We start from the raw sequence: 72089 nt of genomic DNA, 5'->3' as shown, positions 1-72089 counted from the left end.
TTCTCCTTTCACTAGGCTATCATAAATTAATTAATGTACAATCAATTAGTGAACATTTTATGGTAAAAATTTAAATGAAAAACATTTTTCCAGCTATAAAAAGTATTGATCAGTGTTGAGCATACTGTGCTATCACTTTCATTTTGTTCCAGTTTTTACTAAAATCAGAATTTGATCTTTTTCTTCTAGTGTAAACTGATTTGCTCTAGGAATTAGTCTGCTGAAATCACGTAAAGTATTTTACATTTACAAAATAGCATTGTGTGAAGAATATAACATCAAAAATGTCTAAATGTAGAAGTTTGGGTTAAGTTGGGACAGGGAGTAGGTGTGAAGTTGTAATAAAAATGCACAAGAGATTAACATTTAATAAACATTACATTAACATTTAATGTATATATTTTTCTAACCATGACCTTTAAGAATAAGAATATTTTTGATAAATGTTAAATAAATATAATAAATAAAATAACAGTTTCTTACAGTAATTATATTACTCCATCAAAGAAGCAAATTACTAGAAACAAACTTGTAACTATTATAACTATACTCAAGATAAACTTCTGCTAGTATGTAGCACAAATATATTTGTACACCATTTAGTAAATTATTCAAAGTGCTTAACATATTATTAATATAGATATATGTAGATATTAAGATATCCTGAAATTAGTCTATTTAGTGTTTTGAAAGAGATTGAATATAGTATATTATTTACTGACTTTCATGCACTTTTACTTACTGCATTTGAATCCATTTTCTTGACAATTACTTTCTTATTTATTAATTGAATTTATATGCCATCCACCTCACTCATGAGATATTCCACATATGCTTACCTCAGCTACAAAAGAAGACATAATTCAGTTTCAGAAACACGTGGAGCTCAATTAAAATCTATAGTAACAGCATTCTGAACCAATTCAGATTTGACCATATAAGTAGCTTCATATAGGCTACATTCTAGTTTAAACAATCTGATCTTCAATTAAATGTATCATGAACAACCAAACCTTTTGTTATTCTTCTGCAAAAGGTCACAGGTTCTATCTAGGTAGTGAGGAATATAGTAGGGGCCAAGAGCAATCTTGAACTGCAGGCCTCTTATGGAGGAGTGTAATGTCATTCATAATATTTATTCCTAAATTTCTGAAAACACAATGTCTATCTGTCACTATTTCTATTTCACCAGGACCCTAACATATCTTTTCCAGTTGCCCAATATTGTGCTAGCATTTGTATTTGACATACTTACACATGACATTTAGCCCAAATTTTGTTGATTACCATTGTTATTTGTACTAGTTACAGTAATATATTTTATGTAATTTTATTGCATTTTAAAAGATATATGTGTGTGTGTGTGTGTGTCTGTGTCTGTGTGTGTTTGTGTGTGTGTGTGTGTATATGTGTGTATATATGTGTGTGTGTGTGTGTGTGTGTGTGTTGCATTTGGGCTGATAAATAAATAAAGGGAGATCTATTTTAGATCTATTTCAAGCTATTTAGCTCTCATCAGCTAGCCATACCCTTACTGGGAATTGAATATATATATATTCTTTTGTCAAAGCACCTGGTATGCCCAAATATGGGAGGGAACATACTACTTCCCTTTTGCCTTTCAGCCTCACTCCAGGACCCTTCCAGGCAGTCACTTACATGACAAACCATTTTGTGTTACATTTTTACTGATAAATAAATGAAGGGAGACTAGTATAGATGTATATCAAGCTATTTAGCTCTCATCAGCTAGCCATACCCTTGCTGGGATTCGAACTTGGATTGTTTTTACATATTAGGCAATTATATTAACCTCTAAGCCACAAGCTCTCCTCCCTTATCAACTGAGCCAGGAGTGATTAAGTGTTTTTTCTTTTGTCAAAGCACCTGGTATGCACACACATGCGCGTGCACACACACACACACACACACACATTTTGTGTGTGTGTGTGTGTGTGTGTGTGTGTGTGTATAAACCAAACTGATATACAGTTATCAGTTTGGTTTTGAAGACTAAATTTCATTCTGATTAATTTTGATAGCATGTATTCTGGTGGCACCTTTGACTGCTTGTTAGAATTCTTTCAAATTAGCAAACTACACAAATAAACTGTCCATAATTTATCCATTGCAATATTTCAAGGCCACCACTGAAATTAACATAAACTAAATTACATAGAGTTTTACCAAGGAAGATTCATTTCAAATGTTTCCCTTTTCATCAACTTTTTCTGGATAGAGAGATCTATGGGGTCAGATGAATCTCAAACTGATCAAATGATACTGATAAAGCTACTACTTTAAAAAAAGATTTATTATAGCTGCCCCTCTCTTCACATTTTGGAGTTTATTGTAGTGAACAGGGCTTCTGAAGATACAGTAGTGTAAAGTGCCTTATAATGTCCATCAACCGGAGCTTTCATACCTCTCAATCGGAAACAGAACTACATTAATTAAGCCAACTCATCACAGTTAGAGAGAAGCACCATTAAGATTTAATCAGATGAAATCAGCAGTACTAAATAAGAAATGTCAATTTATAACCTTTCCAAAAAGAACCTGTCTATATGATATAAACACTACTGAACAACTTGACCATTATAAAAGGTTTGCCCTTTGTACTTCAGCATAAGAGATGTGATTTGGCTTAAAACAGTCAATGATCAAAAGAGTAACATAAGGACTCTGTTTTCTGCCATGGTGCTGCTTGTTAGAAAATTAATCCATAAGAATGCCGAAAATAAAAGCCAATCAGAATAATTTCTGTAATACCTTACATCAAGAGGACATGCCAAAGGGACTATTGATTGGTATGCACATTAATTAGAATATTGCTACTGATTATTTTGCTTTTGGTAAGGTAAGTGCAACTGAGGGGGAAAAAACTAGATCTTTTGCATTGAATCACTGGAGGAGAGTATTTAAGCATATTTTCATATGAGCAGATAATAATCTAAACTGGATATTATCAAACAGAAAATCATCAAAACATTTTGTAATGATCTACTTTAAAGCTGAGAAACTGAACAATTTCAATTCAGTTGTACCAAAACAAATGGAACAAACATCCAAATGCTAATATATTCTCTAGGCAATGCCAATAAATTGTTTGACCTTATTTCAATATTCAACTGAAGTCAGTGACAAAATTGCAGTCGATGGTTCTAGGCTAGAGTTATAGGAAAGAATATTTCACTGACATATGTGGGATAATTACATTTAAAAGGGGGCTTACAATGAAACAGATCAATTCAGATTCAACCACTTTAAAAACTTCTAGCACTATTTTTAAGGCACTTTCAAAATATGGCAGCTGTTAATATTGTAAAATATTGCAGTTCTGTTCAGAGGAATAGATTTAACATTAGATTAAGTGTCCAATCTTTATTCAAGAAAACATGCAGTCTTTATATATTATCTTTGATTTTTAGTATTAAATGAATTAAGATCCTAGTGATGTGTATTCACCCATATATACCTAATCAAAAGTTTCCATGTTCTGTAGGTTGGCTAGCATTCTTTTTATTATTTTTAAAAGAAAAGATTTAACAAGCTATTATGGAAAAACTGGCTATTCATAGCCACCCATTCTTACAGGTATGGCAGTATTGATTTACACAGATGAAACGGGGCAGAGAGACTTCTTTGTAGCTCTGCAAGCACTGTGTGAAACGAAGGAGAGTGATTCAGCCTTCTTTAGGCTATCGAAAAATGTTTTGTTTCAGTAAATGCAGAGGCTTGTAGAAGTTCATGGGAAAGGTCTACAGTGTCAAAATTGGGTGCTTTTAGAAATGGCTGGGAAATATTCACTCTAGGGGTACATCACCAGGCACACAGAGACCAAGGCTGGGATAACTGTGTGAAATTCTCAGCTATAGATACTATTCAGAATAGCTTTTCTGGAATCTTATTCTGTTTCAATGACTATTCACAGACAGGAGGTGAAATTCAGGTGAATAGTGACTCAAACTGGGTTTATGATCTTAAGTTATTTAGGTAAATCAGCACTTCATGGAGATTGGGAGAGTAACCAAATTATCTGTGGAGGATGTTACTTCACCAACTTTGGCTAGTGTGCTAGCTAAGTCCTTATCTGGGCTAATGGCTTGTTGTCCCAATCATATATCATCTAAAGTCTCATTCTGTATTATTCTATATAAGGATGCATTTGTACTTCAATTGTTCAAAATGTAGTTGTCAATGCAAATCAGATCATGTACTGTCTTAATCTCATGCCTGGACATATGCAATTTCCTGTCTATTGGTTTCTTTTTACTGTTTTTTCTTTTAAATATAAGCTGCCCAGAGATACCCTGGAATCATATGGCCTCTAATTTTCATAAATAAATAAAATAGACAAATCTAAAATTGATAGTCAAAGTTTGATTTGATCACTTGGATCAAGAATATATTGAAAAACATTATTTCCATTATTTGAAAACTATACTTCTGTTAATATGATTTGAAATTGCATCTGCCTTTTTGCAGGTAACTCACACTAATCGTTTATAATCAGTTTAAAATTGGGTATTATTCTAATGTCTTTTTCACAAAGCAAGTACCCCCCCCCACTTTGTATATACATTTGATTGTTTTTTAAGCAATTAATTCTGCTTGTTAAATTGTATCCAATTCTAAGACTATTTCACTGGCCTATTAAAATTATTTTTAATTTAATTTATTTTGTCTAAGGTAAAATATTACTAACTCATCCAAATTTGTTTCAGCTGCAAAACTGAAAACATTTCCTCCATCACATCATCCAAGTCATCAGTATCAATATTGATCTTGCTGTATTCCACTCAATACCTCTTTCAACTTTGATAAACCATCATTGAAGAACACTTTTGGAAATGATTTTTGCATCAACTATGTATCCATTTAATTGTAATGCTGTTCACCCCATAATCAGTACATTGTATTTTATCAATTACTTTGCTGACCAGATATGTTATGTCTTAAACATTCTCCCAATCTTTTAAGAACTTAATTCGGGTGCCGGGTGGGAATGGGACACCCTTATCTAGCAAGATTTGTTCTTGTCAAGTCAACTCATATTGATTTCTGACAACTACGGCATAGTTTTCAAGGTGCTAACAGATTGTTCTCTTTATGATTAACTCTAGAATCTTCCCAGGTATCGGTCTCATACTGCCTGGTCTGTAGTTCCATAAAACATCCTTTTATACATTTTGGAAAATAGAAATATTTGCTCTCTCCCAATAATCCAATTCTTCAAAGATTCTCCTTGATTTCTAAAGGTTCTTATTACAGGTTCTTCAGCCTGGCTTTGAAATAACTTCTTACTGTTTTTGGGTAAGTACTTTTCCTCACAATGAAGTGTCCTCGTGGCTCCAATTTACACTACATAAACATGACAACAATAAATAAATACAAAAATATGCATTTACCCACATATATTATATGACACAGATAAACAATACAGATTAAAAATTACAACTAATATGATTGCTCCCCCAATAGTGCTATAATTTTCTCCTTCTGTAACATTATAGATATAATTTAGCAACTCTCTGGAGCAGAAGTACATACAGGAGTGATCAAAGTCAAAATAGCAGTCACAATTGTGTCAGTGGAACTTATCCATCTTTATAGAATTACATGTTTTAAAAAAAGAAAAATTATGAGGCTTCACTCATGTGGCCATGAGCCAATTTTCAGGTGCCCTGCTCCGGAGGCCTCAATTAAGGCTTCAGACTTCAGATGTAGAGCCTTGATCTAGGACAGTCACCTGACCACTTCAACACTATAGCTTTAAAAGGCTATTCTCACTTTCTAATTCATGAACTCAACCCCGTGTTAGTATGTCTTCAGTAATTTGAAAACCAGATTGAATTCATCCGCTTTAGTTTCAAGCTGCAAGTTTCTAATGAATGGTTTTTATTCTCAGACAATTGTGAAAGGCATTTCAGAAAAACAAAATGTATTTTTGGTTTGGGAATGCACTAAATTACATAAATGGCAGTCATTTTCTGTAAAAGCTTTCTCTTCCCCTTGGTAGACATCTTGTGCAAGCAGAACAGACGAATTCACTAAATAACCCAGCTATTTAGTATTTTCTTTTTATTTGACTAGGCTGATAAACAGTTCTGCAGACAGAAAAGTTGTGATGGACTACTTTGTAAAAGCCTCTACAAAAGCCTTTCCATGCATAAGTGCTTTCCCCAACTTTCCACACACACATACCTATTTTTATCTGTTAGTGAAAGTCATTCTTAGCAAAACACATGAACATGTTGTTTGATCCAGGTTGCCAGAAGTTTCGAACACAAAACACACTGGGTCACTGTTTGAAGTTACAACAGCCCTGAAATAAGAAACGTATGACCAGCCGATGCACTTACAACCATTGCAGCATCCCCATGGTCATATGATCAACATTTAGGTGCCTGGGAACCAATATTTATTTATGGTGGTTGTAACATCCTGTGATCATCACTTGAGAACTTTGCAGCCAACTTCCAACAGTCAATGGAGAAAGCCAGTTCTGCTTAACAACTATGTGATTCACTTAACAACCACCTTGTTTAGCAACATAAATTCTTGTCCCAATTGTGGTTACAAATCAATGACTATCTATAATACATTATTGTTATTCTTAAACAGATATTCCAAAGACCATTGTTTTAGATTTCTTCATAGTTTTAAGAATTAGCTCAAGATTCTGTGGAAATTCCATATTTAACTTTTCTTTCTTTCTGAATAGAAACCAATGTTTTTTTCCCCTTGACTCACACTCAGAATGGTGACTTTATTCTCAGCTAGAAAAGAAAAATATTGGGGGAAGAAAGACATGCTTCCTTTGCCAAAATGTTCCCCTTCCAGAACATGGCTATTGATTTGCCATTTCTAGGAAATAATTTCTAGAGTCATTCAAATAATAAATAATACCTGCTGTCTTTTATTGCTCATTTTTACTACTTCTGTACGTCTGGTTTCATTTGATGTCTTTGTTAATTTCCAGAGTACCTTAATTAAGATGGGCCACCACATACATTGGCAGAATAGATAAGTGATCTCACAAAATTACAGTATAAATGGAAACAAAGTAAAGTTGGCATTTCTTCAATGGACATTGGGCCATTGCTAGAGTTGAGAATCCAGAATCCTCATTGCTGGGGAGCCTCCAGAATAAGGAAGACTGACATGTTTTATCCATCTAGTACCTAATTCTACCACATGTCATCCAGATAGCATCTCTGCCATGGCTTGCAGCTATCTTGCTGCTGCTCCTATCTTCTCTGAAGTGAGAAAATGCCAATAAAAAGGCAAAATATGTGTGTGTGTGGGGGGGGGGGCTCATAGTCATGCTGGCTACAACATTAACTTTGTTGAGAATTAAAGATCTGCCCCATCCACATCCTATTTTCCCTGTTACTGAAGCCAGATGAGATATAATGAATAGGATGAGGTGAACATACCACATTGATACAATATCAGTGATGTCTAGTGGTTATTATGCAAGACTAGGATTAGAACCTTCAGTTTTGAGTTTCTGCTCAGCTGCAAAAGCTTCCTGGATAAACTGAGAGTGATCACTACCCCTCAGTCCCAGTGATCTCCTAATGTTTCTGAAGGAGAGGGGAAGGAATTGGTAGAATGTGTATTACATATCTGGTCTTAAACTCCTGAAGAAAAGGCAGGAAATTAATCTAAAAAGAACACAACGGACACAGTAAAAAAAATCAGACAACATTATCACAAAATATAACTAAATATCCCCACTCCAAAATTTACCAGTAGAGGATGATGATGATAATTGTGGTGGTTATGATGTAATATTAGATTGCAATTGTTTCTGCCTTTTATTTGACAGCTATTTCAGATTTATGCTATATAAATTAAGTTGGAGAAAATTGAATAATGAGTGAATAATGAATACTGATTGCCTGAGATATTTTCAACCACTCTATTCACAGCCCTGCAGGCAGACTTAAGAATGTTTCTATAGGAGCAAAGCAAAAAGAAAAAAGAAAAACTGTATACATAAGCCACTGTTATATGTTCCAGCATGGAATATGAATGAAAAGATGGGAAAAACTTTTGTATCTTTACCCATGAGAATTCAAGGCAAGAAGTGAAATAGTATACAAATAGCTTCATAACAGCTAGAAGGAAAAGAAAGGACAAAAAATAAGCACACAACTGCTTAAACATTAGTATGCTTTAAAGTGAATGCTACCTCATTCTATATTTTTATTTTCACTATCCCTTAAACTTCTCTGACAACTATTTCTGAATTGTTGATCCCAGTTTGAAGTTCACATCCCTACTTTTCCTGCAGAGACCACAATTTTTCACAAAGTTTAAGAACCCTGTGATGTATAGATTAATTCATACACAAGCACTGCATATACTGTACATATATGCACATATACATTTTTCTTGTACAACCTTAACAGCAATAAAATGATTAATGTTATTTATGGGGCATGAACTCATATTTATCATTTTAGGAGGTCACAGAACTGTAAAATTTTAAATAATAGAGGTAAGATATATTGTGATTTGGTTTTATATGCTTGTTTAAGTCTAGCTAAATTGCAGTTGTCATTTCTGCTCCCTAACTCTATATAATCATGTCTTGTATAGATTAAACAGTGCATGATTTAAGATGCTAAATTGATGGTAAATATGGAGTAAAAGCAAAGTGCTTTGAATTCAAACTCAAACGACCACAGCAGTACTCCTTTGCTTGAAACTGGAAATTTTCTATGCTCATTTCCCCCAAATATTAAAGTATGAACCATTTTTTAAAACAACGTTCTACAGCTGCAGCCACCCAATGTAAACAGATGCTAAAACTGTCCAATCGTTTGATCAAACTTTCATGTGTATTTATTGTTAGGTAAGCTCCCCATTGGGAGAACGAGTGCGTTCAGAGAAGTGTTATGAGAGTGGTGTTGGATAACACACAAACCAGCATACAGAGACACTGCAGTTTAAATAGGTTTTTACTTTCATGGAAATAGAGGTATCAGAGTCCATCAAACAGTCCAAGTCATACACGGTTAAGACAGACAGTCATAAACGTCTTTCAGTTAAGGGATAATCCAAATAACATAGTCCATAATCATACAAACAGTCCGGTACACATAGTTTGCTAGCAGTTGCAAAACCTACAATAACTCACGCTGATCACTTTATGGCACTTCCAACAGCCAGCTTCCAAACACTCAGATCAGATCAGCATCTAACAGTGATTCTGGCTCCATCTTATGGCTGATTGAGGAAACAGCAACCAATCACATTTACAGCATGATTTAAAGAAACAGGTATAGCATTGTTACATGATTTATATATTGCCAACCCAACCATTAGATTATATTCCTAACATTTGTGTTACTTCACTGGTGATATTAAATGATTAAGTTTAGGTTGAAAACAAAGTATTGAGCAAGACTTGGAATCAGACAGTCAAGTCTATCTGCAATTAAATGAACTAGAGTAGTCCCAAATGTGGCTAACTAATTTACTCCATTTAGAATAAAAATGAAATCATGCACATTATGGAACATGCAGATAACATATCATGAGTCTAAAATTAAATAACTGCCCAGTTGATCCAACACAATGCTGGAGCCTAAAGATTGGGCCAGAGGGGTTGACTTGCATTGGTGGTGCAGTAAGACATTCAGTTTCAAAATATTGAATTAGAATTAGAATTAGAATTAGAATTAGAATAAGTTTATTTATAGGCCGCCCTTTTCCCTGAGGGGACTCAGGGCGGCTAACAACTTATATGGGTGGGGATACATACAATGACATATAACATAACATGTAATTAAAAAAATAAGCAACATTCATTCAGCATTCGGGTGGGGGCGGATTATAATCTTTACCCCCAGGCCTGACGGGATAGCCAGATCTTGAGGGCTGCGCGGAAGGTCTGGAGGGTGGTGAGGGTACGAATCTCCACGGGGAGATCGTTCCAAAGGGTCGGAGCTGCTACTGAAAAGGCTCTCCTCCGCGTAGTGGCCAGCCGGCACTGGCTGGCGGATGGCACTCGGAGGAGGCCTAATCTATGAGATCTAATGGGTCTCGAGGAGGTAATTGGCAGGAGGCGGTCTCTCAAGTACCCAGATCCACTACCATGAAGGGCTTTGTGGGTGGTAAGAAGCACCTTGAAGCGCACACGGAGATCAACAGGTAGCCAGCGCAGCTCGCGGAGGATAGGTGTTATGTGGGCGAACCGAGGTGCACCCACAATCACTCGCGCGGCCGCATTCTGGACTAGCTGAAGCCACCGGATGCTCTTCAAGGGCAGCCCCATGTAGAGCACGTTGCAGTATTCCAGCCTAGAGGTCACAAGGGCACGAGTGACTGTTGTGAGAGCCTCCCAGTTCAGGTAGGGTCGCAACTGGCGCACCAGGCGAACCTGGGCAAATGCCCCCCTGGTCACAGCCGACAGGTGGTAATCAAAGGTCAGCTGGGATGTCCTCTCATTCCTTATTAAAACAGATACAAAATATAATCCTTTGTAAATTGTACTGCTATTTTTAAGTTTCTCAAATACACATCTTGAACTAAACCTTATGTGCCAGTGACTACTCTGAAAGCACACCATTAGCATTACAGATAACAGATACCCTACTTCAGAAATTAAATGGCTCTTTATACAAAGACAGGACAAAATGCCCATCGTAGACACTCTTGTTGTTCATCACAAAGGGGAAATGGCACATACCCAATATATGCATGTATATTTATACCATGGCATCATTAGAATTCCACATGACAAGTAGTCCAGTGGATCTGGACAGCACTAGTTTTGATGAAAATGCAGATCAGAATAACAGAAAAACATTTGGGTAATATTTTTTAGAACATACTAATGCTTCCAAAATGAAATGATGGATGAGCATCAAGATATTATTTCTGTAACTCATTTTTATATATGCTGATCAATATTCACATATGCACAGTTATCCAAATAAATGTATTATACTTGGATATTATACAAATATCCACATTTATGGGATGATTGGATTTTGAGGTAAAGAACATCACTGAGACTTGACAAATAGGCGAAAATGAGAAAGATCTCCCAAAAGAGAATAATATAATATTATAGGTTTAGAATTAAAACAAAATAATTCTATGTAACTTAAAGGTTGGAATATTTGATATTTATTAAAATGACAGAAGCAGTTTTAAGCTACATAAATAAAAATACTTTTTCCATAAGTCTACATTCTACATTTTGGTAAGGCTCAAATTCTGATTTTTTTTTTTTAAATACAAATAAATTTATATAAGATCAATTCACAAAATAGAAACAGGTAATATAAAAGGAAAAATCCACTATTTAACTATTACCATAGGTAGCTCCCATTCCATTAAAATATGCACTCTACATAATATTGAAAGGATTAAGAAGCAACATCTTGGAGAAAATGCGTTCTTTTGGGATCTATGTTTTACCTATTTTGAAGGCCAACATCTAAATATTAATAAATTAGATATATCTTTCTCTTAGTCACTGTTTTATGTGAACTTATACTCAAAAATAATTCTCAGCCAACTTTTCCCTGAAAGAGGCCACGTTAAGGTGATATTTAATTGTAAACAAACAGCATAGGAGAAATTGCAAGGTGCAGAAAATTAGGGAAAGCACAATAAATTTTAGCCTGAAGGTACCTGACAAAGCAGTCAGTTGTAGTTTCAGAATTCTTATAATGAAGGTTTTTAATTGAATTTTAAAGTCTGAAACTATGTCTACAAGATTGCTGCTACTGATGTTGGATCAGTTGTAGATTTTTGGAAATATTTGATATATACATGTATTTCACAATCATGCCATCTCTTAATTTTTTCTGCTTTTCCTTTTCAGTAGATCTTAAAAACTATAGTTTTCAATCTGAGAACAAATTACATTGTTATTGGTAGTAGTCAAATGTGTTATTTAAATATGTGAACAAAAATAATGACCGAAGGGTACAAATGTGATGCTGTATGTATCTGATTTGGTCACAAGTATATCTAGCCTTTCCAATTTTAGTTAGTCACTAACTACAATACCATAATTCAAAAATATGTGAGGTCAGAACAGTATGTCTAGGACCATGTAATGGTAATGTAGTGGTAATGAAATTGGCTAGTGAAAGCCTTTACACCACTTATATTACCCCTAGAAGTAAAGTGGCAACCAATGCAGTTCATAAAATAGTGGTGTCACATTGGACTACTGAAGTCTATTGAATTTTTTTCCATGGTTCAGGTATTATACATTTATGCATTCTCTATTAAGTTAGAAGTTTATCAAAAGAGATACAGGTAATCTGATATAATTAATGACAAGTCTAGGCCAGATTTTTTAAATTGTAGCATGTCTAAACACCTGCTCACAAATATGCTATTAAATAATCTGTTAAAGGTCCTTACAGAATATAGTAATCAAGATGATTGGGTTGTAATTTCCTGGGCCCCTCCTTTTTTGCCTTTTGAAAATGGGCATGATATTGGTTCCTCTGGTATTTTAGGACCTCGTCAGATCTCTAGGACTTTTCAAAGACTTTAAAGAAGCTGTTCTACAATTACCTCACTAAGTTCCTTTCTGTAATCTAGGATGTAATACCTGTAACCCTGTAGACTTGAATTCATTTAAATTAACTAAGTTATCTATACCTATGCTGCAATTCCCACTTCACTTCACTGACATGTTAACCAATAGGAATCCCATTTATCTTTTAAGAGAAGATGGACAAAATAGAAAATTTCTGCCTCTCACTACCATCTATGTATCCCTTTCTCTACACCGGGGTGGTGGTGGTGGTCAAAATGGCATACCACAGGCCAGATCCATCACGTGGAGCCCACACCCACCTCAGTTCAGCGAATGGGAAAAACATCATGAAACTTCAGGTGATGGCAACGTAACACCGCAAGTTTGACACCGTGCACTACACAACTGATCCTCTTAGCTATCATCATTTTCAAGGGCTAGATCATTTTCAAGTGCCATTTGTTTACCCAGTTGTAATTTTGAATGATTTCTGGATAAGGGGTTCTTAACTAAGATTTACCTATACATGCCTTTTTTTCTGTTCAGCATGTTAGAGAATTTTTATGTATATTCACACTGGCCTCCTTAGTTTCTGTAGTTTTTTACCTACTTGTAAGAAGGAAGGAGCCTTCCTACATGAGATACAGTAGGAGACTCCAGTAGCACCTTTCATACACTTCCTCATCCATCTTGAAAATTTTTATTCTTAGTTTTTCAAACCATTTAATCTGATTTATCTTTCATCAGAGTTAATCAAAACCCACTTTTCTAAGTCTAACATACAGGTTTGACTTTTCCCAATTCTTCCCCTCTGGACACCATAAACTCAAGGACATCCAGGGTAACAGTCATCCTTACTTCTTCAAGCAATTCCTCATTCTTTGTGGGGATTAGGTTTCAACAGCAGAGCTCCTGGTTTTGCTTTTATCAGCAAAAAGGACAAGAATTTCTTATATCTCTGTCTCTTGTCTGAGCTAGATTCCCAGAAGATGTTAAGATAATTGAAATTATGCATTACATGGTTCTTTGAAAGATAAGTCATCTGATGCTTGAAAGAGCTCATCTCCATCTTTCACACACCCAGATAGTCTGTAATAAAGTCCAACATCAGTAACATTTTATTTCTCTTTTTAATTCTTACCCAAATCTTTCCAGCAATACTATATTCCAATTCCTCAAGTTTTGTGAAAGTATATTTTTCCTTTAAGTAAAGTACAACACCCTACCATACACACATTTTTTGTTGGATCAGTTTCTTTGAATATTCCTTTTGAATAAGTTGTAGCCTTTTACAGTGCTATAGAATTTGCCAATTGCCAATATGAACATATCTATCTAAAATATGTATTTATTATTTATTTATTGAATTTATTTGCTACCCATCTCATGACTCTGGGCAGCTAAATTATAATTACATATACAAATTATACACACACTCACACACACAAAATGTAAATATTTAGTATCTATTTATCTAAATAGCTATGCATTTGTCTTTCTGGGTCAAGATTTCTCATTATCCTCCATTATTTCCCTTATTCTATGCATAGATGTAAAAACATTAATTTCAATGGCATTAACTTTTGGCTTTGTTGTACTTTCCTGTGAAATTGGGTATCCAATGGCCTCTGCTTCTCCCTTTGTGCTCCAGTTTTTGGGGTCTGCCTCTGGCTACATATTCAACCATTTAAGAAGTTTGTCCATCACTGGCTGAAGTGTGCAGCAGATGGTGTGATTATGTGAAAAATTAAATATAGATAGCAAAAGATCTCATTTCAAGGATTGTTTCCTGTTCAATATATATAAATGCCCTTTATTATATAGGCAGAAACATTACTCTTTATTAAAACTTTGTGTATATAAACACATGGGATTTTAGGAGAGCCAATTTTAGAAAGTTTAAAGAAGCATGAAATAGTATTTGGTGAATGAAATATTCAGGATTATTGGAATCAAAAGCAAAATAAAAGTTCCTAAGGAATAATCAGGAGTCTTAAAAACAATATCAAACTCTTAGAAATTAATTTATCTATATAATTAAAACATGGTGACTAAGATGAATAAACATTATAATTAACAGAAAAATAAGCTTAAAGTAATACTTTTTATTCATCTTTATTTCACATTTTCAGCCAATATATTTTACTACATGTTGAGTGAAAGATGTACTTTTAGCTTTGTAGTCTTTTGCTATAGTAAATCTTGAAGGCAGTAATTTCTTATACTGTAGCATTTTTAAAAATATGGAAAAAATGCAAGAATTCCTTTTAATTGATAAAGATTGTTATTTCCTCAAAATCTTTAAGTCAAATTGAATGTATTTAGTTAACTGCCAATCAAAATAATCATTGTCACCAGAGATGACTTCAAGTTTTGAGCTCAAGTTATCAAATATGATAATATCTACCAACTATTGGAAGACTAGATTGGGTCAAGGCAAAAATCTATCTGTGGTCACTAAAAATCCAGATCAACTTGATGGCACATATTATTTGAGCAAAAGATCTACAACTGAATTCAAAATCATTACAAACTAGAAGAATCTTCATTAGTATATTGCAATTTTCTAAGAGGATGATACCATCTACTGTATATATTGTTTTTATAATTAGTTAAGATTTATTGACAACAGTAGAGCTGTATTGATTTTTAATATGTAAGCTGCAAATACCTTGAAGCTGTGTCTCAAACTCTATTGATTTTTCCAATACCTGTTTAAAGTAATTTAAATCACTTGCAATAGAAACATGTAGATTATTGATTCAATGATGTTCCTTGTGGAGAAATTGTTTTATCTACTTTGATGCTTAATTTCATTGAATATCTCCTTATGGTAGTAAGAGAAATAAAAGCACTGCTTACCAAAGCTATGCATTTCATCAGTGTCTGTAATGATCTTTCAAATAACAGATGGAGAACAAAAAATAGACCAAACAGTTTAGTCTTTATCTATACAGAAATGGATCCATCCTGAAAATAATGCTGGTTGATCTAAATTTCAGATTTCTTCAAAATATTTTCCACAGATTTATAGAATCAAATCCCTCATGTTTTAAGCCAGCATTAATGGACACTATTAATTTGTGTAATTGAAAGGTAAGACCATTTATTGAAAGACTTTAACACCTCATTTTTGTGTCTTTTTATTAGGATGGGTTTTTCTTTCCTGTGCTACAAAATTTTGCATAGACCAATCATGGTTATCATAAAGGAGGGTCATAAGACAAGTTCATAGAGAAGATATTTCCAAAGACTAGCTGTTGTCAGTAACAACAGATCACTAAGATCAGTAAGTAAATGTTCTGCTTTTCCTTCAATGCTTTCTATTATTGCAAGAGAAAAAGATCAGATTAAGTAGGTCAACCTAGCACAAATAATCAAGGTGAGGTAGTTGCAGAGTAAGTGGACAACTTGAAGGTATATGCAAATTCAAATCTCTAGGAACATCTTCATCAAGCATTAATGCATGTTTAAATATTCTTTAATTTCTTCAACATTTTTTGCAATGAAATTCCAATAAATATTATATTTATGGCATCAAAGATACATTAAACCTGTTGCTTAAATTTGGAAATATTGCAACTGAAGGTTCCCTTTCCTTATTATTAAATCTATTCAAAACTTTTCTTTTGTTGGGAGGCAACATTTCCATAGTTCTGCCTTGGCATACAAGTTGCAGTATACTTACCTGTTTAATAACCCCTTTGGGATCTCATGTATTTGGCAGTAAGAGAAACACCACAGGGTCCTATAAATAGTTGGTACAAAATATACAATGGTCTCAACTGCAGTTAGCTTTAGGCATCAGTAGTAGATGGAATGACTAAGTTAAGCAGCATTGCCTGGATTTTCCTTAACAGCTCCAGGGCACAGTCTCATTATGCAGGAATATTATCTCTCTCAATTAACTGCTGTGCTGGTCCATGTTCCTCCCTGTGTGTTCAGTGAACAAGCAAAGGCAGTGCCCCTACTCTGTGAATCATGATAGCTGGTCGATGTAGAGGTAATGCTTAGCTCTGGAAACCTGCCTGATGTCATGCTGCTGATTTTTATCTTCAGCAAATTAAATCCCCTCCCAACCCTGGTTAATCAGTGATGTTTTATTATTCCATTTTTTAAAATTCTGTTAAATTTATTTTTATTGCTGCTGTTATTATTATTCTTTTAATTTTATTTTACAACCTACTTTAGATTTCTTTTGCACACCAAAACTCATTTGATACATTCAAATAAAAAAGCAAGATATTATTTGAAGTGGGACAATACTATTCCTACTAGCCCCAGAATTTCTAAAAATAACTGGAAGGCACTAGCTTAAGAAAGGTTGCCCCAGAAAATGATCTAGAAATCTTGCTGCAATCGTGTTCCTAGAACACATTACTCTAATCTCTCCTACCAGAGAGTCTATTGCTATCCATTGCAAAGGGTAAGATACCTCTTACTTCATCTCTGTTCTATATGCAAGATCCTTCTGAAGTCATCAGGATCACAACAGCCTACCTTTGAACACGTATAACAGAAAATGTACATATATACATCTTGAACTTTTTTCTCAATATCAAACTGATATTGAAGTAGTAGGGAGAAGTAGTAGAGGGATTGGCATTTGATCTGAAGAACTAACAAATCTACCTTCCATTCAGGGTGAATGCTAAAGAAGATTCCATTCTTAATATTTTCTGGGACACTACATGCAATTGTTACCAGCAATTAGGAATAGTTAACTTAAGATGTACGCAGCAAATGAAGAATTCCCTATCCTCAAGCTCACAGGTAATTACAGGGAAATAACAAAAATTAATCCTAACCTCTTCTGAAAATGCTATTGCAAATCAGTAGTTGCAAGTTCCAAGCATTTTGAATTAGGAGCAGCCAGAGAAAACAGTTGTTTTTAACCGGCCCACCCATCCCTTTACTTAATGAGCTTTGCTGTGGGTAAAGTAAAAGTAAAAATGAGAGAAGATGGAGGAAGTTTCAAAAGGGCTAGTAACCACCCAGTCATCTACGTCCCAAGCTGCCACCCAACTATCTGGAAGCATTTTTTAAAAACTACATGTTATAGTTCCTAGCTAGATCTGGGTCATTTTCAAACTCCATCTTTCTTTTTCCACCATTTCCCCCAAATCAAATTCAGTGATGTTGATGGACAGGTATGATTCTGACCCACTTTAATGGAGCTGGACAATATCAGAATCAAAAATGGAACAAGGAGCTTTGGATCCAGAGCAGGTGCCTTCTCTGCAACACCTTTTTCTCAGTTTGCAAAGTAGCTGCATAGGCTAAGGAAAATTACACATTTGCCTCAGAAGATGTTAATAAGACAACAGAATGGCAATGACATATTGGGACTGTTTTCTCCTTTGCTAAACGGGGCATGGGCGTGGCCAGTATGTGATGCATCCGGCCCGCGGGCTGGGAGTTTGACAGCTCTGCTATACAGAATGGTGCTGATTGCTTGAGACACAGAGAAGGTGGACTCTAGTGATCAGAGGAAATAGATGGCAAACACCCCTTTACAACATGGCAGCCTTCATTGTGCATTGCATGCCAAGTTGAGCACTAGATAGATAAGAAAAAAGTTAACGGTTTGCAAATGTTTTTGAAAGTTCTGTTTAAAATTGATGTAAAATGTTTACATGACCTTTATCACTCCTCCTCTATTCTTCATTCTGTCAGTGAAGCACCTTCATTGTTTTGAATGTTCCCATTATGATTTTTTAAAATTGAATCTTTAAATGATTCAAATTCAGCTAAGTTGCCATTGGACCTTTAATTACAATGTTAAGTTGAATTATGTCTGACATAATTCCCAAATTTCCAATCTGAATAAAATATGCTATTCACATAGGCCTAATGTCCTCAAAGTTACCACATACAAATGGCCAAACACCTCAGGATGTTAACAGCCTGCCAAACATTGAAAATTTTAACATAAAATGAAATAGTAGACAAATAGTACCAAGGTTAATGGCAATGCTCTTATCGTTATTCTATTTCTCTTTTCCTAATAAAACAGTGTCTTTCCTGATACCTTTGCAGAAGAAACAAAGAGCTTATTTTTGCAGTCAGGAACTGCTCATTTTTAGCCAATCCATTCCAATGTAACAATTTCCATGACATACTAAAAATTTAAAAATGTGGTTTCTCATAGCTGATTATTAGCTTTTTATACAACTTTTATGCAATTGTAAAAGCAGCTTTAGCCTGCTTGCACAGTAAAATAACTGCTCTTCCACAGTTGAATATAAGTATATTAAAACTACAGAGACCTTTCAATGGAAAGAAGTTACTCATGTAGAACTTTCAGGTTACAAGTTTTAATACATTATTCATAAAAACATGTTTAACAAAGACTAAAACAAAATTCAGGAGGTCATATATGTCCACCTTGTTTATTACTTCCTGGATCCTTTGATAGGAATCTTCTTTTTCTAAAAGAAAGCTTAATTTAGTTATGATAGTGACCTCACAAAGTTAATAGATGCAAAGTTACATTTCCTCTCTGTAACTTTTTTTTTAGGATACTATACTTCCCAATTTGTATTTATGTCATTATATTTAGAATTCCTATCGTCTTCTGCTATTACCAACTCACACTTTGCTCTTAATTTAACTCCAGAACTAATTACCAATCAAAACCAATAAAATAAATTGTACAGATTATCTGGCAAAGAATTATTTGGAGTAAACTTGTCATAAAAAGCAACTGCATAATTTAAGGAAATAATTTGATTTTTATTGACAGGCCAGGTAGCTTTGATCATTTTTAGAAATACTTTAAGAAATTAACAGTATTTTCTTCACAATATGTAATCTACAAATTCACACACCAAGTAGAATTATCTAAATAACTAGTCTCTAGCCAGAAATGCACAATAGATAAATACCTGCAATCTGAAAGTATAAATTTACACAGACACATTTTGGTGTTTGTTTAAATTGCTTTCATGTTTTCTATTATATAAACTTCAGTTACAGAACCAACTTACAGAACACACAAGGTAACAGTATTAAGTATCTTGTATTGCTTAGCAAAAATTAACAAAATTGATATGGCTTTGCAACAACAGGAGTCTTTTTTGCACAGGTAACTTATATACAATTGCTTCTGTACACAGCAGGTATAAAAAGTTATATACATCCATTACGGCTGATGCTTTACCAATAAACAATATTAGTAAAGATTGAAGAATCTAGTTTCTTCTAGAATATATCATTGAATTCTCATGGAACAGTGTTTACTACACTGGTATTATAAAATGATGGTTATGTAATTTCTATAACATTTGCAGAGTAGAAAGGCTTATAAGTGCTACCACAACTACCTTTTACCCTTCCTACTATTATTAGTAAAGTGCTGCCTGTCATGCAAAAATATATTGCAGATTAATATATAGTTTTTCTTCCTGGCATAACCCCAGCAATAGTTACTTCATAGATGCCATAAAAATATAAAAGGAAGAAATATTTTATCTCCCATTTTATTATTGATTTCAACTTATTGCCTACTTTATCTCTGAATATTTGTCACTTATTATGTAAAATAAGTATTACACACACATTGTGACAAGTAATGAGAGCCAAATTTACCCAACATTCATTACCCAAAAAAGCAACATTGTCTGAATGCTTTCTCAATTGAATGAGCAAGGACTATATCAAAGTTTATAAACTGGCCCATATATAGACAATGAGGTGCTTGGCTCACTTTTACTGGAACTACCTCGGTTTAGATTTTTGAGATCCTAGATTGAAAATAAGAAAGTTGACATAGATAACTGCTAGATATTTTAAAACTGCCCTTGGCTAATTTTGGTTCTGGCCTGTACTTGGATGAGAGAACTTCAGGAAATGACAGGATTGTATGTAGACTGCGAAATAAGAATAGATGTCCCCCAGAAAGTGTCAATGGCAAATCATTTCTATGCTACTTTTTAAAAATTATATAGATGTGTCCATGAAACCACCAGGAGCTGAGCTGTACTTCACAGAAACATTAGAATAGAAATGCCTGATTTCAGCAGCTGCATCTATTTCTAGGATTTGATTCCACCAGCAGAAACAGTCTGAATATAGTTGTGTCTGTGATACTTTTAATGCCCGTAATGGAAGAATGATTTCAACTTCTCTAATATTTATTATTCTCATCATCCACTTCCCCCACCGTTATATAGTCCATTAATTTTCCAAAACAATTCAGTTACAAAGTGAGACAGTGAAATGCATAGGAAAGATAAAAATCAACAAAATATCCACTATACTCAACCACCAGAAATAATCCACTGAATACAAAGACTTCTGCAGATAGCTTTTATACACACTAAAATTTAAAACTGCAATTGAAATCATAATTTAGTTTAAAGCAATTTCTGTTTTTTAAGCCATGGTGGCACAGTGGTTAGAATGCAGTACTTCAGGCTACTTCTGCTGACAGCCGGCTACCTGCAATTGGCAAATCAAATCTCACCAGGCTCAAGGCTGACTCAGCCTTCCATCCTTCCAAGGTGGGTAAAATGAGGGCCCAGATTGTAGGGGGTAATATGCTGACTTTGTAAACCGCTGAGAGAGGTCTGTAAAAGCACTGTGAAGTGGTATAGAAGTCTAAATGCTATTGCTATTGTTTGCTTGGCCTGAACTAATATGTGACACATTTGTATTTAGATACAAATGATATACAGTGGTAGTCAACTTGGTCCCTACCGCCCACTAGTTCCAGCTTTCATGGTGGGCGGTAAGGGTTTGCTGTAACTCTGCTTTATAAATTTTATAAAGTAAAGTTACTTCCCTACTTTATAAATCACCGTTACTGTGGAACCGGTGGGTGGTTAGAAAATTTTACTACTAACAGAGATACAAAAGTGGGCGGTAGGTATAAAAAGGTTGACTAACCCTTATATAAGATATTGTACACACAAGATGCTAATATGAATAAAAAATAACAGCATACTATAGTAATGTCAAATGTCCTTTTCAATCTACCTTACAGATCAAGGTTTCCTGATGTCTCTCATCTAAGTACAAAAGAAATTCAACTTTGCTTAGCTTTTTAGTATTAGTCAAGGCCAGTTAGGTAGTATCATCTAGACTAGTTGATTAATAAATAGTGAAGACAGCCCACTTAATTCTTTTTTATAATTTATTTTTATCACATCAAACCCATTAACAAGAGAAAATTGCATACATGACAGAATAAAATAACAGTTTTTTTAAAGAATACAGGAAAAAGAAAAAAATGGAAAATGATCACATAGACAAGCATCTCCAAGGCATTTGACTAGATTGCTTTAAAAAAAAGAGAGCAAGAAAGCCCTCTGTGATGCTCACTTGTTAGGAACAAACATGTACCCTGCAATTCAAAGGTAAAGACCACATACATCAGTAGTCTATAGTAAAATAGTAGTAGTTTTCCCTTATTGTAAAGGAAATATTTCTGCATCCGTGTGGAAAACGTCCGCAATACTTGATGCGTTATAAATATTAAAGGTGTAATAAAACAAAACATATGCATTCTTATCTATAACAATTGGCTTCAAATCTTGTTAACAGTTATTTGTATTTCAGCCCACAATATACAGACAAGTCCGAACCATGCAAATTAGTGCTCAAACATTGCAAGTGCATCTCCAAAAAAAAGTTGATTGCAATCAATTCTTATTAAACATTCTGTGTCAAATAAACATGAAATAATGTTTTCTATTATAAGAACCTCATTTTAAGATAAACATACATTTCACATTCTTTAAAGCAACTTATTGGTTTACACAAACAGGACATACTTCTGAAATCAAAGAATGTAAAAACAGTTTCTAGGCCTTTTGGCTGAGATCAAGTCTAATAGGAACAGCTAATATTAATTTAATAAACTTCCTTTAATTTTTTTTAAAAAATCAGCGGTGATTGTGGGTTTAGCATTGTTAATTAATGCTTCAAAATCTGTATCAGCTTTGAATACCTTCAGAAACAGCAATGGAATAATGGTCAAAGAACTCAAATAACAAGAGCTAAAGCTGAATTCAACAGTGAAGCAGTAGTCTTGCAAACTTGGCTTAAAATTCTACCACTGGTTTTGTAGAACATCGTTCATGGTACTCCAAGTGAGCAAAGAACAATAAAAAATTACAGGAATGCTATTTTATTATACCTTACAGCAACAAAAATCAATGTAGGGTGATTCTGAGATTCTTTCTCATACCTTTTATTTTCCCAGAACCGAATTGACTTTCATTTTATCTTAACTATTGCTAAATACCTTCTTCAAGATTAACCCTCTATACTGGGTTGTCCCACATGAGCTTTTTATGCAGAAAAAAGGGTCAAATGTATATCTGTGATACAATATTTTCCTTATGCATTTTATGGCGTAAAGTGCAGGTATTGAAATATTACTAAACAAACATGTTTAAAAATGTTTGCCAGATGGAGTGAAATAAATGGAGTGAAATAAAAGCTTTCAGACTAATCTCCAAAAAAGATATCAGTTCTGATGTATCTTATTCAAACCAGTGACCAAAGATAAATGTTCAAGATATACATATGTGGAAAATCATATCCACCTTTCTCACCAAGTAATTTTACTTTATGGTGAAAATCTTGAGATGATCCTGCCATAGAACTTAATATCCTATAAATTTACTTGAAACAATATGGAATAAAAATGATAAATTAATCTCAGAGTTAAATTCATCTTAATCACTTTTATCACAAATACACAAAGGAATCTACACTATCTCAGATAATAGAAATAGAAAATATATTACATTGTGCAATGTGTTTTATCTAAAAGTTACTATTCTACTAGATTTATCTTCCCAATATCATTTTGAATAAAATAAAAATATTTTGGCAATATATTCCTGTTAAGTTCCTTTTCAGCAGATATCTACACCAATACCTACTGATTATGTACCATCAAGTTGATGTCAACTCTTAGAGTCACAAATTTTCTCCATCATGATGTCCCTAATCTGGTCTGTCAGATCTTTCAGTGGTCCACTCAATGCCACTGTAACTTTGTTTACCCACCTTGCTACTTTTCTTTACTTTCCCAGCACTAGAGCTTTCTCTAGAAAACTACTATATGTCTTCACAGCATGTGTCCAAAGGTTAATTTGAGCTAGCTCAGTTATACCTGGAGTAAGAAGAGTTGCTTTGTTTGATGATCCATTTGTTTATTTTCTTACTATTCATGGTTTTCTCAAGTCTTCTCCAACACCAATTGAAAAGCTTAAATATTTTTATATTGCTTCTTCAAAAATCCAACTTTAGCTATAACCTTTTAATAGATAATTTTTGTCATATCTAAGTAATGTCACTTTATTGACTGTATTTAGTGCATACATCCAAGAAAATCTATTTACATTACTAAGAGCTGACATTGACTTGATGGCCCATAATCAACTGATGATTATATGGGTGGCTTTTTTTTAAAGGAACTCAAAGCAGTGTAACACGGAGAGACAAGGTCTCCCTTCAAAGCAATGTAATGGGAAAAGAGTGTGTGGGGGGGTCTCCTTTCATTTTTATAGCCACAACCCTATGAGGTAGATTGGAGAGTCTATCTTTCTCCATCTAAAGTTATTTGGTGATTTTCACGGCCAACGGGGTGGGGGCATGTGTCTCAATTAAATAGCTTAACACTGTTCTTATTAGAATGACCCATATAAGTAGGCTTATTTCTTCTGATTTCAAAATTCTCTTTTTTATTTCATGCCATCTATTTTAAAAGATACTTTCAATCTATTTAAACAAATAATTTTTACCAATATCTTACCAGTGTGGTAGAATATTTAAAAAGTAGAAAAATATCAATTGGAGAATGACATGGTTTTGTAGAAGGTTATTCTGTGTTAACATATTGTTCCAATTAAAGCTATGTTTATAGATTGTTTATCCTTATGAATATATTTTATAAAATTATTTCCCAATACTTAGCACAAAAATATTTCCTAACAACTGCAACTAGCTTTTCTAAAACCCAACTGAATGTTTGACCCATATTTAGTCAAGAGGCATTTTTATAATAAATCACAGAAATGGAAAATATTTTGATAAAATATTTAACATATTCAAATGCCATATATTTTCTTACAGTAAAACAAGATTAAAACAAGATATTTAAACTGGAAAGCAATAGTTGCTGCAATGTTCCCATGTAAGAGAGTCATCAAGATTCACCACCAAAGGATGGTATAATTCTTCAGAGACATTTCAGTACTTTAAGGCATTGTGGATTTACTCAAAGGTGATTTTACAAAAAAAAAATATAAAAAATGTTGTAACAAACAATTTTATTTCAAACACAGGAAACAGCTGTATTTGCTGTTGATAGATACCAAAGGAGTTGCAACCTAATTTCATTAAAACATAGGTTGCAATTAACCAATATTTTAAATATAAATTTTGCACAAGAATTATGTGGCAATCCAGAATGATTGCTATGCAGCTTTCCATGAATACTTAAATTTCAGTATGGATTATATTTTTCTTCCTTGTTCCCATATAATTTAATCCATTTGTCCAGGTAATACTGGATTTCAGTCACTGGTTACAACCCATTTTCCACATGGCTTTTTTCAACATTAAACTTTCTTTCATTTGGCATTACCCCATGTTTTATTTTTACAGCTCAAATATACTTCTTTCAGAAGAAAGTCTTGATATTCATTTTAATAGATGAAGCTATGTGTGTATGCCTTTTCCACCAAATAAGTAAGAAAATTCTTGTACAAAAGCAATTTGATAATTAAGAAATCAACAAAAGAATACAAACAAACTTAAGTAAAGGGTGTGAAAAAAAATCTCAAAGTACCAAATCAAATTACCATTGCAATGTTTCTTACACAAGAATAATCAGTGATTTGCAGAAATGTCACAAAATACTGTCATATTGAGACAAAAATAGCTTGGAAAGAAAATTTACGCATTTACAAAATTATATATGCATTATTTCTACCACTTTTTCCTTCTTGCTGCAGTTCTTTACCATTTCAATATGCCAATCTATAACACCAAGTTTTTGGAAAAGGTAGAAGAAACTTTGATTGGGAAGAGATACACAAAAGCCCCAATGCATGCATGACTGAAGATTCAGGTTTTCTTTTTAATGTATCCTTCAGAATTCCATGAAATCCATCCACAGTTCAATCTATTATCAATAAACTGAACTGCACTTAATTTTGGTTAAAAAAACTTGGTTAAAACTTTTTTGGGAAAGGAACACAAACTTCAAAATTTTAAATTTGTATTCTGGCAGTTGTTTTTTAAAACTATATGCTACTTTTCTAAGCACTCTAAAATCTGGAGTGTTAAATGGTTTATGCAAAGCTGGCAATCAACCTCAAGCGTATATATAGTTTTTCTCATATAAAGAGCAACAGAAACATAAGCCTGTTTGACAATGCCTAACCAACAGTATTGGTAATATATTAGTTTGATTGGGCACAAATTAGGAACATTTAAGACTTAATTTTGAAATGACAGTCAAATCTGCTGTTGTATTAGATTGGAAGCAAAACTTATAAAATGTGAGGTATAATATTGACAAGGAGTCAGTTTGAGTAGTTTGTATAAGTACTTTTTATGTTATCTGGTTGGATAAAGAGTTCCATTCAATATTTTGATTTTTGTAGCTGTCTGCATATTTCTGTACTTTTTCAGACATGCACTACTCTTTGCATCCATTTAGATGTGATCTAATTCTAATCTTTGATAGGATTATACCTAAGGTTGTAGGAAATAACAAAAGGACCATAGATGTGACTCACTTTATATCAAAGAATTATAGGTCATGATTCACCATTTGGACAAATATTTGGAATTGTCCTGCCCATCTATCACTAGTATATATATCATTTATTTCTGCTAAGAGAATATGGTCTTAAATATTTTTTAAAGATGGCTAACCTATACATTTATATTATACTATACAATAGTCAGATGGAAGTTATCCCCAAAAAGAATAGAATTTATTGCAAAGAAAACTTATATAAGTAAAATATAACTTTTCTCTTCACAAAATATTGTGGTTCATTGGCTGCCTTGATCAAAAGAAATTATTGTGTGACATTGATGATACAGAACCCTAAACTTAGTGGTTCTATGTAGAGTTTCAAAAAAAAAGAGAGTATATAGTAGATGTAAGTATTAAGAGTGTCCTAACTAGCAATTGGCATGAGTTGGTAGGTCCATGGAACACATCTGTTTCATGAGCTACAGTGACTGTTGGTTTAGTTTTGAGTGCAATTCAAGGTGCTGGCTGTCACTTTTGGCTATATAAGAGATAAGCCCTGATTAATTAAGGGATCACCTGTCTCTCATAACAACTGCCCAGCCAATTTGATCCTGCAGGTTGGCATACTTTGTGTTCCTTTAATTAAATAATCTCGTATCTCAGAATCCCTGAAGTGTACCTTCTCTGTAGTCAGTTCTATTCTGTAGAATGAAGCCTCACACTCCACCCCCAGACCTATATAGCCCCACTCTGTGTTGTTGTTTGGAACTGTGAAGATCTGGGTCTTTGTCCAGACCTTTAGCAAGGGAGAATTTTCACTTCATCATGTTTGCCATCTTTTATCTTTATTTTTTATTTATTTTATTGTTGTGAGCCACCCAGAGTCATTGATAGTCAAGTGGCATACAGGTTCAATCAATTATTATTACATAGCTTGAAACTATTTGTGCTTGGATAGTCCTTACCATTATAATTAACATAATTTGCCTATCCGGCAGTATACATTTCACTGCTGATGTCTTCAAATAGTGTTTATTAAATTATACTTGTTAAAATTAGTTTAGTATTGATTAGTGTCAAACATCATCGACTAGTGCTATAATAATGGCATTTGTTAAATTATGGAACCATAAAAGTTAAATAAATTTCTAGTTAATTATTAGCACCAATACTAAACATTCCATGATTCATATGGGCATTTATTATTTTTAAAATAAGACCAAAACAATATAGTTATATTATTCTTATAATATGAATTTTTAGAACTTCTTGACACATTATATTATGTGGTATAATAAGATGCATGAGCATATTATACCAATTTACATAATTTAATATGTGAATGTGCAGAAGCAAAGTACATGTAGTAAGCTTTCAAACAACTCATGGGCTTACTACCTGCAGATTATATACACTAAACATTCATTTTAAATAAATGGGTGCTCAGAGACACATGCTGTAACATCTGAGAAACTTACGTTCCTGAATTTTCACACAAGTGATGCAGTATTAATATGAAAACACCTCCTGCAGGACAATTCTTCTGTATTCCATGCACTTACAACAAGTTCTATTCAGAATGTTTCCTGTACTGTAATATACAGTATTTCATTTGTCCTGTGGAATTAAGTTTGCTTTTCAAAAGAAAAGTAATCCAAGTTTCTGACTCCTTATATGGCTCAATTAAAAGTTCACCTTTAAGCAGTCACCATTAATATTATCTTTTTATCTTAACACCACTAATATCAGTCAATCAATGACTGAATACATCATGCTCCCAGGGCAGAGTGGAACTCATAAAAACAAAATATACTTAAATGTCAAAGTAACCGTCTCCTAACTCTAACTAAAAATTTGGGTAACAGTATTATGAAGTAATGTTTTTTTGATATTACACACTACATTGCTTGTGACCGTAGAAGAGGTATTAAAGGAAGGAAACTTTATTATGCTATTTCTTCCAATATTCTTCTGCTCTGTTGGGGAACACAGGCTTCTTTGAATGGTTGCTTTCTAAAATCATGCTACTGTCAAGTATTGATGGTAGAACAGCCCAAAAAGGCTTGTGGAAAAAAGACAAGCAGCAATCCACCAAGTGAGAAATGAAAGGAGTCCTCTGAACAACAGTGGAGTGAAAATGTTCTTCAGGCTAGCCAGAGCCATTGTTAGCTCGATTACGGTTACCTTCATCTTTCTATCATCAGATGACGATTCAGAGCTTACTGAACTGCTCTGTGGACTGTCCTCTGGGTGTAAATCTGAGGTTAATTCTGGATAAATGCCCCACGAATAGTTACCTACAGAAAAATAATTAAGGCAAGAACATTGCTAAGTTTTTAAATCCGTTTTAATCACATGCTTCTAAGAACAAAATTGCATGCTAATTAGGAAAGGCAAACAACATTTTTAACAGAATAATGACAGAGACAACCATTTGAAACCTGAGACACATGGGTCAACTTTTCTTGATTTTAAATCAGGCTTCATTTTTCAAAAGATGAAATAGATTTAGATTTTTTTTAGATTTTATTGAACATTTATATGCCGCCCTTTTCCCTGAGGGGACTCAGGGCGGCTTACAACAATGGGGGGAAGGGAGTGCAAGACAAGACTTAAAAGAAAAAGAAACGTGAATAAAAGAAATTAACCATAAAAACACAACATTCACTCAACATTCGGGCGGGGTGAGAATAAATCCTATCCCCAGGCCTGACGGGATAGCCAGATCTTGAGGGCTGTGTGGAAGGCCTGGACTGTGGTGAGGGTACGGATCTCCACGGGGAGGTTGTTCCATAGTGTCGGAGCTGCAACTGAGAAGGCTCTCCTCCGCGTAGTCGCCAGTCGGCACTGACTGGCGGATGGAATTCGGAGGAGGCCTACTCTGTGCGATCTGATGGGACGCAGGGAGGTAATTGGCCAAATTACATAATTTGGAAATATTTGGAAAGAAAGAGTTAAAGAAATTTCCAGAAAAGATAGGCATTTCTCAACAAATTAAGTTTTTACAATAATTGTTTATGTTAATAGCAAGGGAAATGGAAATAAAAAAATGAATTATGTAAAAAAATGAATTTGCAAATACTGTAAACCAGGGAAGGGTCTAGCATATAAATTACAAGAAAAGAAAATGATAATAAAATTACAAAAGAGAGATACTGTATTAATGACAATGTAGCATGCAAAAAGCCTTTCATCAATATTATCCCAATTTGTATAAAAAAGTGACATCTCTCTAGAAAAAAAACTGAATATCTAATGAACAAAATTTACCAAAGATTACAAAGGAATAGAGACAGATTCTGAACACATCTATAATAAGGGAAGTTTCTAAAGCTATAAAAAAGATTAAAGTAGGAAAGGTTCCTGTATGATGAATTAACAATTTCTCCTAAATGTTTTGATAAAAAAATCTTCACAACTTTCCCAAAATATGAATTCTATCCTAGAGGGAGGAAAGATTGCAGACAATTGGAAAGAGGCCAATATAGCATTTATAGCTAAAGGAGGACAACATTTGACTTTAAGACTTTTGCATGCACAAATATGGAAAGATTTGGTATTACCCACAATGGAAAAAAGGCTTGAAGAAGATCACAGAATTTGCTGAAATTACTAAACTGATTTCTTTAATCACAGAGTAGATAATATCTGTGTTTATTATTGATTGGAGCCCTTTTATGGACTTTTTACATAAAGTAGAAAAAATGAACTTATGATTTTGGTTTTAATGATTAGACAGGACAGATTATAGAAAAAAAAGATAATTATGTGATAACCAAAGAGTAACAGGTAAATTTATGATTGCACTTATGAGTATAATAAAGAAGACTAAAAGCTACTTCTACCTGTACCATCTTTCTTGCACTTTTATTTATCTTCTATTTAAGACCCTTTAATAACAATTATATACCGTGTTTTTCAGAGAATAAGACGCAGCAAGGTTTTGAAGAGGATTTTTTTTTAAAAAAAAAGGTTTTGCACTCTGCAAACCTCCACCCAAATGACCCTTTTTTGTGAAAACAGGACCTTTAAAAAAAGGGGGGGAATGAATAGCCCTTAGGAAGCTTATAGAGTGCTCCTGGGGTGTGTGGGGGGCCAAAAGTGAGCAAAAAAACAGCCCATTTTTCACAAAAACGGGCCCGTTTTTTTTTTTTTAAAAAAAGTGGGGGCAATGCATAGCTTTTAGGAAGCTTATAGAGTGCTGCTGGGGGGGGGGAACTGGCCATTTTTCACCCATTTCTGCCCTCCTCAACCTCCAGGAGCTCTCTGAAAGCCTTCTAAAAGCTATGTACGGCCATTTTGGGGAAGGGGCGGAGATTTGGGAGGCAAAGAATGCTGTATTCAGTGTATAACACACACCCAGATTTTCAGCCTTTTTTTTTTTTTGAGGGAAAAAAGTGCGTCTTATACTCTGAAAAATATGGTATTTGAAATATGCCCTAAAGTCAGCAGCATTTTTGTTTCCAATTGCATAGGAATACTCATGGCACATCTTGGTTCAGAAATTAAAAGATGAATGATGGGATAGAAATAGAGAAATGAATAACCAAGAAATTAACTTTTGACATCTACTTTTGTCCTACTTTCAAAATGAACCCCCTACAAATGATTTTTCACCAAATATAATTTTTCCAGTAACTGCCCATAAGCATTTTATTTCATTTATTGAATATTTCTTACCTAAAGTTTTTAATAGAAGAGTCATGTGCAGCAACATAACCAGAGGTGCCACATATTGAAGAGCAATTATACAAAGATAATAAAACACTCTGGCCACCTGAAGTCAACAAAAATATTGCACAATTAGGGGTGCAAGGCAATACTATCATATAAGTTATCATAGCTAACAACACATACAGTTAATGGTATAACCACATTAAACACTTTTATGGAATGTGTTGACAATCAACCACTCAAGATCCCAATGCTTATCTGCTGGAAAAGGAACAAAGCTTACATTTTTCACTTCCAGCCCTGTCAGCCCACAGTACATCAAAATTGTTCTCTCAAGAACTAAAGAACTAAAATATGGACTCAAACAGAATGAATAAGAATGAGTTAACAGAATGAATAAGTAGAAGATAATGCCACTCTAATCCAAGCAGTCTCCTATTTTCTTTTCAATCCCCCTCTCCATTTAGCATGCATTTCTAATCCTGAAAAAACTAGAAAGTTTTTTCTGATTCCTCTTTTGACTGAATCCAATCCCAGATAGTTTTTGTAGCAATGCTGTTATAAAAATGATCTTGTTCTGTAATCTGAAAAGTGAGTGAGTAATTTGCATTAAGAGTATATTTCCTGCTCATGAACACACATGGCTAACTCCTGGAAAGCAAACAGACAGTGAAGTAATTTGAAAACCAAACTGTTTTGATACTTTTTCTGTTATTTAGTTACTTAGCTATTAAAGTCCAGCCCAATGTGATCAACTCTGGGCAGTTTACAACAATAAAAACAATAACAAAACAGATCATATAATTCAAAAGGAAGTCTACACAATGATCAATTAAATAACTGAAACTTCCCACAAAATGTCTGGGGATAAAGCCAGATTTGAAGGGTGCACTTCAGATGGTTTGAAGAGTGTAGATGCCATGATATGGGCCTGCTTCCTGCTACACTGTTTAATGCAGCCCAAGCATGCTGGCTCTGTCTGATATATGGAAGTGGCAGAAACTATAGGAGATAAGTACCGTATTTTTGGATTATAAAATGCACCAAGATTTTGAAGAGGTAAATTTTAAAAAAAGTTTTTGCACTCTGCAGGCCTCCCAAACCCTCTGCATGCCTTGTTTTTGTGAGACAAAGTGCTCCTGAGGTCTTGGGGTGGGGGCAAAAAAGGCTCACTTTTAACTTGTTTTTGCCCTCCCTGGCCCCCAGGAGCACTTTGCAGGCCCCCCAAACCCTCTGAACATCCATTTTTTGTGAAAGAGGCAGGGTTTCAGGAGGCAAAAATGCTGTATTCAGTGTATAAAACGTACCCAGATTTTCACCCTCTTATACTCTGAAAAATACTGTAATCCCTCAAATCAAAGGAAAGAAATTAAGAATTAAAGAGGTACTCCTCCCAATTTCTCCCAAAACATTTACTTTTACTCTAAAAGGGATAATATTTCAGAATGCTCTTATATTTGCTGTTTCTTATTTAAAATGGAATTTCATGTGTTATTTATATCTAATCTCTTTTTCTAAAGTGAAAAAGACAAAGGAAGCCTCACACAATTCTATTTATATAAAAATACTTGCATACAATTTTATGAAATAGAGTATATTTAAAATATAACTATATTCAAGGAAACAATAGTAGTATCACTCAGTTAATGAAAACTGATATTATCCGTCTTACTGCCGGACTAACTTAAGCTTAAAAGTAACTAAAATAATATTGTCGTGGTTTCTAGAAAAACATATCAAATTCTGTCTCAGTCTAATTTTAAAAAATAGCATCATGCTCATTAATTAAAACTGAAATGGCTTGTTAATATATATTTTTGATTATTATAACCTTAGGCTTACCATTTTCTGCAATTCAACAGTACTTATTCTTCCAACTTCTTTTTTCATTTGATCCACACATTTCTGTGCTAAATTCAGATAGGCTTGGAGATGGCTGCGCATCATGGCTAACCTCAAAGCACAGAGGAGAATTATAATCCACAATCTTAGAGTATCGAATGTAGCTTCTGACATTCTGTAGATTAAAGAATGAACACAGAAATTTTCTAAATATTATTCCACACATTCCTCCAACTCCCCATAAGCCCACATAGAAACACTGTTGAGGTAATACTGGGGAGAAGATGGGAATGTCAGATGAGAATGTGTTCCTGTGAAAAAGAATAAACAAGAGGAGAGAATGTGGATGTATGAAAAGAAATCAAAGAAAGGAGAACTGATTGTGTCTCCATGAGGGACTGAATGGATAGAGAAAAATAGAGAAGAGATGGCCCTGCTTTCCCCTCAGAAAGACTAAAAACATTTATCCTAAAAACTATGGTTATTTTATTCTAATTCTTATTCTAAAAAATAAGAATATATCTACAAAAATATTACATTTTAAACCTTTATACTTATAAGGTTTAAAAATAAAGATTTCCAAAGCAGCTTACAAAGGCACGTTTTCTTTTCCTAATGGTGGGTTCATAATATAATCCTTGGTAATTGGCTTTACCCATAATAACACCATAAGCAGAGGTGCCAGGAAGTTTATATGTAGCAGAGTTCTGGAAGAGACAGAAAGTAAAATAAACACATTGTATTATTACAGAAAAAGGGTATTTCTAAACTATTCTATATTGAAAGCAAGAGACATAACCAATTTCATTATATTTAAGTACAATGACAATAAAGATTATACTTAAATAAATACTAGTTTACTGATTTCTGCTACATTCTATGTTGATTTATTTATGATTTCTAAAGAGCTTGAGAAAACCTTGGAATTCCTTGCAAGCTTATCAAGTAGTTTTGTGTAATATAAATAATACAAATTAACTCCCCAAGACTAATTTGTTTGCCATTACCAAATATTCCCTCATGCATACAACTGCAGAAAAGTTTGGAAGCTTCTCCCTTTGAACAAGGGAATGCTGTGAATGATTACATATATAGTCCTCAACTTATGACCACATCTGAGTGCAAAATTCAAGTGAATTTAATATGCTGGTAATGACATTTAAAGTCTACATGGAAGATTATATGAGTGACTAACCTAGGTTACATCTACCCATCCTATCAGGTTTGGCGGGAAGGGTCCCATCCTTTAAGGAGTATCATCTGGATAAGGCAGAAGAACAGAAGTTTTTGCCATGACACCCAGCCTTTGCAGCATCATTCTCCCCCAAGATCAGATTAATCAAAGATAACACACTAATGGATAATAGGAGAGGAGAGAAAAATAGAACTTTATTCAGATAGCTAAAATATAACTATGTAACAGATGAATATCTGGATGGAACTCATCAGTTTAGTCCTCAACATTTTAGATATCCAAACATATTCCTATTTTATTCCATACTCTCTTAATCCATTAGTGTATTTCCTTTGAAAATTCTTTATGAATTTGTAATTGCATTCTAAGATTTTAAATTCAATGAATTTAGAAAACATATTCTGAAATTTGGCATAAAAAAACAGAACCATGTTATAAAAATAATACTACTGAGAGTGGAGGATACAATTTAAGTTGAAATCTATTCACTTTTAACTTACTGGGTGAATTTTTTGGTGGTTAAACTCAAAGCATCAAGATGCATCTGAGCCAGCCTCAAACCAGGGAACGTCAAAAAAGCTCCAATAAGTGAACAGATGATAGCCAGGAAAAGTTTGAAGGTTAGCTTAGAAACAGGACCCCTAAAAGAGAAAGAGTAACAGTTAGCTTTTTTAACATTTTAAAATAGTATTTTTTCTACTAACAATAGTAGAAATAGGTGATTGAAAGTGAAGCAAAACAAACAAAAAACTCCACCCAACGAACATTCTAACTTTTAAGAAGTCTATGGTTATATTTACACCAACTTATGGTTGCAATGTAGCAAAAGGCCATATTTGCACACAGTCTTTAAACACTGGCTTCCATCTGACAAGCTATGTGTCTGTCTCCTGCCTCCTAAATTTCACCTGAATCTAACAGAATTTTATTCTTGGCCACAAATTGATCCTACAATCATGAAGAGGCTTCTATTTATGGTCAAGATGTTGGTGTTCAGCTTTAAAGCCTTTCATAGCAGGAGACTAAGTTATCTGAAGGACTACCTCTGCCTCATTTTACCTGTCCACCTCACCAGATCCAGCAGGGAAGGTATGTTATGGGTTCAATTCCCTACATTTAATGGCCCAAGACAGGTTTTTCTATAGTGGCACCCGCTTTGTGGAATATTCTCCCCTCTAAGGTGAAGTTGGCCACATCTCTTCTGAGTCTCTAAAAGTCCCTTAAGATTTAGTTGTGGTAAGAGGCTTGGGGACACCGGGGACAGGTGACTTAGTGAAGTGGTAAAATCTTTTCGTCTACCTTTTATTTCAGCTCAGTTTTTCTATTTTAATTGTTAATATTGTGATGATTAAGTATTTCTTGTTTTAATTTGTAAGCCACCCAGTTGCTTGTTCTGCAAGATGGGCAGCTATATATATTAGATAGTAGACAGGTGATAGATAGATTTGTGTTGTTAGTTCGAAGTAGTGTCTGACCCATCAAGACTCTATGGACAACGCTCCTCCAGGCCTTCCTATCCTCTACCATCTTCTAGAGTCCATTTAAGTTCATGCCTACTGGTGGCTGGATGGTGACTCCATCCAGCCACCTCATTTTCTGTCTTCCCCTTCTTTTGCCCTCAGTCTTTCCTAGCATTAGGCTCTTCTCCAGTGAGTCATGATAGATAGATAGATAGATAGATAGATAGATAGATAGATAGATAGATAGATAGATAGATAGATAGATAAACAGACAGACAGACTGACTCAAATAAAACTATTTAAGATCTTACACTGAAAAGAGACAGGTAGGGGCTCCCATCAGATTTTTCCTCATTATGTGTCTTACATATCCTCTGATGAAAATAATCAAGAGAGCAAATTCAAATACAAAGGTCCTTCTAATTGTGTGCTGTGCCAGGATAAGTAAGCAAGGATGCAGATGTATTGACTTTTGCTATGAACTAAAAAGTTGTGGAGTACTGGTGCTTATCTAAAACAAGAACATATTAATATCTTTGATTTTAAAAGAGCTATTTTCAATAAACTTAGAGAGGGTTTGGGGAGAATTCCATGGATGAGAATCCTCAAGGGGAAAACAACTCAAGAAGCTTGAGAAATTTTGAAAAATGAGATTACAAAAGCTCAGTCTAGCACAATACCAATGAATAAGAAAAATAACAGCTCCCAAAAGAAACCAGCATGGCTGCATAAAGAACTTTCTGACAAATTGAAAGACAAAAAAGATAAGTATAAAAAGTGGAAAGAGGGGGACATAACTAAGACAGCATATCAGCAAATAGCCCGAGCCTGTAAAGATGAAGTAAGGAAAGCTAAGGTTCACAATGAAGAAAGACTTGCCACAAAAGTAAAAAATAACAAAAAAAGCTTCTTCCAACATGTTAAAAACAAGAAAAAGGTTAAGGAAACAATTGGTCCATTGTTGGGAAAAAGTGACAAGAAGGTGACAAGCAACCGGGAGAAAGCAGAACTATTTAACTCATTTTTTACATCTGCCTTTACACAAAGGGATAAAACAGTTCAACCTATCAAAAAACAGCACCACAAAAATCAGATTAGGAACACAAATTGAAAAAGGGAAGAAAATGGTAAGTGAACACCTGTCTACCCTAGTCGAGTTCAAATCACCAGGACCGGACAGATTACACCCCAGAGTTCTGAAGCAACTGGAAGATGAGATCTCAGAACCACTGAAATATATCTTTCAGAGTTCCTGGAGCACTGGAACTGCCAGAGGACTGGAAAAGAGCTGGTGTGGTTCCCATCTTCAAAAAAGGAGAAAAAATAGATCCAGGAAACTATAGACCTATCACCTGACCTCAATACCAGGAAATATTCTGGAAAAGATAATCAAGCAATGAATTAGCGAACACCTAGAAGTAAACAAAGTAATAGCCAAAAGCCAAAATGGGTTTGTCAAAAAAAGAACATGCCAGACTAATCTTATTGCATTCTTTGACAAAGTGACAAAATTAGTGGACCAGAGAAATGTCATCGATATAGTTTACTTGGACTTCAGTAAGGCATTTGATAAGGTAGACCATAACCTACTACTAGATAAAGTAGAAGAATGTGGGTTGGACAGCATCACCACTAGATGGATTGGTAACTGGCTGACCAACCGCACTCAACGTGTAGTCCTCAATGGAACAGCATCTACATGGAGAGAAGTATGCAGTGGAATATCCCAAGGCTCTGTTTTAGGCCCAGTACTCTTCAACATCTTCATCAGTGATTTGGATGAGGGAATAAATGGGGAACGCATCAAATTTGCAGATGACACCAAGCTGGCAGGAATAGCCAACACTCCAGAAGACAGGCTTAAGATACAGAATGATCTTGACAAACTTGAACATTGGGCACTATCCTATAATATGAAATTCAATGGTGAAAAGAATAAGGTTCTACATTTAGGCAAGAAAAACGAAATGCACAGGTACAGTATAGGTGGTACCTTCCTCAATATTAGTAACTGTGACAGGGATCTTGTAGTCCTAGTGGACAATCATTTAAATATGAGCCAGCAGTGTTCAGCAGCTGCCAAAAAAGCCAACACAGTTCTAAACAGGGAAAGAATCAACATCACGTGAAGTGTTATTACCACTTTATAATGCCTTGGTAAGGCCACACTTGGAATACTGCATTCAGTTTTGGTCACCACAATGTAGAAAAGATGTGGAGACTCTAAAGAGAGTGCAGAGAAGAGTAACAAAGATGATTAGGGGACTGGAGACTAAAACATATGAAGAACGGTTGCAGGAACTGGGTATGTCTAGTTTAATGAAAAGAAGGACTAGGGGAGACATAAGAGCAGTGTTCCAATATCTCAGGGGTTGCTACAAAGAAGAGGGAGTCAAACTATTCTCCAAGGCACCTGAGGGTAGAACAAGAAGCAATGGGTGGAAACTAATCAAGGAGAGAAGCAACATAGAACTGAGGAGAAATTTCCTGACAGTTAGAACAATTAATCAGTGGAACAGCTTGCCTCCAGAAGTTGTGAATGCCCCAACACTGGAAGTCTTTAAGAAGATGTTGGATAGCCATTTGTCGGGAACTGTATAGGGTTTCCTGCGTAGGCAGGGGGTTAGTCTAGAAGACCTCCAAGGTCCCTTCCAACTCTGCTATTGTATTGTATTGCATTAATGTGCCAAAGAACAAGAACCAGGAGCCTTAAAAGATTGGATCAGAAACCGAATCACAACTGAGCATTATTAGTGAGCACAAAATACTGACAGAATTTGAGAGGGAATAAAATAAAATGGCCAGATTAAAAAGGTATATGGGGGGGAAAGGGAAGGGGTAATTGACAGATCTTCTATTCTAAATTACTTTGCACTGTGATATTTAGCTGAACATCCAATTACTAATAATTTTATTACTTATTTATGCTACTTCTAATTTGCCTAATAATTGAAATTGTTTGCATTATACATGTCATTACAAAATGCACAATTATTATTTTTTATATAAAATACAATTATGTCTCCATATAAGCATACAATGACAGGATACCTGCATTTAAGACAGAAGCAACCAAAAACTGTTGTCCTGAACAGAATGTACATTTTTGACATACCATATATTTCAGATTATAAAATGCACCTGACTATAAGATGCACCTAAATTTAGAAGAGGAAAACAACAACAAAAAGGGTTTTGGCCTCTCTGCACCTCATTTTTGGCTCTTTTTCCAGCCCTTTTCCAGCCTTTTTTCTACCCATTTTTGAGGCTTTTTTGGCCTATTTTGGGGGTCTGAAAAAGGAGCTTGTGAAGAACAAAAAATGGCTGGTGACTGGGTAGGGCTCCAGCAATATTCGGATCTATAAGACGCACAGACATTTTCACCCCTTTTGGGGGGACAAAAAAGTGTGTCTTATAGTCCAAAAAATATGGTACTTTCAGATATTGCAGATGTGATTCTGAATTAAAGGATCCATAATTCTGAAAAATATTACAAGGATAAGTTTTTGATGATAATATATTTTTATCTTTAATATTGTGTTTTATACTCACTGGGATTCCAACCCCTGTTTTTCAAAAAATTGCACTGCACTTTCTGAAAAATTGGAGAAACCTGTAGATAGAATATAGACAGTAAACACAGAGTATTAGATTGCTAATGTGGAAAAAATAGAATAGTTTTAAATAGTTAAGCAGAAATATCAATTCAGCTATGCATAATCTAGAATATCAATTGCTATGTGTAAAATCAAAATGCTATTTGAAAGTGTAATACATTATTATTAGACAATAACACCATTTTTACAAAAGAATATAGTCCAATAACAATTTGATAGTTATGCGGTCTTAACATAAGAATATTTATAATTTGTAGAAAAATATATCATCCCTGTAATAGTAATGGGAAAAATATGAAATAAAAGATTTGAAAACATAAAAAATATTGGCATTTTTAAAAATATTACCTGTTAAAATATTTACTGTTAAAATTGCTAAATATTTGTCCATAAGAACATCAAAATATTACCTGATTCAAGTCCAAACTCCAAATAGTTTTCTGTTACAATCAGAATTACCATAGCTTTGACAAAGAAAAAGAAGCCAAAGGTTACACAGACTGATCTTTCTCCTCCCTCTTCAACTTTAAAGTAGTGTGTAGTTAGTGAGAACAATATTTTGCTATATATAAGGGTCAAGGAATTTTTTTTCCATACAATTCTAAATAAAAATATTTGAAACCAAATGCTAACATTAAGAGAGGCAGGTCTATAGGGAAAATTATACACATTGTCATAAATTAATTTTGCCCCTATTTTTTTCAAGAGGGGGGAGTAGTAGTTTTTCAGGCTCTTAAAAGGTTAATGCCAATTCCTCATATTTTTGAAAAAATTATAAAATCACATTGCTAAATTTTAGCCAAACAATCTAAAATATTCTGGACTGTATACAAATGTGTTTTAGTGCACATTTTTTTAAAAAAACCAATAAACTGTCTTGTATACTACGCATAAAAGAAAACCCCACTAAAATCAAATCTACTTTATATCCAAAGAAGACTAGAACTTGTTTTTCATTTAGCAAAAATTTTAAAATTGGATGCTGTAGAGAAAAAAAGACTGCATTCTTGGGGAGAAGGAATAATATCATGTGCAGGTCTTCAGAAACCAGCTATTATGTGGAACATGAATTCTTCGGGGTGGCGGGGAACCTTAGTCCTAATTTGCTCAAAATGTACCATAAGATTAACTTCGGCTAAAGCAACAGCAGATTGAAAATGAGTTTGCTTTTAGCAGAGCTGACAACAAACATGGAAGAAAGTAAAGCCACGATCTCCTCTCCGGATAAAGGAAAGGACTTGGGATCACTGAGAGGGAGCTGCTCTTCTGGTTTCCTGCACTCCCCCGCACACGTGAAGACCAGCTGGCTGCATGCATGTGCACACCAGTACCTGGAAGAACAACGGGCAATGACTGGCATGCCCGGAGAGATGGCTCTGTGTGCCACTTTCGGCACCTGTGCCATAGGTTCGCCATCATGGACCTAGGCAGATTTACTAATACACGGTATGTTTGGGATCATTGTCATGCTGAAAGACCCAGCCAAGTTTCATCTTCAATGCCGTTGCTGATGGATGGAGGTTTGCACTCCCACAGTTGATTTCTTCACACCATGCTGCTTGCCTATTGCAGATTCAGTCTTTCCACCCTGGTGCAGGTCTACAATTTTGTTTCTGGTGTCTTTCGACAAGTCTTTGGTCTTCATCATGGTAGAGTTTGGAATGTGACTGTTTGAGGTTGTGGACAGGTGTCTTTTATACTGCTAACTAGTTCAAACAGATGCCATTAATACAGGTAATGAGTGGAGGACAAAGGAGCCTCTTAAAGAAGAAGTTACAGGTCTGTGAGAGCCAGAAATCTTGCTTGTTTGTAGGTGACCAAATACTTATTTTCCACCATAATTTGCAAAAAAATTCTTTCCAAATCAGACAATGTGATTGTCTGGATTTGTTTTCTCATTTTGTCTCTCATAGTTGAGGTCTACCTATGATGTCAATTACAGGTCTCTCTCATCTTTTTAAGTGGGAGAACTTGCACAATTAGTGGCTGACTAAATACTTTTTTGCCCCACTGTACAATAAAAATGAGCTTAAAAGAAAGAGATAGAAGAAAATTAAAATGAATTGAGATAACTGAAAATCGAAATGGAGATTCTCAATCATCCAGATCATGGTTGTCCCAAACTGAAGAAGCTTCAGTCTTTTCAAAGAAACAAAGAAAGTCCAGTTATCTTTCGAAAAACACTTTTGGAACATGAAACCTAGACTGTATTGGATGTAGATTTAAAATTGATAGAATACAAGAAATATACTGGTAGACATTTTACAGAATTTAAAGATGAAAAAGGTGAATGTTTTGGTAGTTAAAAGGGACACATAAATAATAAACCAGAAGTGTTACTTGGATATGTGCATTTTAACTCAGAAAAGTGATTTGGGACAATTTTATTTTGAATTTACAACAGAGATATGTTAAGAAGGAATTCCTATGAAAAGACACGGAGAGAAAGAAGAGATCGATTTTGGGGATATGGCCCCAAAGGAATATTAAGACCTTAATGGAGGTGGGGTTGGGGTGGGGAGGGTAGGGGGAGGGAAATAAACATTTGTAAAAGTTTTTTTTTCAAAATTTTCAATAAAAAAAATAAAAATTAAGGTTTACAAAGCTGGCTTATTCAACCAAGATTAAGATATATATGATTCTTTTCTTTTCTAGCAGTTTTAGAGGGGTTTTTTTTCTGGACTAGAACTGAATGATAAGGCTTTAACAATTCATTTTCATATAAAACATGGGAAAACATGGGAATAAGACAAATTTTGTTGCATTTTTTAGACAAAATGATAAGCTATTAAAATTGAGAAGAGATGAAGAGAAAAAAATAATTTGGGATTAAGACTAAAATTTTAAATATATTACTTCTAATAGTACTAATGTTTATTTACCTTAATTAAGTTTGATGAGGTTTTGAAAAATTTGTTTACAGATAGGGGGAAAAGTAGAGCTTTTTTCTTTATATTTTTATAAAAGATGACAAGATACTCTGTAAGTAAGGGGAAAAATTAAGTTTTGTTTAAACTTAATATATAATTATTTTGGTTCTTAATAGACTTTTAATAAATAAAAGATAATAAATGAGATATGGATTAGACAAGAATCTCAGATGAACAGACCGGAGAGGTTTGAACGGAGGCCCCGTCAAGGCCCTGAGAACTAGGGGCGGATCCCATGAAGGAAACCTGTGGATGGGGGAGGCCTGAGATTAGCGTCCCCCTTAAGAAAAAGCTTGATTAGAGGAACGTGACAGAGGAAGACCCTACACCCCCAAGACCAAAGACAGAGCCGCCACCTGACAGCACAGGGTGTTGTGTGACAGTCCATCATCCAGGCCTTTCTGCAGAAAGTCCAAGACGTTGGGAATAGTGGCCCTAGCGGGAAGCACCACCTAACGAAGGCAGCCCAGGTGGAGTTGTAAATCCGGGTCGTCTGGAAGCCTCGATGGTGTGAATGATCCCAGAGGACAGGTTAGCCTTCCTCAGGAGTCGCCGTTCAAGAGCCAGGCGGTCAGATGGAGCCACTGGGGCTCCGGGTGAATCAGGACCCCCTGGCGCAAGACCACCTCCTTCTGCGGAATCCTTCACGGAGCAGCTATGGACAGCTGGACTAGATCCACAAACCAGTGCCTCCTGGGCCAAAAAGGGGCCACAACGATGACTAGAGCCCTCTCCACTACCACCTTCCTGAGGGTCTCCGGATTGAGTGGATGGGAGGGAAGGCATAAAGCAGGCCCGGAGGCCACTTGCTCCAGAGGGCATCCGTGCCCCCTGCAGATCGGGACTGGAGTGGCAAAGAGGTCCACCAGAGGGGAGCCAAACCTCCGACAGATCCCCCGAAACAAGGCTGGGTGGAACTGCCACTCGCCATTGTCCAGGGTCGCCCGACTCAGCCAGTCCGCTTGGTGGTTGGATAGACTGGAGATGTGCTCCAACACCAAGGACGACAGGTGCCTCTCCACCCAGGTGCCGAGCCTCAGGGCCTCCAGCCAGAGAGCCTGAGAGTGAGTCTCCCCTTGACGATTTATGTGGGCTTTGGTGGCCACATTGTCCATCAGGAGTAGCACATGACAGCTCTCCACGGAAGTCCGGAAATGTTGCAAGGCTAGGCGCTGCCTTCGGTTCCAACCAATTTATATTATGTCGGAGATCTGAAGCCGTCCACCTGCCCTGAGCCAAGCGAGAGCCCACCAGGGCTCCCCAACTGAACAGACTCGCATCCGTGGTCCTGGTCACCCTGTCCGGCTCCCAGAAGGAGCAGCCCTGCTGAATGGCTGGGGAGATTCACCACCTGAGGGAGGACCGGACCCCCGCCGGGAGACAGAGGGTCCGAAGAGCGTTGCTCATCCTTCCCCTCTGGAAAGGGATGAGCTCACACTGAAGGGGCTGGAGGTGAAGTCTGGCCCACGGGACTATCCCTATACAAGAGACCATCTTGCCTAACAACTGTGATGTGAGGACTGAAACTAACCGACTTCTGCGAACTTTTTCTGTGAGCTGACGCAGACTCGTCTGACAGTCTCGGGACAGATGGACCACCCCCGACACGGAGTCTATGACTGTCCCTAGGTGAAGGATGTGCATGGAAGGGGACAGATGGCTCTTGGGGAAGTTCACCAAAAACCCTAGAGATTGAAGACTCCGAATGGTGAGTCGGAGGTCTGAGACTGCCCGAGGAAATGACCCCACCTGGACTAGGACATCATCCAGGTAGCATTGGAGTCTCATCAGGATGAAGTGCAGATGAGCCGCCAATGCTGCCAGCACCTTCATAAATGCCCGAGGGGCTGAGGACTGATGCTGGAACCTATTCCTGTCCTGATAGGACGATCGAGAAAATTGCCTGTCTGATCTGAAAGAAGAAAAACGCTGATGATGGTCAAAGTCGGGAGCCCTGTACGACGGCCTATGGTAAGGATGAGTCCAAGACTCCGCCTTTTTAGTGCTGGACGGAAGGACTTTCTTTTTGTCCTTATTTTTGACCAGAATGGGTCGAGAGCCTCCCCAAAGAGATTGGGGCCCTTGAAGGGGTCAGCTGCCAGATTCCACTTGGCCTTGTTATCCATCTGCCAGTTACGAAGCCATAACAGGTGACGGGAAGCAACCGAGGTGGTCAAGGCGCTGGATGCGAACTTGACCGTGTCCAAGGTCGCATCATCGGAGAATTGAGAGGCCACAATAATCTTGGTAAGATCCTGGTGGAGGCGCTCATCCTGGATTGGGATGCGATCTTGGAGCTGGCGGAGCCACATGATCGTGGTGCAATTAAAATACGAGGCTGCTGCCACGGACTTAATGGCTCAGACAGTGGCGTTGAAATTCTTCCTCAAGGTAAGCTCAGCGTGCTTATCCTCAGGTTTCAACTTGTCCGCTGCATCCCCGGACACCACCAGGGAAGAAGAGACCAAAGCAGCAACCGGGGTGTCAACAGTGGGCAATTGAATGGCCTGGGCAAAGGCCTGCTCCATGTTGTAGAAACGACGGTCATTACTTCCAGGGTTGGAAAAATTGGAAGGTCGGGCCCACTGGTTGGTTAGGACCTCCATAAACAAAGGAGGGGCTGGAATCTTCTCCTTGTTTGTGGCCGTGTTAGAAAACATGGCCTTGTCTGGATCCCTAGGCGGGGGCACCGTGGAATCCCCAGTCCCAATCTTGGTGGTTTTCCTCATCTTGTTCAGGAGTGTCTTGAACATGGCTGGAAGAAATAGGCCCGAAGGAGGAGGATCGGGGGGGGGGGCGCATTCTCGTCCTCCGAAAATCCCACATCCTGAAGATTCTCCTCCCCCATGACAGAACCCTTGCTAACCATGGAAGGAGAGGGAGCCCTATACTGGAGACGGCCTGACCCCCCTGAGACCTAGATGAATGGGAACTCCTGTCCCGCTGGGCAATGCCCCGTGAGATGGCTGCAGAAATAAGCCTTTTGATTCCTTCAGGGTGGTGTTCCAAATCCTCCATGTCCCTATAACGAGAACTAGGGCCCTGAGGTGCCAACTTGTGGGTTGAATAATGCTCTCTAGACGTCCCCTCCAGAGCTATCCCTTGCTAATCCTGGAGAAACCGAGGGGGAGGGGGAAGGAGATCCCCTCCGTCTGGAATAGCTATGGGATCTAGTTGGGGAGGCAGAGGGAGAAAATGGACTGAACCCCCTAGGAAAGGAATGAGCAGAGGTGGGCCTGATTGGTGACCTGCATCTGCTGGTAGAGGTAGGCCCGGCTGACTTGGCCTGCCTCTCAGCCCTGGCAAAAATCTTTTCCAGGGCCTTGTGCCTCCTGGCCTCCTCCCCCGTAGGAGCCCTAGAGGGGCGATGAGCCGCTAGAGGCCTGGCTGGGGGATCCTGGGTTCTAGGCCCCTGCCCCAGCCCTTCTTCCACCACCAAAGGACCCTACAACTGGCCATTGGATTTCTGAGCCCTCCTCCATTGCCCCACTTACGTGTCCTGAAGCAACAGGGTGATGGGCACCAGGCCTCTGTAGGCCACACCGGAACCTGGGCCTTGACTGGGTCTAGCCAAGTAAGGACAAGCACTCCAGCCTAGCCTTTTCAAAATGGCCGCACGGGAAAAGAAACAGGCCCCGCGCACGTGGCGCTAAACAAAATGGCTTCCGGAGCTTAGAAACCGCTGGCGCTAAAAATGGGGGCCGTAGCAAGTCCTCAGGTCGCGCCCAGCATCTCGGAGCAAAGACAAGCCTCGTAGACGCTGGGGGCCCCTCAGCACACAGGCACGCACCCCTCCCCAAGGGGACCAGGCTTGCGTCAAAATGATGAGGCGTGGAGCATGGCAGCTGCCCGAATCAAGCAGCGGCTCCGCAGGCTGCTCGCGCGTGCCTCAAGGCACTTTTAATAATCACCCAGCTCTCCCCAGCCGGCAGCAGAAAAAAGGCAGCCTCTCTACAGCAACTCCTTGGAGCATAGCACCCCCGCAGTCCCAGGAATAGGACTAAAGCTTCTGGGCCCGTGGAGGGAAGGAAGGGCGCCCCATAGGGCCCTCCCCGACCGCCCGAGGCAGAAAGGACTGTCCCTTAGGCCGCAGCTGCAGTTTAGAATTTGAATCAATTTGAAGTCTCCAATTAAATCCAATTAAAATCCAGATTGATAAAAAAAAAAAAAATATTCCTACCTAGGAACAAACAGTGCTTGGACCAAGAGACTGAGAGGAAACTGGGCAAGAATGGAAGGCAGGAGTATTTAAGAAGTTTACTCTCAGCCTTTGGATCAATCAGGCTTTGAGAATACCCACACGTGACCACTCCCTCTCTTCCACTGGAAAATATTAGAAAGTACAGCATTTAACAATATCAGGTGGCTGAATATACATATGAAACATAATAGTCTTTTTTACTTTTACTTTTATTAATCATAGTATGGTCCTTTTAAAAAGATTTTTAAATGTTTTAAATTATAATATGAAGAAACCCTTGACTCTTTTAAACAAATAAGAAATTTACAAATTACTGTTATATGGATATTATGAAATTCATTTTTAAAATATAAAATAATTGTTCAACAACAAAAAACTGTATGACATCAAAATTGATAATATATTTTTATTGCCATATACTAAGATTGAATTCAGATTCATACAAATATCTACACGCTTTGTGGATTGGGGTTTCTTGAGTCTAGGAAGTGTTTCAGACTAGGGCATTTGTTTTATTTATAGTCAGAATTGAGTAAGCAATCAAAAGTAACACTCGTGATCCCTCCTGAATGTATCAGCTATAAAAACACACACTAAAGTCAAATCTAGCCCTATCTCTCTTCTTTCTGCTGCATATTTTAAGACAGCCAGTGAATGATCTGCTGTCAGCCAGAGCTGACATAGAAGACAAGTTTCCATAAGGAACATACAGTACATCAACAAAGAAAGCAGTGTCTAAGAGGTATATAGAAGCAGGATATGGATTATAGAAATTGAGAACCAGCCACCACAACTTTTGCAGAAGAAATGCGTCATGAACATTCAGAGGAAGAAAAAATGATACTAAGTGTAAAGACAGCAGCTCTCTAAAGAATAGAGGGAATGTAGTAGTTTCCTGAAAGAATACAAATGATCATAGAAGTCTAAGATGATGGTTCTCAAATTGTGGTCATATGGCCCCTTGACTATTTAGATTATTTTAAAGAAGGCCACAGATGAAAAACATGTCAAGTGGGACACAGACACACACACAAATTTTATACTGCAAATACTCTCTTGCCAATGCCAGAAAACTAGATAGTCCATATCTAGTAATGGGACCTGGAGAAAAAGCTTAGAAGAGGGATCACAGGCAAAACAAATGAGAAACATTGTTCTAAGACTTGCTATTATGAGGACTGGAAATATACATGTCCCATGCAATATACTATCTACCAGAAGCTTTGATTAGCAACTTTTTGCGTAGTTATTTTTTGAATATTACCTTTGTGATGTATGTAGAATTAAAACTTGTACTGATAGAAAAATATGTTCTGAAAGCTTTAGCAGCTTCAAATAAACCTGAATATTTAATAGTATTTAGATATTTCATAGATGCTTTATTTACATCAACCAATTTAATTTTACATTAAAGTAATCAATATACATTGGTAATATATTGTATATCATCTGTAAAATAAGAAATTGAAATTCCTTATTTTCAGTAGGATCAAGGTTTATGAAATATTGAATACAGTAGAAGTTCTGGTCACGACCATAATTGGTTTCATAACTTTGGTCACAAACCGAGTTGGTTGTGACCAGAACCTAATTTTGGAAATTTGGCGCTTACAAAAAAAATGGTGCAGAAGGGGAAATCGACTGCAAGGGGAAAAAATCGTGATTTTTTGGATTGGAACCCAATTTGAAAGTTAAACAGAAGTCCCAGAACACTTTAAAAGGATACATTGCAAAAGCGAGAACGAGAAAACACCAGACTATGCTGATATTCATTTCTTGTGAAGGCTTCATCCAAGTATAGTAAACTTCAGTTATCAAATAAACCACTGTAGCTGCCACTGTGAAGTCCACCAACCACTGATATTCAGGAAAATAATGCAAGGCTAAAATCAAAAGTGGATGTTTAGTAGTTGAAATAAACATACAGATACTTATAAACTGTCTTCAGGGCACAGACCTGAACATCTGTGATACTATCAGTCTCCATCAAACAAAAACTGAAAGGGTTGGCATACGTCTCATCAAATAAGTGATGCACTTATATTGGACCAAGGTATGTCTTGCCCTATGGAATGCCCCACACCCAAGTTCAGATCACCCATCTGTAACAGTATACTCATAATAAATATGGTCTCATATATTCCCAGATGTTTCAAAAATATTACAAATGGAACAATCAGGTAATTTGATCTCAAAAAGTATATCAAAAGTTTTAGATATAGATTCAAGCATCACTTAAATAAATGTGGAAAAAAGATGCTATCTTTAACCAAAATATTGCATTAATTTCACATTTCATCAAGTTATTTTTGTATGGACTCAAAACCCTGTATTCAAATTTACTAAAGCTCATTAAGTCAGTGCATAGCTTGAAGGTGGTGGTTTATTATGACAATTGATTATGTAATATTCTCCTCTAATATAAAAATAACACAGATATACATCCCTCTAAACTTTAAAGGACCTTTAAAATGCATGGGCTTCTGGCTGGGGAATTCTGAGAGAGGAAGTCCATGCATCATAAAGTTGCTGAAGTTGAGAAACACTGCTCTAAACTCCCTTCTAGGGATCTTTTTTGGGATCCAATAGTTAAAAGAAACTTTTGTATAATAATCTTTCCCAGTTAATGGATAAGCTGGATGACATTTTGTGGCAATTCAAAATTCCTTAATGAGAAAAATATTGCTACTTTCATATCTCTATGGGATGAACCAGGGGTAAAATTCAGCAGGTTCTGGAGAACCGGTAGCGGAAATTTTGAGTAGTTCCGAGAACAGGCAAATATCACCTCCAGCTGGCCCCAGAGTGGGGTGGAAATGGAGATTTTGCAGTATCCTTCCCCTGCCATGCCCACCAAGCCACACCCACAGAACCGGTAATAAAAAAAATGAATTTCACCACTGAGGATGAACATTTTTGCTTCCAGAGTGCAGTTTTTCACTCAGACAAATCACAAGGAAGACCCTTAATTCTCATCAACTAAATGAACCAATAAATACACTACCTACTTTTCATAACAGTATTTACTTACATGCATCTATTACTGAATCAATATGATTTATTTTGACATGTTTGTATTCCTTTCAGAATCTGTTAGAATTGAGCAACCTTTATTGTACAATAATTAAATATTTGAAATTCAAAGGGAAAATTTGGCATTTACATTTGAAATATTCCCTCTACGTAGAAAGTTCAAATAAGCCAAGGACAGCTTAAAATAAAAGTTAAACACATGGAGATGAATTAAGCGTATTAATGGATTTTTCAATTATTTTATGACTGCTTAAAATACTAGTACGTGGATTCTCAAACTGTAGCATTTGTCCTTTTTTAAATATGGGAATAAAAAGATATTCCAAAAACAACAAATGCTCAGGAACCCAACATTTTATCATGATTCAATGTATTATCCCTTACCCAATGCATCTATTTCAGTGATAGATTTTGTTTCCAGATGAAGATTAATGTCTTTAGGAATAGTTAATGGCTTGTTTTCAATGTGACCATTGTACTTCCTGTTGAGATAAACATATATTAAAAACTGTCAATATTACATCAGCTCTTACTGAGACTCTAAAATTGCTACTTAAAAAGTAGCATGAGACACAAACACCGCCTTTTATAAAGAAAAATAATGGGATGAGTTGCAAGCCGTCTCCAGTTCAGCTTCTGCTAACAATAGTAGTAGCTCTGAGACAAGGTTGATTATACAGCCCATTCAACAACTTAAGAAAATGAGATTCTACTATTTTTTTTATTTATTTTCAGGATGAAGAGTTTGAACCTTATCTTCTTCACTGATATATTGTAATTGTGAGAGGAACAAACTGAGTTTAAATACAACAACATCAGATGAATGTAATCAAACTCAAATTTTTCTCTAACAACCCCATGAAGCAACAAATAAGCAGTTTGAGAATGAACAAGGACCAGAGCATATGATCATCTAACTCATATCTATCCATCTATCTTAACATTTTCTTCTAAAAAGCTACCACAGGGGACAAACACATATTATTAGGAGCTTGAATTCTTGGGCTCCCACATAATTATACAGCAATCACAGAAAATAAGAAAAAGTTGAAGAGTTTGGAATTAGGGTATAATAACGCAAAAGAATATTCTTTGCTCCTTTTTCTTCTCACTCACCCTTGAAAAGAATCAATGAAGATAAGAAAAAAGGAGGATGACAAACAACTCAATGAGTATTTAATAGCTTTTAATAAAGCTACTTTCAATATTATGTTATTCACTAGACAGAAATGCTATCAAATTTATTTGCTGAAAAGAAAACGGATCTGTGAGTCTAAAGACTGAAAACAGAGACACTGCTATTCAGCTTTATCTAATTGGGTATATCTGCAAACATGTGCAAATGAACTTGAATTTATTTAACTGAGTTGAACTAATGAGCATCATAATATCTTTCCATTTTTATGCTAGAATTTTTCATAAGTATATGTACAAAGCCACTCATAAAATTCTGGAAACTCTTGCTGAGTGGCAAGAAATGAAATTAGGCAATAAAAAATTAATAATTTAAGTTATAAAATTCTAGGAACCAAGAACACAAAAGCTCCTAAAGATGCTCTTGGAGTCACACCTTAAAACTCACGGGCTTTATCAATGATTCGTCTATAACAAATTCTTCTGAAGAATAGCCAAAATCACCTTGCATACCAAGCATCCTCCAATGTCCTCTTTTACCTTTGTTAATTTATTTTTAATACAATTATAACTGTTCCATAACAAATAAAACAAGGTACTCAAGGATCTACTATATTCTCAGGAGCAATTGGTATCTAAACTTTCCTTTAGAAAACCTACTGTCTAGTCGTTATAATTTATTGGAGAAATAAAGTGGATGCACAATTGTATAAACCTTTCAGATGGAATACACTGTTGTAGAAGTAGAAATTTGGCATAGTATTCCCAAACTTCTGATCGGACCATTAGGCTGTCTTTCGCTTTAGGAAAGCCTCCAGAGCCTAGGGAGGGCAAAAATTTCCCCCTCCTGTGGGGGTTGCTCATGCATGCGCAGGTGGGTGAGCATGCACGCACACAGTTTTGGCACACCTTTAGAGAAAAGTTAGCCATCGCTGGAATAAGGTGTAAGGAAAGACTGCCTGACGATTAAATTATTTTTAGTGGCAGTCCTTCATATTTAGAATGCCTTAATCAAAATATAATATTTATATTTTGCACAGTGCAATATTTTTACAATTTTACACATTATTAGTATTTTTCAGGCCCATAAATAAATTAATACTTTCATATTTTAACTTTTATTCTGCGACCGAGCAGTTTAACTGATTTACCATTCATATGCTTTAGACATTAAAACTGTGGTACACTTCTTTCTCAACAGTAGTATTTGGGCTTGAAAGCCAACTTGAAAAAACTTCACCGAAGACAACACAGACAAACCATTAAACTACAACTGCCACGAAAACAGCACTGCCCTATCTTTATAATGATCAAAACTCAAGTTTGACTTGGTGGCATTTACTGTGGTACAATAATTTTAAATAAAACATACAAATAGCTAATTTTAAAATAGACTTTTCTCAGCCTTGCATAGTAGTTTCACCAATGGATGGACCTAGTAGACTTCAATCCTCTAATAGATAGGATCTTACAGGTTATCTGAAATGTTTATTTTAACTTTGAAACTATATGGTGTGGGATCAGTATCACACAAATAGAAATTTTCTATGTTAATAGTCTAAAATTATTTATACAAAAATATCTCTACAGTAATTGTTAATAGAACAAGTGATCCTCACATTAGACCTTGCACCTTGGCTGGTCACATAATACAGATTTTGGCCAGTAAAATGCATAACAGTGACAAGGGCAAATATATTAGAGGTGACCTATCTCCCTTTTCTCTGCTTTATTATTATTTATCCCCAAAATATTCATAAGTCTTTTGAAACCCTTTGATTTTTAATACAGTATCAATGTATTAAATGCAGATTTGCACACCCATATGATTTATTTCTATACAAAATCATTTTTAACATATTATTTTTGTAATCATTAAAGGATATCAAATAACCAACCATAACAACTGTGTAAAGACTGTGAAATAATTACCAACTACCCATACTGTTTTTATACCTATCTTTCTTGCTTTTTCCCTTTTGCTGTTTTCCTGCAAGAATACGTAATTCTTCTTCTGTGGGATGCAGGTACCACCGCAAACTAAAAAAAAACAAAACCCAAAAAACATTAACAATTTGAATTACATTTGACTAAATATAATAACCCACGTCCTTGTAATTCAAATAGTAATGTTAAAACAGTTTTAATTATATCCATATACCTATGAAAGCTGCTTGTTTTGTAATATAGAAACACCAAACTCTTAGCAGGCCTTCTTTATCTTATAGGTAGTTCTCATTTAACAACTATTCAAAATTGCAATGGTGCTGAATAATAGTCACAGCTAGTCCTTGGAATTACAGTTGTAGTTGCAACAGCTCTGCAATCACATGTTGAAAATTTGAACATTTGGCAGCCTATCCATATTTATGAGCACATGCGCTTATGCCCACCATCCATGCTTTTTTGGTTATGCTGCTCTTCTTCTGCCATCTACCCCTGCTGCCTCCAGCTGAGCTTTGCAATCTTCTTCCTCCCATTGTTGACAAGTCACTTCTGGCTGAGGAGGAAGAGGATACCAAAGGGCAGCAAGAATAGGAAGTGACAGAGTTAAGGGAAGACAAAAGAACAGAAATAGGGAGGAAATAGGTGGGAAGGAGAGTTGAAGCAGAGAACAATACAGCCTAACAAGAGAAGCAAGGTCCTTGTCTAACACCTGCAACCAGAACTACCGGAACTGGTGATGTTTTGTCTAATGACCACCGCTTTGTGATGGAAATTCCAGAACCAATTAAGGTTAAGCAAGGACTAGCTATTTACTCTTTTTCTACATTACTCTTTGAGCTGCTTTTTAACTAAAGCCTCACACACTAAATATAAAATTATTAAAAAACAAAAGCAAACAAGTATGTTTGTCAAGATGATTGGTAAGATTCAAATTTGACTTTTTAGTAAAATATGCCACCAGATAATTATCTACAGAGAATTCAGTAGATAAATTATGACAAACTCAATAGTCCATGACCAGCTGTTCAATATCCCACAGGAATCTCTAGAGGACCAATAAGGAGGCTGCTGTTTTAACGCTTAGCAAGGCCAAAGCTACCCTACCATATCTACTTACTTTGTCCTTCCACCTGTCCTCTCTAGTGAGGTATTTGAGCAAATTTCTACACTGGCAAGCAGCTGCCAATTATGAGTGCTAGACTCCCTTTTATTTGTCAAGCAGCCATCTGGCTTATATAGTCCTTCAACATGTCTCAGAATCATCCATCAATTAAGCTCTTGATGAAGACAGAGAAGATTTAGGTTGAGTAGACAAATCATCAGTTATTAGTAAATCCAACCAAAAGAACACCTGGCTGCATACATTGAGCAGTGACTGTTATAACTATATATGGAATTGTGGGGTCCTTGATAATTATTTAACCAGGAAATTGAGCTTATTTCTTATTTTATAATTTTTAGAGTAATCCCTTCTGAAATTTAAGTGCATTTATAAAAGCCAATAGCATCTAACTAGAGAATTAATCTTCTGAAGATCACCCATTATTCTGGTTTCCTAGCAAGAATGTCACAAAAGGTAGAATATTTTCAAATGGAAATTCTAAAGGATTTAGGGAGCCTGGGGATAGCCCAAATGTGCTTTTTTCTTAATTGTTTTTAGCACAGGGAGCTTAATGATTGTGAATGTTATTTTAAAATTAAGTAATTTGTCACAAGTACTATGATTGTCACTAATGACTATTGCCTTTAAGTAAGCCATCCTCTTTTCTTAAATTTCAAACCCGAGTTTACTCTTACAGGATGCATATTTTAAGTATTAAGAAAATTATACAAAAAATGTATGGTCATATTATTAAGTAAGATGAGATAGAAGTGTCTGCTTTTGTAAATAGGGCATAGCACTTGTCAAGAAATAGATCATGGACAGCATATGTAATAGTATAATAAAGAATATACCATCTATTTCTCAAGAAGACCCTAAGCTGTAGCATAATGCACATTTCTAGATAAGACTGGAAAAGATTTAATGTGATTGTTTTTAGAACCAACATATCCAGGCTCATTATAATTATAATCAGTTCCCAGACAAACTTGATACACAAAGGAATAGGCCAGCAAAATATTCAACAGCATTTTACAGATACAGCAAATTTACTATAGTATCAGCTTTCATGGACAAGAACCCACTTTATCAGATGTTTAGTTCTGGTTTCTTATCTTACCTTCCACTGCAAAGAAGCCACCGGGCAAGAGAGTAGTGAGGTATGATCTTATGTATAATGCTAGTCATCACCATGGTAACCACCAGCTGCACACCTATCACCCCCTGTAGAAGAATAAACCAATGTATGTTAACATGAACAAACTTTATTTTACAGCTTCTCTAAAACCAATCTTTAAATAGCATCATTTTCTTGTAACTGTGAATTATTAGTTCTAATCTAAAGCACTGACATTTCAAAATGTGGCTTTATAACTGCTTTCTCCGCTCTGATGCTCCCCAAATGTTGGACAACAAACCTGATAATCTACCACATCTATAAAGTACCAAACTGAGTACATTTTTAATAGGAATGAGCATTTGTCTAATATTAAAAATAAAGTATAGATTTATTTTTAGATTATATTCAGAATAACAGATTATATAAGAACAGTTAACTATTTTTAATATTTTAAACATATAGTTCTCTATTTTATCTACATTAGTGTCAATCAATTATCAATTCTTCAGTTTGCTGGAAAAATCAGTATAAAACATCAACATTTTTCGTAAGATGATCTGTTTTTGAAAATCTGGTGAATAGCCACAAGTCTATGTAAAAGGAAACCCAGATTTGTCCCCATTTACTAAAATAAGCAGAAAGGTAAAATCAACAATGAATTCAAAAACTATGCTTCCCATTAATTCTCCAATTCATCCTTTTTTCCATTTGAAAAACTTTATTTGTATAATCAATGAGATAATAGTTAACAATATACTGTATTTTTTGCTCCATAAGACATACTTTTTCCTCCCAAAAGTGGATAGAAATGTCTGTGCGTCTGTGCCAGTGCTTTGGTGAGTAGTGCAGCAGGTCCTTTTACAGTGCTGAACCCCTCCTCTTCTGCCTTTGTCATTGCCTACCTCTTCTGTCTCTTCCACAGTACAGGAGTCAATAGGCAGAGTTGGCACATGAGAGGACACCTATCTATAGTCCTTTCAGGCTCCACCTGATTTCTTTTTTCTTGCTTTCTTCCTCTAAACCCAGGGACATCTTATGGTCAGGTGCGTCTTATGGAGCGAAAAATACCAACTTATTTTATTGCATAAAATGAAGAAGAAGCATATCTATAATTTCTACTGTCATATGTGGTATGCTGCAATTCTAATTTTTTGAAGTTAAAATGTGCACTACCACTTCCATCATAAAAATGAGAAATCTTTCTATCTAAGGGCTATTGGAAAACGTATACAACAGATAAAATGGTGTATGGATTTGAAAATAAAAAACAAATGCAAATATTTCACATCAAACGTTTTAAAGTTTGTGAACAAAATTAGAGTTAATATCTATTTTTTTCTTTTTCAGAAATCACAGATAAAATATTGCTTAGATGTTACATAGAGATATCAGTGATTAAATTCGTTGTGAGTTTCCTTTAAAATCTATTTCTCATTCCTCCTATATTCCAATAACTGGGTCTTAAAGTAGCCTTCCTGTGTTTCATTTGGTTCAGAAAACTACCAGCTGAGAGTTAAAACAAAGAGATTCAAATAAAGAGGTGCCAACTCAACCATCACAATAAGAACAAAAAATTAAAAGCAGTAAAATATCAATTTAAGGATATTTCCCTTTGGATTTATAAACAGAAGTTCAGATGGCAGAAAACTGAAAGGCTAAGAACTGGAATATTGTAATCCAAATATCTCAAGTTCAAAATTGTTAATGATTCTTGGATATATACAAGACGAATTATGTAAATACACATTAAAAAAAATAAACAATTCTTATTATTTAAAATTGCAAAACATCTGGTAGGTAACCAATGGTTCCTACCATTTGGTAATCAACCAAGCCATTTTCTAAATCTACTTCTTACTTCCACCACTGCAAGGTCTCTCTTGTAATTCCTGTCAATATATAGTAATTTGTACCTACTCTGTTTACAAAGTACAGATAGTCCTCAGGTTATATACATGCATTCAGCAACCATTCAAAGTTATGATGGTACAAAATAAGGGGACTCATGACTGGCCCTCAAAGTTCTGGCTGTCACAGCATTCCCCACAATCATATGGCTGTGATTTTCAACATTCCCTGCTGGCTTTCCTAAAGTAAAATCTATGGGGAAGCTAGCAGAAAATTAAAAGTTGCAGTTACATGAGGTCCTCACTTAAAGACCCATATGGTTTTTCCTTAGGGACAGCAATGGGGACTAGCAGAACTGTTATTGCTAAGCAACAAAGTCATGTGATGTCATATTTTATGACTGCATTGTCAAGAACTACCTTAGATAGCAAAGAATCAATACAACTGTGGAAAATAATTCTCAAGATCCTGTACTAACTTAATCCAAACTTTTAGCAAATGAACAAGTCAGTGAGATAGAATGACTTGAATATCTGATTTTCAAGAAAACGCTAAATTTAATTTCAACAAATATGACAACACTAATATAGTGTCTTCAGATCAAAGCACTCCTTATAAGAAATATTTCAGACAACTGAATGCTGTTGACAGAAGAGTACTAAATTCCCACTTAGAATTGCTTCTTATTTTCTATGCCAGTAGGATTCCACCTAAAGATTTCCATTAAAAATTAAAAGAATGTGAGCATTTCTGGTACATATTGCCACACACCACTTTTAGTTATCACAGTAATATAATATGAAACTGGGGTAAATCAGAAGCATGCTTTAACATTTAAACAAGGAATCAAATTAACTTTCACTAAATACACTGAAATTGTTGGAAATGGTTTTGATATTAAAATGTATCTAAAGACGGTAAACCTTCCCTTTCCTGACACTAAATGTATACACATACATCTGCCATTCTGAAAGATATGATTTTTTTTCTTGGATTAGGATTCCAAGCTTCCGCAGGTCTCCCCTTCTACCCTTATCTCTCAAATCCATCTTTCCTCGGTTTCCTTTTTCTTCTGAAATGTAAATTATGAAAGGTGCTCTGCTTTGAGGGACAGCTCTAATACCCAAACATCACAATAATAGTATCTGTTTAACAATGTTCTCACAATACAGATCTGTAATTAAAAATAGCATTTTCTAATATGCTTCATGATATAAAGGCAGAGTAATATGTTAGTATAATTGCTTTTCAATTGTTTACCCACACGAAATACCTCATATTCCCATTTACCTTTTCTAAACAGATTTCATGCAAACTGCATTATACTCTATAAGATCAATATCTGACCACCATGTATCTATCACTAGGCTATACAAATGACTAAGTTTGTTCTAAGTTAGTGACTCCCAAGTTCAAAAGAAGGCAGAGTACTATCTATACTATATTATTTAGGGGAAACATACATTGCTATTAAAAAGGGAATATCATTAATAGCTATTCTTGACACTGATTAAGAATTCTAGATATGATCTGCCTTGTACTGAAGTGTTAAACCAGGGGAAATTTACCCTTCAACAGACTTAAAAAAATAATTCAAATTAGTCAGTAATTATCTATTTTAGAAGCAAGAAACCTTAATGGAAACTTAAAGTGACAAAAGTATTATGGTATAGTAGGAGATTCTGTAGGTTACAGTCTGTTAAACGTAGGAGGCATTCTTTTGCGCTTCAATTACATATATATATGCATAAGGTTAGGGTGAAATAATAAGTAGTGGTAAGATGAATTTAAATGTATAAAAAATATCCAATGATAATGTTGGGCATTTATAAAACAGATGAGCAAATTAACAGACATTCCTTCATTGGTCAGCTATGTAACGTATGCAGTACAGTTTTTTTTAAAGAAATATTCTTGTTCACCACAAATGGTATAAGCTGAGTTTCTTGATGAATTCTAGTTCAGCTATTTACCACTACAATCAGTGTTTGAATGTTGTATATTAGAAAGTTAAAAGTTAATATTCTGTTTTTTTATAATTTAAATTTCTGATGTTACATTTTATCCTTTTATTCTTTTTAATAATCTTATCTCTCGCCCTATAGAATATTACACTTGAAGATCAGCTAACAAAAGAATGACTGATGGCATTAATAGTGCCAGAATAGGACAGTATTACCTTTTACATATCTGTGGTTATTCAAACCGCAATGCCTTAGCTTAGATCATACACCACGTCTTAGTAAAATAGTTAGATCTTAGTATTAGATATTAACTAAGCCATATTTTATGATTCAGCAAGTACAATTGATTTTTGTGTAAGTAAAAAAATAAAGAATAGCCACATCTTTACTACCTAAAGCTAAGGACAGGGAAATATCCTTGATGGGAGTGTGACTGCCTCAGAAGATCATCTGCTGGGAAACTAGTGAGCTTCTTTGTAGAGTTGTTTCGACCACTGAGAGAACAGATTGCTGGACTAGACGGGCTTGGGGTTTAATCCAAAAGGGCACTCTAATATTCTCAAAACAAAAGCAGGGAAGTGTGTCTGTATGTTTCATCATTTGTAACCTTCCACTGATAACAGTGAATATAATTTGATTATCTATATTCAAGCTCCTTATAAAAAAATCCTAGTTTAATTTAGACTTTTCTTCACAAAATTGATTAAGATAATAAATTAGATGTGAGGATGTATTCTCTACAGGGTTCTATAGTTTCAATTTTTAAATTTACTATAGCAAGAATGCTTCCATTATAAATTCTGGAGCAGGGAATAATGGCAACTGCCGGCCAGAATTTTACTATCCTGCTCTGCATTTTGGTTTCCTTTTGGGTTTTTTTATATGGAGCTTTTAAATCAGAGGTTCTTCTCAGAAAACATGGATGAAGTGGAATGGAATCCCCTAGGCTGTTAATTTAGATTTTAACCAATGCAGAAATAGCTATATAAACCAACCACTCCATAAGAAAACTATAGTCACACTAACCTTTCCTAAAAATAGATTATCTGGATAATAGATATCAAACCTAGTGGGATCCAAGGAGAGTATTTTAATGAGGCATAGCCTCTTTCAAAACAGCTGGCATCATTCTATCTTTCAATGAGATGTTGACCACATCCTGAATCAATCTATAATAGCTCCCACAGAGCTGCTAAAGAGCCACAGGAGACAGAGATCAGGTTTTCATGCGACCAGAGACAACAGAGTACCCTATCTACTCCATTAGAGTTCACTGATCAGAAGCAGTCTCAGGCAACACAATCAGTTGTAATCCCAGTCACCACAACTGACTCCATCCATAGAAAGTCAAGACTTTGACATAACATTTTGCTAATAAGATTGCTCAGGTTTACCAAATAGTCAGAGATTAGGTGGGAAGATGTTTGCTGACCCTTCTCCTACAGAAAATTGGCCAGCCTATAAAGCAATTGGCATTACAGGCAGTTTTTCTTCCACTCTCTCTCTCAGATCTTAGAAAAACCAGGGACTAGTCTGACCAAAAGGGAAAGGCTACTTGATAGGGCTGCAGTCAACTGGCCAGGATGCCACCCATAAAATTACTGGGATAACTTTCAAGGGCTCTAACATAAACCATCAAGGTCCATAAGATGCCCGGGCATGTATCACCTTAATCAGCTGATTTTCTCTGTGGGATCCCAAGAGGTAATCAATCTCACTAGGACCAAGAGATGATCTGATCATAACAAAGGGTTTGTGGAAATGCCCTTTGTAGCTAGATAATATATCTGATTTGAGAGTGTCTAACATGTACCTGCCTACATGTATTAGGTTCCAAGATTAGTTAGAAGAACTTATGGTCACTATGAATGCTGACCAGCAGAATACCAAATTTAGTTTTGGAGATGCATTCAGAATTGACCTTATAATTATTCCATATATTTTAAACTTCAGCAAAATATTTACTCAATTCAAAAGCAGCGGATGTGCTTTAAATTATTTGCAGCTTCTGAACTACCTTCAAAGACTGCCATTATTGTCAGACCACCTCTATGTTATCAAGTAACCTATAAACAGCTCACAACTTATGACCGGTTGCTTAGCTCAGACATTTGGCAATTGGGCCACATTTATGGCCATTTGTAGCATTCCATGGCCATGGGATCATGTTTTGCTGAAAACTGCCATTTCCTTCCAGTTTTCGGCAAAATCATGTCTATAAGTAACTATTGGTTTGCTTGACTTCATTTTATGATCACTTTGTTTGCCTAATGACCACAAAAAAGGGCATAAAATTGGGTTAATCATATGACTGGCCCAGTTTATGACCGTGATTGGCAGTTGTAAGTTGAGGACCACTGAAAAGCTGTTTAAGTCTAACCATTTCAGGGAGACTGAATTTTCCTTTCCTACACAGGGTGCATTTTGTAAGGAACAAGTTTCACCTATGCAAACCTAAGTCAATTAATAAACATAAATTATGGCTCCCAAGTCTCTTCATTCAAATGATTCTACATGTTACTATGCTCAATGGTGATGCTGCGAAAAGGTCGAGAATCAGTAGAATTAGGTTTCCCATTTTAATTCATGATAAGGGAGATCATTACATTAAGCAAGGCTAGATCTGAATCCTACTGAAATTGCCCTACAAAATCTACTTCATCAAAGAAATTTTCAAATTGCTTACCTACTGTGTGTTAGATTATCTTGGCCAGTCTATTTAAAAGGAAAGTTAGTTTTTTCCACTGAAATAATTCAACTTTAAAAAAGATCCACTGAGGGGCTTCCTGGGTGGAGCCTGCTGCTGGTGGCAGCAAAAAATCAGCTGCCTCCGAATTCCTGGCTACGTACCTGTTTAGAGGATCATCCATCTGACGTCTTAACAGGTTTTCTTATCCTTCAGGCAAGAAGGAAAGAAGAAATAGTTCTGCTGGCAAATGCTCTTCAATTTTTGCAGCTTTTGTGCTTGCAGAGAGAGGGGGGCTAGACCAAAGCAGAACGGCATCCGTGCTGGGAACTTCAAACTGCCTCGTGTGGGACAAAGTAGGTCTCCCCCACTCAGTTCAAAGTTTTGATTGATTTAATCTTATCACGAGCTGGATCCGATTGCGTGGACAATAATTGTTTATCAAGATTTTAGCTTTTTTTTTTTCTCCTCTGAAAATCTATTTACTTAGAGGCTTTTAAAATGGCGCCGAGCAGGCTGGTTTCTCCGGTAATAATGAATACTTTTTGTTAATTGTTACAAGAACTCAAAATTTCAAAGGAGCATCCTTATCACTTGTTTTACAATCGGCCAGCAGAAGCTTTTTAATTACTTTCATTTTTACAAGACTTTCACTCTCTCATTAATCTTGCTTATCTGGAAGTTAAATGGTGATGAATCTGCTGAACTGTCTTGTTACAGTGTTTACTCACTGAAAGTTTTGCCAAGCCTCAAATTTCAAAGTAAAGGGAGAAATTCAGCTTCTTTACTTAAAGCTGCTTAAAGCTCCATAGTCAAAAAAAAAAAAAAAGATCCACTGAGTTACAGCAGTGGAAATAAATTAGTAATTGTTGTTTTTCTTAATCTGAAATTTTAGGGGAATGGGGAGAAAGACATTTATTTATTTAATGTATATGCCAATATGCCATTGATAAGGTAATTTTTAAATTCATAGTTGCCTTCTTCTTTGATAAATAAAGTTTGCAATTCATCAATAATTCTTGTAATACTCAGAGAGATTTTCTTAAACATCTTCAAGATAACAAAAAATACCCCACTATCATAAGATATATTAAGGAGCTGTAATGATTTGTTATATATCAAAAATAACTACAATAGTTTGTTAACTTTCTCTAGGAAGACAATATACTGTACGTCCTTAAGATTTAAGTAAAAGTTATTTCCTGAAACTTGACCAAAGATACTCTAGCTCTGCGTGCCACAGGTGCCACGCAGAGCCCTCTCTCAGGACACACGAGCTGTTGCCCATTGCTCATCCAAGTTCTGGTGCACTGGCGAGGGAATGCCAGAAACTGAAAGAACAGCCGCATGCACATGCCGGTGGCTGCTCTTCCAGTTTCTGGTGCACCGGCCACCTAGTCTTATGGTTTCTGGGGCGCTGGCTAACTGGTCTTCATGCGCGCAGGAGCGCCAGAAGAGCAGCTGCCTGGTGTGCATGTGCACTCCGGGTTGCTGCTGTTCAGGTTTCTGGTGCGCATATGCGCACCGGCCACCTGATCTTCCGGTTTCTAAAAGTTTCCAGCATGTGCATGTGCACCAGCCAGCTGGTCTTCATGTGTGCCAGAAACAAGAAGACCAGCTGGCCGATGCGCATGTGCGTGCTGGAAACCGGAAGAGCAGCTGCCTGGTGTGCACATGCATACCAGGTGGCTGCTCATTTGGTTTCCGGCACACACACACACACACACACACACACACACACACACACACACATTCTTGTTTGTCGAAAAGGTTCACCAAACTGGAATCTCCTGCTTAAGCAAGGGATTGAACTAAAAGACTTCCAAGATCCCTTCCAACTGTTATTCTGTTATACATTCTATTGAACTTATTTTGTAAAAATTGTGAATCAATATTGTTTATCAATAAAGTGCACTCTTTTTCAAAGCTTTTACCACTAAATGTTATAAATTTACCATTAAATAAATTGATGGTTTATCTAAAAAAATATGAGATAGACTATCATCAAATATAGTACAAAAATATAGTAAGCGTAACAGTCATATTACTAAACCTGTTACAGAAAATAATTGTACTTTTTCAAGGGCAAGAAAACTATATATTTTTGTGCCCGATATTAACCTAAGCGACTATTTATTTGGGACCATATGAAACAGCAATAGCAAACAATATCTATAAGTCAACAGTAAAGGACCATATCATGCCAGGTACGTTTTCTAGGTTGATGGAACAGATTAAATATGAAGGGCATGAAATAACAAAGTAAGTTTAGGAGGGAGGAGTAATGGGGAGAGAGAGAGAGAGGGAGAGAGAGAGAGAGAACACATTTGGCCAGGACATACAAACCCAGAAAACATGACTACAAATTCAGTTTCTCTGGACATTTATCTTTTTAATTGTATGAAGAAAAAGATCCTTGGGTCAGGAAAAGCTGCTTTTGACTTTGTGTCAGTGCCAATGTACTCTAAAGGGCCAGAAAAACTAAAACCAAGAATTCTGCTATATGCACCAAGTCCTTACACATATCCACCTTTTTTTGAAGACAGGACTTTATTTCTAATGTTCACAAAATTCATGTGTTATACAGTATAGAGATGGCAGCCTTTTTTCCTATGGAAAGTTCTAGGTGGTAATCTGAGAAAGAAATATGTCAGTGTTGAGCATAGGTTCATTTTTCTCTTATTTGATATAGAGCTTGTGCTTCTACTCAAGCAACAGCTGTTTTAATACTAGCTCCTTTTGTGTCTGGCAGAATGGCCAAACATTATCCACCCTTACCCAATAATATGCTTAGCATGGGGCCTTTAACATACTTTTGACTGATTTTAATCTTCCCATTTAATTTTAGTAAGTTGAATTTTGTATATTGTATTCGTTGCTTAGATTTCATAATATTGGGAATATACACCTTAGAAATAAAATACATGGCATGAGGCAAAAATATTAAGTCTGATACATATATATCTTACCCACATTATATATAACTACCGTAGCTGGATACCCGTGCTCTGCTACAAAACTATGTGATCGGGCTTGCTAAACCAACACTTACAGCTTGAAAATGCCCCCAGAGGCCTCTTCTATCTTATCCCCTTCTCTCCCTCAGGCTGGCCCCATTGATCCTCTCCTATCCCCTTCTCTCCCTCAGGCTCGCCCCCAAGAGGACTCTCCTATCTTATCCCCTTCTCTCCCTCAGGCTAACTCCTTAGTATCAGAGTGTTTTTCAGGTGGGGAAGGGGAGTAGAACGTCTAACTCCCTAGCATCAGAGAAATACTAATGATCTGATGGTCATTTCGAAAAATCCTTTCTTAGTGAGCACCTGGAAGCCAAAAGGAACATACGTGCCAAATTTCAAGTTTGCAGGCTTTATGGTTCTGAAGATTTTGTGATGCTGCGTAAGTGGTATTTTGCTACACACACACAAACACACACACGCACACAGACACTATTCCCAAATGTCACTATTGATGCAATTTCATAAGCCAATATAACAACCAAACACAAATGCATATATAAACATTTGTAAAGATTCAATATTAAAATGAGAAAACTATTTAGTTTTTCCTAATATCTAAAACTTAACATAATAGGAACCATATTTTTCTTCTGCAGAGTAGGCAGAATTAAAAGTAAGATTAAAATCAAGTTTTTGTAGACTACAGATATCTCATTAGATTTGGCTTTTGCTTTTTTGGAGGAATGGGCTTAGCTTCAACTCGATGTTTATTCCTGGCAATTGCTTGGACCAGTCACTTGCCATGGTTCTCTAGAAGTTGTCTACCATTGCCTACTTCCTAGGACTGAGAGAGTGTGCCTGGCTCAAGATTACCTAGCTGGATTTATGTCTAAGGCAAGACAGGAACTCAGACTCTCAGTTTTTAGCTTGATGTCTTAACCACTACACCAAACTGTTCAAGAGTTGGCTTAGGTTAAGAGAAAACAAATAACCATTCATAAGATTGAACTTTAGTAACTTATTTCTTCAATTAATATCAAATCCTTCTGTGATCAATGAAGATTTCCTCCTTACATAACATAGCATGGAAATGCAGTGCATGGGGCCTGCTTACCTGAGGGGAATTCTCATAGTAGCTACTCGCCCTATATAGCAGAGTTGACACACTCTGGATTCCTTTGATTGACAAATTCCATCTACACACACACAAACACACACACACACAAACACACACACACACCAGATCCTGATGCTGGTGATTCAGAGTTTGAAGACCTGGATCTTAGACCACATCTTTGTTGAAGCCTTTTTGGATTGTGGAGGCTTGGTTCTCTTTCCTATTCCATTGTTGTTACTGTTTTATTACTTTACTTTTCTCTATTATTGTATTATTTTTTTCTTATTTTCAATATTTTTATTTGTGAGGTGCCCAGAGTCATTGGGAGTTGGATGGCCATATCAACTTAAAATACTAATCATAACAGCCCTTGGCTACCTGGGCAAGTGTATAAATAAAAAAATATGTTTCCATTAATGTCTGCACTATGTCAGTAACATTGTATACCCTTTTATATTGTTTAACCTTTTGTATGGTTTAACTTCCATTATGGCAAATGAATTATATTGACTAATCAATACCAAATAAGCAAATATTTCAATTATCTTGTCTGAAAAAAATCCATTAGAATAACTGAAAACCAAGAGTAACTTTTTTGAGTATTTAATTAAACAAAAATGTTTGTCTTTTCTGACATTTGTAATTAAACTATACTGAACATCCACATCTAAATAATTTTACATCAAAACTATTACCAATTAAATGAATCAGCCAAAATTTCTTATGGAGTAATAACATATGCTAATCATTAATTACTGGATTCCTTTTTGTTGTTTACAAGTATAAACATGCCACAGCCTACTTACCAAGGCCAATCATATTATTAACACAGAAAAGGCCATGGAAAAGATTCCTTAAGAGATGATGAAAGGCAAGCAACAAACATAGAAGCCTGTTCAAGTTGGACTCCTCCTTCCTACATAGTAAATTACAGTATCACCAACTGTCCTATGGGAAGGATCATACGTTTGTTTTAAATAATACATATTGCATTTTTATTTACAGCAGTTTGTATTGCTTGTAAGGTGTGCTCCCATGAAACTGAGGATGTAAATATATGTTATCTATAATAAACAAACAAGTAACATTAGAGTGTCACTGTTTACTAATATTTCAGAAATACCTTGAAATCGAAATTTCGAGTCCTATATTCCTAATTTGACCAAACTGAGGATAGATTCTATATGCATTGACCTCTTTTTCTAAACGAGAGCAGAACTAAAGTCAATCCAAACTCCTTCTGTTTCTTCTACTTTTCTCGCCAAACTCACCATGCTGTCCCAACGGCCTCCGCCTCCACCACCGCCTCCTCCTCCTCACGTGCGCTCCCCACACCCAGCTCATAAATCCTCAAAGCGGGATCTTGCCGGTGCTCAAGAGCCTATTCCCTAACCAGCAACTGTTTCTACTGCCCGGCTCACGCCTTTCGAGCCTACAAAGGTCACGTCAGGACCCAGCTCCATTAGGACCCCGTGTAGGTTGTCCCCGGATCCGCCTGAATAGACAACGGACCCATCTCTCCGCTGCAGGTTCAACCGGTTAGTTCTGTCCACCGCGCTAGAGCTGAATTTGCCTCACGGAGAACTCCCCAAGAGAAAAGCGAAATGAATTTATCCGCAAAGGCCCATAGACTTGCTTTTCAACAGGCGCAAACTTGGAAACCCCGCAGCTTTTTGGAAGTTAAAAGCGCGAACGACTACAACCATGGGGTGGGGTGGGGGGGTGGCGGCTTTGTCACGTGACATTGGAGGTCACTAGAGTCGCTTTTCGTAGCTGACAGTGGGGGGGGGGAGGGAAACAAAGCAGGTGAAATGAGGACGCGTTCCGCTGAGGTTTCAAAGTGCCTATGTTAGAGCAGACAGCAGAATAAATGGACGGCTGTTTCAAAAAAGGTCTCGTAAAAACAGTAATGAGGTGTGACAGGAATCAAGATAGAGATATTAAGAACCCACGAAGAAGACGATAGTCCGGTTGTTAGTCGCCTCAAAGCACGACAAGGGGCTGCTGCCTGTGATTAAAGCGGGTGGGTGTGGGCGGGCGCGCGAGTAAGCGTTTATTTTGAACCAACCACCGTCTTAGCGTAAAATGGCATGAACCCGGAAGTCTCGCGCAGCTAGAGAAGCGCGAGGGAGGCGTTCTAAGGGCCGCCCTGGAGTCTCGCGCGACTTACAGAGTCGGGAGGCGGTTCCGTTACGGTACGTGGTCAGTCCGTCCTCTCCGCTCCTTCAGCAGCCGTTATTATTTAGCCTCCTGTGGAAGAGGAACCTCGAAATCGGGAGGAAGAAGACGTGGTAGCCCTTTTGATTTAGGAGAAAGAGGGAAAAAGCTGCGGTGATGTTATGAGGAATGTGCTGACGAAACCTCTCGTATGTTTTGCTGTACAGGGAGTCCTCGACTTACAGCAGTTCCTTTAGTGACTGCTCGAAGTTGCAACATCACTGAAAAAAATAACTTTAAGACCATTTATCGCACTTACATGGTCACGTGATCAAATTTCGATACTTGGCAACTGGTTCATATGGCCATGGCAGTGTTCTAGGGCAGTGGTGGCGAACCTATGGCACATATGCCAGAAACGGCATGCAAAACCATCCCGCAAGGAATGTGCGGTGTTGCTGGCTCCTCTTCTGTGTTCCTGTGCACACATGCATGCCAGCCAGCTGGCCTTCATGTGTTTGGAAGCTCCAAAATCCGGAAGAGTAGCATTCCAGTGCACATTTGCCCACTGGCACCCGAACTTCTGGATTTGCGTTGCATGCATGTGCAACAGCCAGCTGTTTGTCAGGCCCCCATTGGAAACTGCAAATTTGGGTGTTGGCCAGCGCATACGCAATGAAAACCTGCTCTTTTAGGTTCTGGCGCTCCCGGACGCGAGAAGGTCTGCGAGGCCACGCGTTCTTCGCAAGATGGTTTTGCGTGCCATTTCCAGCATGCAGGTTGGCATGCGGGTACAAAAAAGATTCGCTATCACTGTTCTAGGTCCATGTGATCACCTTTTGCGACCTTCTGACAAGCAAAATCAATGGGAAAGCCAGGTTCACTTTAAAATTGTGTTACTAAATTAGCAGCTGTAGTGATTCACTTAACAAGTGTGGCAAGAAAGGTGATAAAATGGGGCAAAATTCACTTATGCTAAGTGAGACAGTTGCTAAGTTTTAGGCTCAATTGTGGTTGTAAGTAGAGGACTACCCGTATTTTGGGCATCTTGTTATACATTGCTTGATGTGTAATGATAATTTTTACATTTGCTTCTTAGTAATCATTCCTTAGAAATCATTCATTGTGGAGTTTGGCCAATTACTGTGGAATTTATCACCAAATAATTGATATTATATATTTAAATTTTGCCCACTGAAGAGCTTAACATTGTGAATCCATCTACAAATAAACTACTTTGCCTCCTGATAATTTTGATGACAGTTTCTTTTTTGATCTTTCAACATAAATTAAGGTTGGGATTACAGTATAAAATTTGCTTATAGAACAAAGACAATTTTGAGGGTTCACATTTTTGCCTCTAAATTCAGACATCTTGTGTTTGAGGTGAAGCTGATAAGAATCTGAACCCTGAATTGGAGAGGGATTTGGGTTTTTTTTGTTTTACCTGAATTACTTGATAATTTGTACTTTTGGGTGGGCAAAAAAGCCTCTCTGCAAAGATAAAAGGCTTCAATGTTACACTATAATTAACTAATCACACCATGTTGGATTCACAAGCTAAAATGTTGTGAAACAGGTAATGCTTCTGCTTTTGCCTGTTCTTTTCAGAAGTTGAGGGAGATCAGTCATTGTTTCATTGTCTTATATAATTTAATTTACTATGTACTTACCATATTTTTCGGATTATAAAATGCACCGGAGTATAAAACGCACCAAGATTTTGAAGAGGCAAATTTTGAAAAAAAGTTTTTGCACTCTGCAGACCTCCCAAAAATGGCCTGTTTTTCACAAAAACAGGCCCTTTTTCAAAAAGAGGGGGGACATGAATACCCTTTAGGAGGGTTGTAGAGTGCTCCTGGGGATGGGCCCCCAAAAATGAGCAAAAAAGGCCAGTTTTTTTGTCAAAAAAGAGGACATGCATAGCCTTTAGGAGGCTTATAGAATGCTCCTGGGGACTGGGGAGGCAAATTGAGCAAAAAACCACCTGTTTTTCACTCATTTCTGCTCTCCCCAGCCCCCCAGGAGCACTCTATAAGCCTCCTAAAGGCCATACACAGCCATTTTGGTGAAGGGGGCGGGGTTTCAGAAAGCAAAAAATGCTGTATTCAGTGTATAAGAGGCACTCAGATTTTCAGCCTTTTTTGACGGAAAAAGGTGTGTCTTATACTCCGAAAAATACAGTAAATCTAAACAGCACAAGACCTGTTTTCCCCCCATAGCAACTCAGACAGAATTATTTGTCTCAGATCACCCACAGCATTTCTGTGGCTGATGATGGTCTAGAACAGTGTTTCAAAAAAATTAGTAACTTTTAAGGGAGAGTCCATTTGGTGTAATGATTAAGGCATCATGCCATGAATCTGAAGACATATGCTTTAGTTCTCTGTTAGCTAGGTGAGTGGCCTTGGACTAGTCACTTCTTTCTCTCGAGGAGTCAATAACAAACCTTTTCTGAATAACCTTGCCAAGAAAATGCAGGAACTTTTCCAGGCAGTCTCCAAAAATCAGATACAATTGAATGGTAGAATAAAAAACCTTTTAAGATGTGTGGACTTCAGAGCATTCTAATTTGAAATCCAAATGTCTTAAAGTTGCCGAGTTGAAAAACACTGACCTAGAATCTGGATCTCCTCACTTCTAATTTAAAGCTTAACCATTACTTATGTGTAATCTGATATAAATTTCATAACATACCAGTAATTAGTAATGAGCCCCGGTGGCGCAGTAGTTAGAGTGCAGTATTGCAAGCTAATTCTGCTGCTGCCGACTGCCAGCAGTTCGGTGATTTGATTCTCACCAGCTCAAGGTTGACTTAGACTTCCATCCTTCCGAGGTCAGTAAAATGACCCAGATTTTTGGGGACAATATGCGGACTCTAAACGGCTTAGAGAAGGCTGTAAAGCACTTTGAAGCTGTATATAAGTGCTATTGCTGGTATTAAAAATGCATAAAAACAAATTGTGGAAATAACCACACCTATGTGTGGAATGGGCAGCATAGCGGCTCAGTGGTTAAGATGCTGGGCTTGTTGCTTGAAAAGCTGACACCCATGTTTGAGACTCAAGGTCTATGTGAGACTTCCCATCCTAGCCACAGCTTCTGCCAATCTAGTAATTGGAAAGCATGCAAATACAAGTAGATAAATAGATACCACTTCAGTGGCAAGGTAACAGGACTTTGATGTCATGCTGGCCATATGATTGCGGAAATATCTGGACAGCACTGGATCAATGGCTTTGAAACGGGAAGGAGCACCATCCCCTATAATCGGCAAGGACTTGCAGATTAAAATGTGCGGACACTCCTTTACCTTTATATTTTATGTATGAAATAAATTTTAGTAGTTTCTAGGTACAGTTACTTTAATGTCTATACTGAGATTATGCAATGTTCTGTATTGCCTGAAGCTCCCAATTTCACTCCCACCCATGAAGCAAGTCATCATTTTGCACTGTACCAGGGCAAGGATTGGGGTTAAAGTAGAACAAATCAGTAAAATATAGCTTAAAGGTGTACAGGTAGCCTCTTAGTGACCATAATAGGGATCAGCAATTCAATAAGTGAAGCAGTTGTTAAGTGAGACTGACTATGCCTCTGTTCTTATTTCAGATTTCCTTTATTATATAGACCTGCAGAGTTCATAAATGTGATGTTTGCTTGTAAATTTATATTTTCATCACTGTTATAACTATTAACGATTGTTAAACAGGCAGTCCCTAATAAGATTATCTGTACATATAATTTTTCATAGCAGCATAATGCCTATATCTGCCTTCTGGTAAAAGTTGTGATTGTGATGAGTGCAGATGTGAAAAATATATCACACTAATTGTCCCCTTATAGGAAGTAAGTAGATTGCTGAAGGAATGAACTTTGCCAAGTTAAAACTGTGGGGGAAATGATAAAAATATGCATTGAAAATTGGAAATGTTTAAGTAAAATGACTTCATTCATTACTAGTTATTATTTTTTTCTTATTTCCACCTCAGATATATTAACAGATCCTTTATATCCAGCTCATAGTTTAGTTTTTTCTTATACTTACTATATCATCTGTTTGTAAAATAGTGTCGTCTTCCATCTATCCCACTATATCAGAGGTTTTTTTACAATTGATGGATGAGATCTTTTCTTCTCAGATTCATTCTTTTTCAAAAATTAGGCGTTGGGAAAGGATATATGGTATTGCAAATGAGAATATATATAAGATCTATATGAATATTTTACTGGCAAAGATATGCATGCATTCAGAAAATATGAAAAAGAATAAATACTTTTTTTCCAGAATTGAATTCCAGAATTCAGTGCTTTTGTAAGGTTTCAAATGTAGTAAGATGTAATTTTAAAATGTTTTCTTAATTACTCATGTATGAGTTACTATTTCAAAGGAACATGTATTATTCTAGTTATAGATTTGTGTTTTGAATTAGTTGCTTTTCCAGAAAAAATACCTGATTTCACTTAATAACTTGCTAGTAAAATATACTGGAACAAGCCATCTAGGAAGAAATATAATTGTAGCAAAAGAGCCACATATTGACACGAACTAGTAGTCAAGATTTTGATCTATTTCACCAATATATTTTCTATGAAACAAGCTTTATCATCATGGAACTAGACAGATTTCCAGTGGAAAATGCAATCTCTTTCTATTATTTAAGTTCAAATTTATTTCACATTTTTGTGTGAAAATTTTTAGCTCAATGATATAGTTGTGTTTCTAAAAAATACATCGCTAGCTACAGACACAATACCCTATGATGTTTTGCCAGCAATAGGTCCCATTGAGTACAGTATGGATCAGCCAATACAATTGCTGCCTTGGTGTATAAATTCAGTTGCAATTG

The 72089-nt window shown here is 36.2% G+C and overlaps 1 protein-coding gene across 1 annotated transcript; it reads right to left on the bottom strand.

Moving 5' to 3' along the window:
* Positions 1–21651: 21651 nt before the first annotated feature.
* On the bottom strand, positions 21652–66786 carry TMEM161B (transmembrane protein 161B). Its single transcript, XM_032213784.1, has 12 exons — positions 66354–66786; positions 54511–54614; positions 52298–52381; positions 49592–49689; positions 47901–48057; positions 39454–39605; positions 38979–39039; positions 34467–34607; positions 33365–33478; positions 32772–32946; positions 30936–31032; positions 21652–28552 (listed from the first exon to the last, which is right to left on the bottom strand). The coding sequence occupies exons 1-12, from the start codon at positions 66354–66356 to the stop codon at positions 28275–28277; spliced, it is 1464 nt and encodes a 487-aa protein (XP_032069675.1). The 5' UTR covers positions 66357–66786; the 3' UTR covers positions 21652–28274.
* Positions 66787–72089: the final 5303 nt, after the last annotated feature.

This window comes from Thamnophis elegans, chromosome 3, assembly GCF_009769535.1.
Source record: "Thamnophis elegans isolate rThaEle1 chromosome 3, rThaEle1.pri, whole genome shotgun sequence".
NCBI lineage: Eukaryota > Metazoa > Chordata > Lepidosauria > Squamata > Colubridae > Thamnophis > Thamnophis elegans.
This window is presented reverse-complemented; position numbering and strand designations above follow the sequence as displayed.

Coding starts and splice junctions, on each gene's coding strand:
- TMEM161B (XM_032213784.1), bottom strand. Junction 52,382..54,510: donor TGGCTTCTTTGCAGTGGAAG/GTAAGATAAGAA, acceptor GTTTTTTTTTAG/TTTGCGGTGGTACCTGCATC. Junction 32,947..33,364: donor GGAAAAGAAAACGTGCCTTT/GTAAGCTGCTTT, acceptor TTTAATCTACAG/AATGTCAGAAGCTACATTCG.